Raw genomic sequence first — 72,089 nt, 5'->3', positions numbered from 1 at the left:
TAAATAAATTTTCTTTTTACAGCTACTCGCATACTAAGATTTACATTTATTAATATTTATATTTTAATACGGAGGTTTCTTCAAATATTTTGGGTTAGTAACACTGATTTGCTTTTTCAAACTCTGTGTATATTTGTTTGTTGTTAATCAAGTGGTAGAGAGGAGAAGTGCTGTTTTACCATTTTGTAAAATTGGAAAATGTTTCAAACAAGAACAATTATGACATTTTTATAAAATGTGATTGATATTGTATGCAAATGTCTCCTTCATATCTTTATCTAATCATTATTGGTTAACAGTACTCGGTCTGTCAAGGCATAAAGCATAGTCAGGGGGATCAACTCCTAATAATCTACTCACTAGGTGGCGTTAACACCATCTATTGCTTTCACTCTACCTACTCGATCAATATGGCATTATACCAACCTTGTGAAACCAAATTCTTATTCTATTTTGACATGTTGGTATAAATTCACCCGACAAATGTCCATAATCACATGCACATATGATGTCATATAAAATATGTATAGATAGGATATGTTGAAATAGTATAACACATAGAGCCTATTCCATAGAGATAAAATACTGAATTGACATGTCTGTCTATGCATTCATATGCATAAGCAATGTCAATAATATCATTTTATCGACAAGTGTTTTTTGTTTTTTTTTTTTTTTCCTTTTTTACAAGATTATATATCAAAACAACACAGGTTATACTAGGAGCACAAAATATCGTACGATATAACATGAAATCCAACTACTGTAAAATGAAAGAGAGAAATGAACACAGTATATGTATAAATTCTTTCAATATATATGATATGAACACTTTGAGGATTTTTTTTTTTTAAAAGGGAGGTATGAAAGAGATCATTTACACTTCACATTGCAATAAATATGATTTGCATAATTATATATAAAAATAACGTTGGATATAACTTTCAGATTTATAGTACATGAATTGGATTTTCCATTTTAAACCGTTAAAATGTTAATCAACTTTTGCATAAGCACATTTACATCACACGGCATTAAAAATGCCATAGCCACACTTAGAGATGTTCGTTAGACCATAAAAGATAATTGATTTTACTCTACTATAAAACATGAAATATTCTTGGGAACATTCTTTCGTGGGTTTAAGATTCCAAATCATTCCACGAGTAGAAATATCCCTGGTTCGCCGTGTTATAAAACATAACTCTGGGTCTTTTTGTAAAGTTGACAATTTATTCCTGGTTCATGATCGTATAGTGTTCATATTCTTTCTCTCAATGTCACTAGTATATCCAATCTCTCTTGCTATATTCGTTTCATTCTCCGGACTCTCCCTGATGTTCTCTCGGTCCTGTCTCTCTCTGGTCTCTGTCCGGACTCTCTCTCTCTCGGTCTCTCTCTCCTCTCTGTCCGGTCTCTCTCTCCTAACCCCCGCACCTCTATTTATCCCCAAACTTCCTACGATTCTGAGAAGACTCCAGAACCCTTTTACCTTATTTGGGCCCATGTCCAGTATAAACCGCTTGACCAGCGTTTTACCCTTAGGCTCTTTACGTAGGTAACGGTATCTAATTAACAATATATGTGTACTTTTAATTAGCTTCGGACATGTATTGAACCCTATTACTCATAATGACCTCTCGCTATGTGTACTACATCTGTAATGTCTACACCTCCCCTGATGATATATATACTAGTTATAACTTCCCTCTGTATAATTATCTATCAATATATGTTATTACATATTTAAGACCTTTTTGTAACACACCTCCCATACTTAAGGAATATTTGTAGTTATGTTAAATCGACAAATGTTCCCAGACAATTACTTACAAAAAGCTTAATTATTACTCCAATTACTAATATTCAATTAACACCCAGCTTTTTAGGTTCGTAAAACATAGAGTTCCGGAACAACACCCTCTCACCTCTCTTACCACTTCATTCAAATTATAAGCTAATCACTTAGAAATCAAATACGCATAACGCCTAGAATTATAATTAAGGCGCATAATGCTTATTAATTGCATTGGTTTGCACAGTTCATAACTTCCACGTCTATAAAATAAATATTTGGTTAGCACAGTTTATAACTTTCACGTCTATAAAATAAATATTTGGTTAGCACAATCCATAACTTCATAATCCCATGTCTTTAAGTAGTATAATCCACAGGCGGTAGTAATCCTCGTATGTTAATTAATTTATTTATAAGGTCCACGCATAGTATACACATAGTTCACATAGTTCACGTAATTAATAATACAGGATTCACAATGAAGCGGAACGACTTCTATTGTATGTAGTCAATAATCCACTGAAGAAATTCACACCATAGCGTCAATAATATAAGGTCCACACGTCCATAAATATAAGGATCACACGAAGACATTTTCATCAATATTGTCATAAAGTTATGTCAATAATAAATGTTAATCACTGCTTGAAGGTAGTGATCATTCTTGTATAATAATTGTTGCCACGCGAATCCGCACTGTATTGTACGTTATGGTTACAACGTAATATGTAAAGTTAAATACACAAATTGTCCACAATTACTAAGAACATCATTGTTTACATTGTGGATCGAGTTGGATCCGATATTGGGTTTAATAACCCGCTCATGGGGGATCCTGACACATTTTCTGCGGACGTAGCATTATCATTAATGCTAGCCCCACTATCTGTAGGGACCCGATTACTGGGCGTCCGTGTTGGTGCATTCAAACGTTGGAGCAATTCCAGGGATCGTTGGAATCGGACAGGTTGGAAGGTCGGAGGATCTCTGGTGGGTACTCTAAATCGTAACATGTCCAAATGTTGTTGAGGAGAAGTCGGCGGTGGTGCCGCAAAGCGTAGATGTGCTCTCCTGGCAGCGTCCCAAACTGGCGTGGTTGAAGGTCGTTGAGCAGGAGGTGAACTGTTAAGCATCGTCAATTCCCTCCGGAGAAGTGTAGGTGAAGGCGTAGTGGATGTGTATGTGGTGGACACTGGGACGGAAGTCAAGGGTCGGACAAGTGCAACTGGCCGAGATTTTGTACAATTTTGTAATTTTTTTTAAATTTTGCACGATAATACCATGCAATAGCCAAACATATAATTGAAATAAATGTTATTAATACCGAGCACAACTTTCCAAGTAGGCCAGCAATGTCCTAATTGTTGCTTCATCCTATGACTACCCCTTAATTGACTGATAGGTTGGTTCATTGGAATATGGTCTGTTTCCCGTTATCTTTTGGATACCCTAAATGGACTAAATTCGGATAGTTGCTTATGGAAAGGTTCCCTCAATTTCCCAGTAATGGTTTCATTAACCACCCTCAGAAACTTAATGACAGAGTATTACTACATTAACTCTCAATTTATCTAACACTCTTAACAGGCCTGCATTATATTCTTGTTTACTCTGGTATCTATTCTGTCGTTTTCTAACATCTCGTCGTTTTTTAGATTTTCTGTGTTTCATATTTACCAAGTCAATAGTCATTTGTTGATCACTACTTGTATAGCTTTTGTCTGTGTTATTGTCATTGTCACTGTCGGTAGCTACGTCTGCCTCAAATCCCTGATCCATCTCAACATCTATGTCATGTCCTATATCTTTTTCAGAGTCAGATTCTTCTGAATCTGAACTCCTCGTTACATTTTTTAATAATTTTTGATTGCGCTGTCGCTCTTTGAGTCGTTTGGCTAATTCCATTAAGGGAATATCATCTTCATAAGCAGATGTGGTACGTTCTTTACGAGTTCTATTATACAATCTACCTACTAATTGATCATTATCCTCACTATGTTCACTGTTACTACTATCAGATTCAGATGGATTTACTACATATCTCTGCGTCCTTAACGAACGAGCTCTAGTGTTGTTTTGGTTTTGACCTTGAGGTATGTCCCATTCATCTAATTTAGCTAGTCGTAGATGTTCTGCATGAGCTTTAGTTACTGCACCAGTAAGTTGGTTTCGAATTTTAAATGAAACAGGAGACGTTTGACCAATAATTCTAAAATAGGGTTTCCATTTACTTTCTAATTTATTTTTGCGGAGGTGATTTCGATAATAGACTGGATCTCCAACTTCAAATTCTACAGGCTTACTGCGTTTTTCTGCATATTTTTCCTGTTTCTTTTTAGCTTTTTTCATATTTTTATGAACCGTTAAAAAGGCTTTATGCTGTTCTTCCATAGCTATCTTATGAGTTTCTTCACCCATATATTTTCGACGTGGTTGCAATAGGTTATCAAGCGGTAACACTACATCACGGTTATACAATAAGAAGAATGGCGAAAATTTAGATGATTCACTAATATTACATCTAATAGCAGCTAATGTCTGATTTAAATAAACATCCCAGGCGGATGTGTCATTATTTATTTTCTTTGCCAATACATCATGCATAGTTCTATGAAATCTTTCAACCCTAGCATTACTTTGGGGGTGATAGAAAGAGGTTGTTATATGTTTAATATTTAAGTGTTCACAAGTTTCTCTTACCATTCGATTGACAAATTCTGTACCATTATCAGTTACAAATAGATGATGGAGTACCAAACCTTGGAATGATGTCATCTATTAACACATGTACTATATTTTGTGCACTTTTATCGGGTAATGGTATAGCCTCAGTCCAACTGCTGTACCAATCAACAATAGTGAGAAGATATTTATTTCCCGATAGAGATTTTGGATATGGGCCAGAAATATCCATACTTATTTTCTCAAACGCGTAATTTGGTATATCTGTTTCTTGAATAGGTGCTCTACGCTTTTGTAAACTCTGTTGTTGACATGTAACACAGGTTGAGACGTAATCATATAGTTCTTTATATAATTTTGGCCAAAAGTATTTCTGACGAATAGCTGCATAAGTTTTATCAATACCCATGTGCCCATTACCATCATGATATTGTTTTATAACCTCACTTCTTAGCTGTAACGGAACATACAGACGTGGCTTAACATCTTCGTCAGCATTTTGCAGATAATAAAGGACATCATCTATTAACATAAACCTAGTTTGATCCCTAGTACTGGCTTTATTGTTATTAATTTGGTCAATCATCTTGGAAAGTTCAACATCTAATGATTGTTCTACCTTCATATCCATATTAGGTAAGTTTGGTAATTCCTTTTCACTATGTTCCTGATCACTTTCACTATCCCTTCTTGGTTGTAAGTCAAATTTATTGGAATTGAAAACAGCAATTTCATAAGTTTTACCCGAAATATCTGGAAGGACATCTTCATCACCTGTTTGGTCTCCTGTATTAGGGTGAACTTTATCTGGTGTTCTTGACAATAAGTCTGCACAAGTATTTTCAGTTCCTGGTATATATTCAATTTTACAACGATAGCCTGAAATATTTAATGCCCATAATTGAATTTTACGATTTTGCATTGGAGCTTCTAGTAGATATTTTAAAGGTTTATGGTCGGTTTTGATTACAAAATCTGCCTGATGTAAGTAATGATCTAGTTTTTGTAATGCATAGTGAATTGCATACGCTTCTTTTTCAATAGTTGACCAGCGACATTGTGTTTCACTTAGTTTATGCGACAAAAAGTATATTGGACGCTCATTTTTAACATTTGGAATAGAATATTCCGTATTGTCCGATCTTTGTGTTAAACATGCTCCTATACACTTATCACTAGCGTCAGTATATAATACGTATGGTTTATTTACGTCTGGATACGCAAGTTGTGGTATGGCAGTTAAACTTTCTTTGAGATACTCAAATGCTTTTTGACATGACGGAGTCCATTTAAATTTTGCCCTTTTTCTTGTTAATGCTATGATAGGTTCAGCAATTTCTGAGAAATTTGGTACAAATCGTCTATAATAACTGACACAACCGATAAATCCTCTAACTTCTCTTACATTAGTGGGTTCACCCATGGATCTAATGGCCTTTACCTTGTCCATTTCTGGTTTAATTCCATTCTTATTAATTACAAAACCCAAATACTTTGTTTCCTCTTTAACAAAATTACATTTCTTCCTTTTTAATTTCAAATTATGTTGTCTCAATCTATCAAAAACTGTTTGAACATCTTTAATGTGGTCTTCAATGGTTTTTGAAAATATTAAAATATCATCTAAATAAGCTATAGCCATGTGATCTAACCCTTCTAGTACTATTGACATTAATTCACTAAAAACTGCTGGAGCTGAAGTTAACCCAAAAGGCATTACAAGAAATTCAAAGAGTCCTCTATGACAAACAAAGGCTGTTTTAGGTCTATCTTTTTCATCTACCAATACTTGCCAATACCCACTTTTAAGGTCTAAACACGTAAAATATTTTGCTTGGTCTAACCTGGCTAAAATATCATCAATTACAGGTAACGCAAATGAAAATGGTTTAGTGATTTTGTTTAATTGCCTGAAATCAACACAAAACCTTTTTGTTCCATCTTTCTTATCAACTATTACTACAGGAAAAGAAAATGGTGATTGTGATCTTTTGATGATCTTAGCATCCAACATTTCATCAATGGCCTTATCGACTATTTCACGTTTGTTTAACGGAGTTCTATACGGTTTCATTTTTATTGGCGGACTATTACCAATATCAATTCTCATTTTTACCGTGTCAGTATGGGTCAAATCTTTATCATGTTCTACAAACAAATCTTCATTTTTCTTTACAAGTTCCTGTATGATTTTATCATGCATTGACGGATTTTCAGTACTATTTTCATCTTTTGTCTCTACACTTTTATCTCCTAAGCGACATGATGTTTGATTTATTTCTTTTTCATTTACTGATTCAATTTTTGCGATAATACAACCCTTCTTAAGATGGTATGTTTTATTAGTACTGTTAACTAATAGTAACGGTAGATTACCATGTTTTGATATCTTTGCTATTGAGTGACTTACCATTAGGCCTGGTTCTGACCCTATAAAACCTGAAACCACAGGTTTGGTTTGAACTATCCCTACATTATTTCTCATATGGGACTTAACTTTAGTTACACATAAAACAGACGTTTGAGGCTTTACTTTTATACCTTGTTGTAAACGTAATAATGAACTAATATGTATATCCTCCTCTAATGGAACATAGGTACTCCCTATTCTCAATTTCTTGAGGTCAAAATAAAGTCTCACGCCGTGTTCTGTCAGAAAGTCACGACCTAAAAGCAAATTCCTATTCATTTCATTTACAATATGGAAGCATTGTTTCACAGTCACGTCACCTAGCTTAAATGTCAATATAGCACGACCTAATGTGTCCATAGTATTCCCATTTACTGCCTGTAACTTAATACTACTTTTTAAAAGTTTCATTTTTGGCTGCAATAAGTCAAATACTCGTTTATGCATAAGTGATACTTGAGCTCCTGAATCTACAAGTGATCTAAATTTCTGTTTACCAAAAGTTAACAATACTGAACTTGGTGAGCCTGCTAAGGGTATTTCATAAATCATTGTTTTATTGCCCTGCCTACCGGTTTCATTGTAAGGAGAGCGTCTTAGTTTAACCTTTTTCTAGGGTTCCTATTCCTTAATTTCGGGCACAGCCTCTGAGGGTGACCTGTTTGGTTGCACTCCCAGCATACCAATTCCCTATTTCGTATCCTATTCTGACCTATTTCCATAGGTTCAGGCCCATGCGTAGGGACTGGAGGACCAGAACGCTGCGGCATTCTTAGTGCGAATCTTTTCCGCAGATTTTGTTCTGTCATTGCGCAGGTTACTGCGCCCTGAAAGGTTTGTGGGTTGTCCCTCATGACCTTTAATCTTAATTGGTCATTTACTAACCCATCTGTAAAGAAACCTATCATCTGCCTTTCAATGGCAGGATTCCCTTGTTGCATCCCTACGTATGCATCTTCTGCCAGAGTAAGGAGTCTCTCAGCATACACTTGAACACTTTCATGTTCTTTTTGACGTGTTTTTCTTAACACGACAAAAGCATGCTGAGGGTCGCTTACATCTGAGAAACGTCCCCTTAATTCTTGTTTTAATTCCGCCCACGTACCACCGGGTGCTTCAGCTAAAAATCTTTTTATATACTCACTTACTGCCCCCCTGCTTGTTTGGTACGCAATTAATTTAGTCCTATCGGGCCCTATTTGTGTTAATGTGGCTACCTTATCTATAGCACTGAGCCATTCTCTACATTTTTTTGTATCCCCATCATAAGGAGGTATAGAACCAACAACCCCTTGGACATTGATTGCTGACGTTAACCCGGTAAGTTGTTGTCCTAAGTTGCCAAATAGAAGCCCTACATTTTCGGCCATGTTACATTCTTGTCACTCACCTTTTATGCCCATTTCTTGCGCTCCGTGTCCAAGTTCGTCATCCTGGTCACAGCACCAGAAAAGACCCCATGTTATAAAACATAACTCTGGGTCTTTTTGTAAAGTTGACAATTTATTCCTGGTTCATGATCGTATAGTGTTCATATTCTTTCTCTCTCTGTCACTAGTATATCCAATCTCTCTTGCTATATTCGTTTCATTCTCCGGACTCTCCCTGATGTTCTCTCGGTCCTGTCACTCTCTGGTCTCTGTCCGGTCTCTCTCTCCTCTCTGTCCGGTCTCTCTCTCGTCTCTGTCCAGTCTCTCTCTCCTAACCCCCGCACCTCTATTTATCCCCAAACTTCCTACGATTCTGAGAAGACTCCAGAACCCTTTTACCTTATTTGGGCCCATGTCCAGTATAAACCGCTTGACCAGCGTTTTACCCTTAGGCTCTTTACGTAGGTAACGGTATCTAATTAACAATATATGTGTACTTTTAATTAGCTTCGGACATGTATTGAACCCCATTACTCATAATGACCTCTCGCTATGTGTACTACATCTGTAATGTCTACACCTCCCCTGATGATATATATACTAGTTATAACTTCCCTCTGTATAATTATCTATCAATATATGTTATTACATATTTAAGACCTTTTTGTAACACTTTGTTACTAAGTTACCTTTGGTTGTGCTCTTGATGTGAAATCAAATTAATTATATTCAAATCTTAAATAATTTTGATTACTATAACTTGATGAAAAGATATGCGATAAGTAAAATGTGTGTGGCGGCCATATTGGAAAATGGCCGCTATGACGTCATAGGCTATTTTAGGAAATGAACCGAGTCCTAAAAAAAATCCTTTGGTTGTGTTCTTGATGTCAAATCAAATTAATTATTTTTCAATCTGAAATAAATTTTGATAACTATGACATGATGTTTTTAGAATATGATAAGTAAGGTAGCAGTGTACACTAGATTTGAAAAATTCAGCAAAATAATGTGCAGGTTTTAATCATGTACACACAGCTTTTTAACCTTAAATAACACCTATATAAAAGTATATATATTTTTAATCTGTAAAAACCATGGTAACCAAATTTTTTTCTTTGAAAAATTGCAAAAAATTGGCATTTTCAACCCAAAATTATAACCCCTCTACTAGAAATGTTTTTTCTTGAATACAGTTTAAAACCAAGCATCACTGTCGTGATAGCGGAACTGAGCCTATTTCGACATAGGTATATTATTAAACTTTTGAGCAATCTTACCTCGTACCGCGGCTATCAATTTCTGCTGCCACAGAATTGTGTGTTTCCGTCTTAGACGCACATTCGGATACCCCCTAAACCAACGATTAATCTCGAACCCATTTTCATGAATTTCTTTATGCAAATGTGAAGCCTGCATATAAGTCTCTAGATTGAATTCACCAATTTTAGCACATACATATTTTTTAATTTTTCATGCATATAATAAAACAGGGGCTATCTGCTTAATAAAAATCTCACCCATGGCCATTCGGTCTAACTGTACACTGCTACCTAATATGTGTGGCGGCCATATTGGAAAATGGCCGCCATGACGTCATAGGCTATTTTTGGAAATGGCCCGGGTTCTAAAACGTTTCCTTTGGTTGTGTTCTTGATATGTGCCAAGTTTCATGCTTTTATCAAAAAGTGCACAATTTGACCAAATTTCTGCACGAATCTGCTGGACTATTACAAAAGATCCATTCTGATCCATTTATTTTACCAAAAATGTGAAAAATGATAGAAATTAGCACACAAAACAAAAAGGGAAAAAACATGAAAAGGGAAAAAACATGCTCCTAATTTTATAATCCACCCCTTGTATCTTTTAATATGCTTGGAATTTACTTCAAATGCGAAAGCACATAATTATGTAACTGGATGCATTGTGATAGAAATAGAGGATGTTGTGTGCATGAGTACATGTTACTATGTGATATGAAATTTAACAAACGAGTGCAATAATTTGATATCAAATTATTTAACGAGATTGATAAATTTCATATCACTTAGTCACGAGTGTAAGATTCTATTTATCACATAACTTTTATTAATAGAAATATAAGCAAAATTTTTAATTTCGTCTCTATAGGGGCCTATAGAACAGTATAAATCCGGCTCGGATATGACATTTCCGTCTACTGAAACAATCATGGGACGTCACATATATTTTATGACGTCAAAACTGCATGTGACATCATAATAGTGTTATTACACATGGGATGATGATATAGTGGGTTCGATCCCCGGCACGGACGTGAAAAGATTAGGGGTCGACGGACACCTGCCCGATCATGTGGGTCTTCTTCGGGCACTCCGGTTTCCTCCCACACTAAGATCCCTCGCGCGCTTACATCCGGGCCATCGAGAGTGATTTGCATAAGTTGTATAACTTGTTTCGTAATCGATATAAAATAAATAAAGAGTCATATAATAACACATGTGTCTCACGATATTTATGACATCGCCGTATGATATGGCTGGACAGGCCAGTGATGTGATAAATGTTCTATCTCTTTGAATTTTCAGAGAGTTTATTTTAAGGTTATGCGCTAGTGTTTTGTTTGATTTTATTAATTAAATCCAATATTTTAATTAAAAAAAAGATATCAATAAAAATGATTCTATAATTCTACCACATTTCGCCGTTTTAATCCATCCTCAGGCCATTGACATTTGTATAAATATGCTTGGTATTGGATAAATATATTGATATTCCTCTAGGCCTAGTGGAATAACACCTTCCGGTCTTTTGATTAGTCGAGGTTTTAATATTTGACCCGAACTACTTTTTGTTCATTGTCAACAGAAACATATATACATAGGGATTGGCAACTCCTCCATTTTTACGATCGGCAGATGTACCTCTGTATGTCCTCAGGGTTTTTTAGATAAACTCTTAAATAGTTGAATATAAAATAATAACTTTGATATATTGTAAAAGTTCAGTAATTTGCAGATGGTTTCAGTACGATTTTGAATAGAAAAAATAATATTTTAACTTATTTATTAATAAAACAAAACGCACTTCCGGTTTTGAATGCCTGATTTCCGAAAAACAAAGTAAAATTGCTTATTTTCTTCCTTTCAAAAATCATATTAAATAACATTAATCGGGAACACTGATCACGTCAAACCATGATATAATGTTTAAACTTTTTGTTGATGCAAAAATATCATGTTTAAAAGAATACACTTAAAAATAGTTAGCCAAGGCAAAATGCCTATAAACCGGAGGTCCCTCTGCCTGTCAACAAAGACAAAGATGGAGTTTCCAATCTCTATGTATATTATGTTTCTGATTGTCACGTCACAGATTGTTGACGTCATCAATTAGCCTATCGAATGACGTCATGTTGATGTACTCTGATTGCTACTTGCAGAACAAACCGCTGTTGAAACCGAATGTGTTACGGCGTCGAGATTTTTCTTGTTTTCCCAAACCTTACATAAACTATCGACGCAAAATTCACAATTGCCCTTTGTTTAGTGGTGTATCTTGCCGTAGGAGGACTCTGTGGGTGATTTCGGTAAAGTCAAGGCAACTAGGCCGGACTTTAACTTCTAAAGTTATACTGCTTGATGATTATTTGGCGGGAAGTAGATATAACTTTACCGTTAACATGTCCAAATGTAATTCGACAATGATTATATGTTATTGTACAAGTACCTACATAATCTCGATTCAAAAAGACATTCGAGAAGTAGGAATGCATGGAATAGTTGTATAAAAATAGAATAATTTGTTATTAATGAGATTTTTTAATAGTGCCTATTTCCTTATGATGACATCACTATATTCCTTATTTACATATGTCGGCAAATAATGTTATCTTGTTTTGGCCTTCTTGTAGATGATTTAATTGTGGTAGAAACAGGTCACACCACTCGGGGTTATTGTATATGGAATTTATTACACACTCGTAAGTTATTTTTTATTGCCTTTATGTGGGGAACCGCGTTACAACCAAAATTAAATCTCTCAAAAATATCAAAGTCCCTGATTAAATTATTAAAAGTGTTTTAAAAAGTTCACCTTTTTAAACATATTTTTTAAACGTATTCTAATGAAAACTTATTATTCCATTTAGACTTTTATTAATTTTAAACTTATTGGAAACCACGTTCTGGTCATATCATACTAAGGGAGATTACTCGAAGAATCTTAGAACACAAATCTTGATTTACAAGTGTTTTGTATGCGAGGTAAACTAAGCAAGATTCTCGAAGAATGACGCAAAATGGCTCTTAGATTTCGAAAAATTTAAAAAGCACCTGCATTATTGACCAAAATATTTTGACGGCGCATTAAATTGTCGGTTTATGCTCGTGCATCATGTAAGTGAAACATAATTACTATAGATCACTAGGGATTTTCCCCGGTTAAGTATGCGACAGATTATTTTTCGTCATTCCACTTCGGTGATCAAATAGAATAACATATCTCAGATCGATTTTTTTGTCCATTTGCACGCTTAGACTGATACAATAACCAGTTTAGCGGTTTTGTTGAATGAAATCTCAAACGACTAGAAATTGACGATAGAAAGGGAAATTATTGGCTGAATAATTTCAACAATATTACGCGTGCGAAATACGGAAAATTGAATAGTCATGATTAAAATATGAATATATTTTCGTATGTGATAAAGTGTATAATGTTAACACTATCACACGGTAGTGCATCCAAAAATTGTATCATGAAATTGCAGACATAATTACCAGTCCCCTAACTCAAATATCTAAAATATCATTCAACAAACGTTATGTTTCAATAGCATAAAAAGAGGCAGACCATCGCAATACACAAAAAAGGATCAAAATAACGAACCAAAAATTATCGGCTAATAAATTTTCCATCAATCACATACGAAAATAAATGATAATAAAAAAAATAAAAAATAAAAAAAAAAAAAATAAAACCCAACTTAATAATGAAATATATGGATAAAGAATCAAACAAATTATAGAACATTTGTGTGACATAGATTTAGACAATAGAAACAAACTCCTGTATTGGCTGTATTTTACAAATAAATAAATTGGAAAAAAGTTATGTTAGTTTTAAAATGTCCTTGCTACTGTGATCTATACGGAATAAAACTTATCATAAGGAAAGGGCTACAAAAAAGGGGAAACGTTAGTTTAGATAATGTTTTATTCATCAGAGATATGAATTAGATATATATGGGAACTAAATAGTGGTTCTGGCTTTCCAACATTATAAAAATGACAAATTGAAAAAAAAAATATCTGGAAAAATTGTTAACAAATTCCGATAAATTAATGAAATATCACGAAAATATCAAAGCTCTTGCTGTACAGCGCATTTTTATGGTTGTTCTTTAATTCTTTTAAAAGTTATTAAAAGTGTGATTGTCGTTGAAAAACATTAAATGATATATTATACTGAATAAGTTTGGTTTCTTCATTTTTGTGATTACGCTAAATAGGGCTCTGTTTAATCAACCGTTAAAATTTCCTTTGATCTTGTTTCAACTGTTGACGACAAAGGTAAAATAATTTATACCGTTACTTCCCGTCACGCTTGCGCAGTAATTCACTTCCGCTCACCCGCTCGATATGAAAACATTGGTTCTGTCAGACGGATAGGCAGTTGCTTACAGAAAGGTAGGGATGACATTAGCGCACTTTGGTTGAATATTAACATAATAATGAATTCAGCCCATGCTGCTTTATTTAAAACAAGCAATTAACGGTACTCGTCTTAATTTACAGACATATGAAGCTGTTGAATTAGGTCAAACGCAGACGAAATGGCAACGGGGTTGAGCACCCCCTTTGCCTCTGCCTCACCAACTGTTGCTACGATAGGAGGGACATCTACGTCTGCTGTCCCAGTAAAAGGATTTTCCGGTAAAAAGTCATCAGCCTCGGAACTTCTTGACCAAATACGTCAATTGGAAATTGAAGGAAATAAACTAAGATCTTCAAATTTAGGTAAGGCCGTAACGAAGGGAGGTCGTGATTGGACATGCTCTATTGTCGGTGCGCCAAGTTTAAAACCCCGATTATTAGCCAGGTAAATCACGATGGTATTGTTCGTATGTGTTGTCCTATGACACTTGCTAATATCTTCGGAAGGCAATACGATCGCTTAAAGGGCTGTTGCGATTTGTGAAACGGATTTAACCTCGTACATATTTATCAAATATTGATATTTGCTTCCCTGTCTAAACTGAACTCAAGTGTGTGACCACATGAATGGGTCCATCCTTGTATTATTATTAAAGTTCTCTTTCCGATGACTGGATAAATACTTAACACGAAGATCTAATTGACTTTTATTTACAAGGCCACTGTTCAATTACTGCCCTTTGTCCAAAATGCTAATTGGTTTTAATTAAAATTCAAAGGGCTTGTTGAATAGAGACTATATAGCTAGGGCACTGACAGTACATGTACATACAATATCAATGGTACTTATAGAACATTACAAGGACCATGTAGTGATCAATAAAAATAATGGTCCTATATTTTATCAACAAAATTACATATACAATGACACGATATTCTATGTATTTCCATTATTATGTTAAGACATTTGTAAACAAATTAATAATTAACATGACTGTATGTCTCAGCCATAATGTTCTTGGGTGAATTTTTAATGGAACCTGAAGACATTTACTATAACATTTATATTCTTCACTTTTATCTTCACGATTTAATTAAAGCACTTTGACTTTTAAAAAACTTCACATGTTTATGGTAGAATTTTATGAGACCTTTTGAATAATTTATGAGTATGGGATCTTACATGAGTGTTCATATTATATGAGATTTTATGAAATGAGTCTAAGAAGTTTTTAATTTTGCGAGCCTTGGCGTGCAAAACTGAAAACTTCAAGATGAGATTCATTAAGTATCATTTGAAATGAAAAAAATTTAAGATACTTTTTATCACATAACTACAAAAACCTACATAACACAGAATTTTACATCAAAAGATGTTCCGAAAAGTCCAGCGGAGGCTGCCATTTTGTCCCGTCATCCTCATATTTCTGATGTCACATCATTTTTCCTGACATCATTTTATTGTTACTGAATGGCGTCACAATGCATATCCAGCCAATGAAAATTGCTCCATGTTATATTACACTAGTGACATTCGAAAATTAGTACATCATGTGACAGAATACTGGATGCTGGAAGGCTACACACATGGGTGTAATGTATATTCGCAATAAAGCCCAGGCAAGCAGGCACTATTGAAGTGGTGCGAAATTGACTGTGAATGTATTGTGACGTCACCATTACATGATGTCATTATAACGTTGCACTTCGACCAAGACGTCAAGATGGCATACAGGCTGTTGTGTGGGGGTGATGGAAGTTAATATTGCTTTTCTACAGAAGACAGTTGACGCATTTTCGATATTGAGCTACTTTTAATCTTCATGAAGCTTAATCCAGTTTTATAGACACAGAGATTTCTGCGATAATTCATATGTTGTACTTTTAATGTAACAATGTGGGGTAGAAACGAAGATAGCGTGTGAGGGTGATGTATGAAACCCATTATGGCCTGGTTGAGAGGGCACTTTTGCCTCATAGTATTGTCTTATGATGGGATAGTACCCTCGGATCGCCTTCGGCTTGGGCACTATTCCATCCCTCGGCAATACTATGAGGAAATAGTGCCTTCTCAACCAGGCCATTATAGTAGATAAATATTACACGACCAAAATAGTTGGATAGGCGGATTATGTGATAAATTAATTTATAGAAGACTAGTAATTTATAAGGACATTTATTTATTTCCCAAGTTGTTTAAGGAGATTGTGATAAATAGAAAAATATATACATGTATCATATTGTCATTATACAGGTCACTTGGAAAATTTTAACAAAGTTTGCACTTATTACGGAACTAATATGTATATATAAGTTCAATTAGTCCTGGACCAAAAAACTCTTGAAAGAAAGCTGTCAATACATTGCTGATGTTAGAAGCATCACACATTGTAAAATACCTTTAAATCATTGTGATGGGGGTGTTTACAACTTTAACTCCTCCAGAAGAGAGGGAGGGGGTGGGCACTATTTACAGGGAATACAGTATATTATTAGCTCACCTGGCCCGAAGGGCCGGTGAGCTTATGTCATGGCGCGGCGTCCGTCGTCCGTCCGTCCGTCTCCGTCCGTCTGTCCGTCAACATTTCCTTCAAATCGCTACTAGTCATAGAGTTCTGCATGGATTGTAACCAAATTTGGCCACAAGCATCCTTGGGGGAGGGGGAACAGAACTTGTATAAATTTTGGCTCTGACCCCCCGGGGGCAGGAGGGGCAGGGCCCAATAGGGGAAATAGAGGTAAATCCTTTAAAACACTACTAGTCCTAGAGTTCTGCATGAATTGTAACCAAAATTAGCCACAAACATCCTTGGGGGAGGGGGAACAGAACTTGTATAAATTTTGGCTCTGGTTCCCCGGGGGCAGGAGGGGCGGGGCCCAATAGGGGAAATAGAGGTAAATCCTTTAAATCGCTACTAGTCATAGATTGGTGAATTGTAACCAAATTTGGCCACAAACATCCTTGGGGGAAGGGGAACAGAACTTGTATAAATTTTGGCTCTTGTCCCCCGGGGGCAGGAGGGGCGGGGCCCAATAGGGGAAATAGAGGTAAATCCTTTAAATCGCTACTAGTCATAGAGTTCTGAATGGAATGTAACCAAATTTGGCCACAAACATCCTTGGGGGAAGGGGAACAGAACTTGTATAAATTTTGGCTCTGACCCCCCGGGGGCAGGGGGGGCGGGGCCCAATAGGGGAAATAGAGGTAAATCCTTTAAATCGCTACTAGTCATAGAGTTCTGAATGGAATGTAACCAAATTTGGCCACAAACATCCTTTGGGGAAGGGGAACAGAACTTGTATAAATTTTGGCTCTGACCCCCCGGGGGCAGGAGGGGTGGGCCCTATAGGGGAAATAGAGGTAAATCCTATAAATCGCTACTAGTCATAGAGTTCTACATGAATTGTAACCAAATTTGGCCACAAACATCCTTGGGGGAAGGGGAACAGAACTTGTATAAATTTTGGCTCTGGTCCCCCGGGGGCAGGAGGGGCGGGGCCCAATAGGGGAAATAGAGGTAAATCCTTTAAATCGCTACTAGTCATAGAGTTCTGCATGGAATGTAACCAAATTTGGCCACAAAAATCCTTTTTGGAAGGGGAACAGAACTTGTATAAATTTTGGCTCTTGCCCCCCTTGGGGCAGGACGGGTGGGGCCCAATAGGGGAAATAGAGGTAAATCCTATAAATCGCTACTTGTCCTAGAGTTTTGCTTGGATTGTGACCAAATTTAGCCATAAACATCCTTGGGGGAAGGGGAACAGAACTTGTATAAATTTTGGCTCTGACCCCCTTGGGGCAGGAGGGGTGGGGCCCAATAGGGGATTTAGAGGTTAATATTAAAATTCCTTCAGAAAAGAAACAATGAACCTGTATTCAGAACATTACTTGGCATTACAAACCAGGTGAGCGATACAGGCCCTCTGGGCCTCTTGTTTTCAAGTCCATTTTAATGACTATGGCACAATTACATGCATCCCACTTTTTTTCAATGATGGTCCTATACATTCCCATCCAATATATGCTTTATCAAATGATCAGTCACATTCAAATTTAAAAATATGATTGATTTGATTTTCTATCATATCTTATGTGTTAATTAAATAACTTTGGTACCAGGGAAACTGATGACATCAGGAATGCATGAACAAATCTTTTGTCTGGAATGGGAGACAGAGAGAGACAAGGTTGACGTTTAAAACAGGAATTCTTACTTAGTATAATCTGGTTTCAGAGCTAAAGGCCCACAAAACCTAATACATGCGTAGGCCTTGATCCATCTAATCATGAGCCACAAGTATGATGGATTTACTTACAATTTGATAAATTTGTGATTTTTATGAAATGATATTCAATGGATACATTCTATATATGTACCATGAATGAAAAGTAATGACTGAAATTGTTACATGGCTAGAAATTTGTTAACTTTCGATAGATGACAGATCAAAGCTTTATATATATAAGGTCACCTACTGGTAGCCATTCCTATACTAACTTAATCAATGTTTGTGATCAATATACATGAGCAGATCTGTGATATGGAAACCAAGGTTTAAATGTTAAGGTGAAAGAATTCTGTACAAGGTTGATGATATTATCAATAAGGTAGAGATAATGTTTACAGACATTAGTGACCCTGTCAAGTGTTATTTCAACAGGAACCAGTTAGGCTTGAACAAGGCACCATGCTTAGTACCCCGGATACACATAACCAAGTTTTTTTTTGTGTCAGAGGTTATCAGATTATCAAACAATATTTCCGCATTTCATAATGGGGTCACTGATTTTTCTACTTACAATTATACGAGTATCACAATATGGCTATAGCTACTTGAGATCTTGCTTTTGATTGTTTTGAATCTGGGGAAACCTTCAAATTCCATTACAATAAATAAAAAAGGTGCATGATTTCAGGGAGAAAGGTTTTGAGACTATCAATGAACTAAGATATAAGAAGATGTAGTTGATATAGTATATCTGAAATATTTTAAACCTGCGGTGCAGTGCATCCTATCAAAGCAAGGATCTATTCAAATTAATAAAAGTTTGTTCCAATTTATTTGTTTGACCTTTATATAGTTACAGTAAGTTTATTTTGTTGAAAAATAAGATTTGTTAAAACTTAATTTCTTAGAACAAAAATATCTACATATGATATAGCACTACAAAAAGGGCGACCTTTCCATTATACAAGAAGACACAACAAGAACATACCGCAGTCTCCAAAAACACGCACCTCACACTTCACACACGCTACACAATGCATACATGGGAGGCCGTCCTTACATGACCTTAGCTGTTAATAGGACGTTAATCAATCAAACAAACAAGCAAACTTAGACATATGTCCTGGAAGGGGAACAGCTATATACTGGTGGGCAATATTAATGCAAGCTGACACAAAATAAATCAAATGTGCTCTGTCAAAGAGTATACATTTAGATATAGTTAAAATTGCTGCTAAATTAAACTGTAGATTTCTGAATCTTTAAGAATCAAAGGGCAGGTATTATTGTGTTTGGTTGTTGTAAATTCAGAAACCAGCGTGTGTGAACAGTTTTGTGACCTGTGAAGGACATTGTGATGGTCTTTACAGTGTTGAATGATTAGCTGGTACTACCTACACTCTAATCTCTTGATCCCTTTTTTCAATAAACAAAGATTAGAGCAATATTATGCTATCTTTTTGTTACTGGTCTGAAGTGGACACTAGTTTAAATTACATCCACAAAGTTAAATGTCGGAATGGTCTTGGCTTTATGTTTAAAATTTGTAGGTTATATGGTACATTTCTAAGTATTTTGCATTGTACAATTGGACTTATACTGACCAATTCAAGTTTATTTATAGTGAAAAAGATTTTTACCATTACTATTGTTTACACTCATTTTAGTTGTTATACATGAGCTGTATATATATAGGCTATAGGTATCACAAATATATATATAGTCACTTCTGATGGTATATGATATTTGATTTCTGTAATTTTCTAGATCTTGTATCATCATATTTACCAGGTATATCTTTCAGTTTCTTTATTTGATGTGTTTGCCCAAGTGTTTCTGGCTTGAATTAATGTGTTTTGATATTGACACTAGATACATTACATATATAACATTCCTGTATATGGGGTAAATTGTCCTACAAGACAATACAATTGGACCACTTCAGTATTCACTAGATACTGCATGTTCATCTAGAGGGTTAAGCACACAAACCTAAACAAATAGTGACCAAGGTGTCACAAAGATCGCTGTTTCGGTATTGTCCATAAAAGCAAATGAATAGGATTAGACCAAATCCAAATGTCTTCTCAACCAGGCTGTATCGGGGTGCCGGGGAAAGTAGACAGATTTATTCATGTGGCACTCTGAAAACAAACGTTCTTTCTCTGTGACAACAGAGATCTGTCTTATCAATGTAACCAAATCTTAGATATTTAAACTACTCTCCTTCAAAGCTTCAGGTTTCTGGAAGGATCATTATTATAATTCTTCAGTGTTGATCCCTCTAACTCAAAGACAATGTTGGACCAAGGTTGTTCTGTACCTTTAATAGTGATTGTTATCTGTTTAACAAAAGGGGAAATTTTGTTTTTAGTCGTTTTCAAATACTTTTGTGCTCTAATTCGATGTATACTAGGTATTTACATTAACATCTAATCCAATGAATGCACAGAGTTTACTTTGATTGTTCAAAATACCTGACATGATATAATGCTAATTAATCTACTTATATTTATTAGATTAATTAAGCCTTAAATGATTCAAAGTTATAATTAGATTATATGAGAACGAAGGCCAACTAAAATTTCAGAAGAAAATCTTGTAATGAAATAATATATAGATATGCATATCTTATACTGATCATGATAGGTTTAATTGGGTGTACACTATTTACACTATATGTTGATTTCCCATTTCATTTTATGTGTATTGTTGTAATAAATGATAAACCAGGTACTGATGTTTTGTTTATGTTTTATCAAGAACGGTTAATGTTCAATTTGCTTTAAAAGAAAGAGAATTATATGCATTCAGAGTCTTGAGTACATGCATGTATATACCTGTAAGTGGGATTTTGCAGACTTTTATAAGAGGGCTTGCATTCTTGAGTGTAAAATGATTTGTTGTGCTGACTGCTAACATTTCAATTTGAGCTGTGGAATAAATTACTTCACCGTCGCTTAGTTAGAAAATATTTAAATAAAGACGATTGTTTAGATTGATTTACAAATGTGAAATTACCAAAGGGCCAAATTCAAAAACATTTTAAAACCTAGAAACCCCTAAGTTGCAGGATCGAGTCAGATTGAAATACTGCTATTAGTTTATTGGATAGTTTGATTTGGTCAAAGTTTTCAAATGATGTCTGTATAGATAAAATGTATACTGTTAACTGTACAAGTGTCATTCTTTGATCCTAGCTAGTGAATAATTGACCAATATTTAACTCTGAAATTACTTGTTTTAAAATAAAGACCCCAAATTAACTTCAGTGTCAATGGACATATCACACATTATATACAATGCACTAAAAGTCTATGTATAAAATGCATTCAATTGGCTTCCAATACATACAAAATAATGAAGTCACATTTTGTTACATGAGTCCTTATTATTTCAGATATCTTACTGTATTTGAAAATGTGTAGTTGGGGTATTTTGTGTCATTTATTTCTATATTTATCTAAACTCAAAGAATTTTGAAATTTTGATTTAGGCAAGTGTGACTCATATTCTTAACACCTCATGGTATCCAACCATTCCCACATTATAAAACTTTAAAGGGATGCAATGATGACATGTAAACAACTCGTTTCTGTCTTAACATGTTGGATCTGTTAGACAGTCAATAAGATTGCTTCTCATTAGAAATAAAGGCGTATGAATTATTGAGTGTGTTGATAAGATGGCGTAGCTGGTGAATGTTTTAAGTCATATTAGATTTCTATGTTGACACATGTCTACACATATTGGTCATGTACAGCTTTAGGGTGAATCCACCTGTTTTTTATGGTAAGTGAATATAGACTTGATAACTTCACAATCGTGTACAGGGATTTAGTGGATTACTTCAGACACACATATACATGATCTATTGTGACCGATAACCAAGATGACTACTTTTCAAAGCCATTATGTGTATGTAAGGCAATTCAAAGAGCAATATTCAATAATAATAATAATAATAATACTTTTTTCATACTTTTCAAAACTTCAAGTAATTTTGTACAATTTGTAATTGATTTGATGATAAAATTTGATCACATGTAATTTCATTATTCAGGATAAAAAAAGCTCTGAATGCCTAGATAACTGTGTTTTATATATATATATGTTAATTACATTAACTGGTAAGTTATTTGGTTTATATATGCATGTCATGATCAGCATATTGTGAATGCATAAAGTGTAGCGGAATTGGACTGGGTCGATCATCTGTGACCAGATGGCTCAGTCGGTAGAGCACTCGGCTAGTGTTCGGAGGGTCCCGGGTTCGAATCCTGGTCTGGCCACTGCATTTGCTCCTCTCCTGTTACAGAATTGGCGCCCAACTAAAAAACCCACATTGGTGGTATTTGGAAGGGTCTCGTATGTCTCCGAGGGCGAAGACTTCCAGAAAGGAGGGAGAAGTGTAGCGGGATTGGACTGGGTCGATCATCGGTGACCAGGTAGTTCAGTCTGTAGAGCACTCGGCTAGTGTTCGGAGGGTCCCGGGTTCGAATCCCGGTCTAGCCACTACATTTGCTCCTCTCCTGTTACACATGCAAGAACAAGGATATATCTTACTGACCATGCTGTCACCTTAAGCATAGGTTACCACAAAAAGCTGTTGCCTATTATATGATAATTTATATAATAATTAACACAATACCCATCTGTTATGATTGATTCAGCTGTCATTATTATATTTTGATGATGATGTTTTCTCGTTTCAGAAACAGGCTCTGTGACATCAGGAGGGACCGACTTTGGGAGTTTTACCTCTGAAGTAAGTGTAATAATTATATATAATGAGTGCTAAATTTAATGGATGGATACATTATACAGTTTAATTTCTCTGTTAAGATACAACTAATAAAATTTCTGAAATGTGGTAACAAACAGAAAAAAATTGTTGCATTCTAACAGTGGAGTAAAACTTGCTATAAAAAGACTGACTCAAGCTCTTCAACTTCATTAGGTGCTATTTACTTTATAATTAATCTCTGAGTAAAGGACACCTGTCTATAAAGGACACCTGTCTATACAGGACATTTCAGCTTTGTCCTTTTAGTGTCCTTTATAGACAGGTTTAAACTGCTATTTCATTTGTATTATCCTTTACTCGAAAAATGGATGGATTTTGAAAAACTTACATTCAGCACACCTATGTTTCTCGATATTTGAACTCCATTTATTTCCCTCCCCTAGTTTATACTAGAGTTGTGATTGTGGTCATCAAGTTTACCACTCACTGATTGCATCTCTGACAATCTTGCAACACATTATAGATTATATGTGCATGACCAGTGTTGTTGTGTTTCCATGAACACCAACTAGTTGTGATGATGTTACTGAGGTTATGGGCCTTGAAAGGCCGCAGCAAAATGAAAACCTCACGGCTTGATGATCTGCATAGCAGCAGTTAATAAGAAATTGCAAGGCCATAAAATAGATGACTGCAGAAGCATGATAGTTCCTAAGACGCTGTTATATCCACTATGTTTACATGTTGGTCGTATTCAACAAAACACATTATAGATGTAAATCAATACGGCGGATTAACCTGGATAGTGACTGTTACATGTACTTTTAGCTTTAGAGGTGGGCAGGCCCTGACCGGATCCATACCCACGCAGCTTTTATCATCTCCATAATACACATGTACTTTTCATTTTAAGCCAGTTAGCAAGCTCTGCAGTTCACTTGCCTTTTTGTAAAGTTCCACCTAAAACGGGTTATGGTTCATTTTGCATCCACCAAACAGTGTTATAATATCAATTTGCAAAGCAAATCATGTTCTTTAGGTGCCCGAAGCCTGTTTATAATGGCTACATTAACAATTTGCATAAAACGTAACACACACATTGAATTAAAGTTTAGTTCTCTATAGGTAGTGCTAACATATAGCACAATCTGGTAAACCAATATTATGATGCTTCTATGTAATTATTGATAGACCTGTAGACTTTTAATCTTCCTTGAGCACTAGCCCTTCGTTATATACATAAGGAAATATAATATCTGTACATCATAGGCTGTCTGTACATTAACATGTTCTTCTGATCAAAATTACCTACACATATTCATTACACTACAGGTATATATAACTTTTCTCTGGAGAATACTTTATTTTTACAGGTTTTAGTGGTCATCGCTTTTCACATTAGGTATTTACAATTGTAAGTTGCACTAAATATAATTGCAAAATTTTCATTTACTTCATGATAGTAATATAAAGGTATAACAACTACTTGAAATATGCGGATTCATCACATACATTCTGCAAATTAAGTGGCCCAAAACCAGTTCTACACTAAAATTACATTGTACCAAAAAATGTGTTTAAAGTAAACATATTCACTTATATACATGTATACGATTTATGGTGTAGCAATATGTCAGATGTTTAGAAAATATGTCTTTTAAATGATGTTTTTATTGTTAGCATAAAATATTCAGATGAAATTAATTCATCTGGTTCACAGTTATACAGTTTTGAATGAATGCGTCCTTAATGAAGCTCTGAGTGATTTAAGACCGTGTCACCAGATGAAGTTTAAAATACCAAGCGCATAGTTAAACTTTTATGAGTAGATAAGTGTTTATTAAATCCGAATAGGAAATTTGAACTTCAATGTAAATTAACACTTAATGACGTTGTTTAAAATACCACACAACAAAAGGCTGGTTCAAAGACACAGTGAGTTACTCCGATCGTGGTTGGCTCTAAGGTCAGGTGTGTCTGTCACACCTGTATCATTTACCTGTCCTTATTGATTGCTATAAGGTATTGATCAGCCCGTTCTTACAGAAATCACAGTAACAGTGCCCAAAACACAGAGTAACCTTTCAATGTAACTTCATGAATAATTCAAATATAATGTATAATATCCATTCTCACTTATTGGTGAAAATGTTGACAAATTATAGACACAAATAAAAAAACATTTTTTATCGCCTTATAACCTTCAGCAATTAATTCTACATTGCAGAGTAACTAGTAAAGGGTCATCCAATCAGATTTCTGTAACTAATGTTTCTATTAGCATATGCATGCAATTCTTGATTCTGATAAAGAAAGACTGTGCATTTTAATGTACGGAAAGTATGTGTCCGATTTATAGTAGTCTCTGAAATGGTGGTTTTGAAGACGCTGCAGGTTTAAACATGTAACGTAGACCACACTATTCTCATATTATAAGTGCACAATAAACTTACAAATCTATAATAATGTACTTTCTCTCAATAAATATTGATATAGATACTGATTTATCCTTTTGCATATATATACATGTTTGTTGTCTCATACATTCATTTGCAGCTTGCATTACTGCATCCATATAATTGTAAATTGTAATATGTTTTTTTGACATACAATTACGTATATACTACAAAATATTAAATGTTTAAGATCCTTCATCTGTATATATAGTTAGGATAAAGCCCACTACACACTTTCACTGGTACAACAGTTAGTGATACTTGCATCTTGTAAGTGGAAGCAAATCTTCCAACAATTGCACTGATATATGTCTATGCCATGCTCAAAAGTTATTTTTAAGTCAAAGTCAATATTGCATGTATTAATGATATAGAAATGATGTTACCCTCGAGACATATTTTTGTGTTGTGATGACCTTAAAGTAAACAGAAAGTGCACCAGCAGGTCTATCTACAAAATAAATGTTGAGAAGATAATTATTTATGGTCTACATGTATTTACAGACGCCTGCCTTTAGCCATGCTAAGCCTACCATTGTTCCTACCTCACCCGCAACACTCTCAGCTCTGGTGGATATCTCCGCAGAACAGAAAACTATCTCAGATCTCAGGTAAATTATATTCATACTCAGGTAAATAATATCAGATATCAGGTAAATAATCTTCATACTAAAGTAAATAATCTTCATACTCAGGTAAATAATCTTCATATTCAGGTAAATTATCTCAGGTAAGATCCCTATCCAGCATCAATCTGGTGATGTCACACATCATCTTCAGGTAAACTATCCAAGATCTTAGGTAAGATTGTTTACTGTCATGGTAAAGTCAAAATCCTTTTTAGGAAATTTGTCTTAAATCTCAGGTAGGATTTTTTCCCAGCCTTGATCATGATGTTGGACTCTGAATTTTCGTATTTTAATCTGAAGGCTTTGCAGATATTGTTATATTATTTCATATTCTATGTTATTTTGATATAATAATGATTAAAAATACTTTCACACTTTTGTTCACTATGAAGCCTCCCTTTCACTATTTACATCAATGAAAATATTGTAGTTGAAGCTCCTGATGATTAAGCACCTTTGATTCGTATAATAACTGACTGCTCTATCGTATTTCATTGTATTATTTGAGAAAAGATTGAAATGAAAATCTAGGATCAGTATGGATATAAACTTTAATATGTGCCTTAATGTCTGGTTTGTAAAATAAAAGATGAACACGAGAGGTATAAAATTGTTATTATCATTCAACAGCCTTGAAAAAATGTGAGTTACCAGCAGGTATATAAGTTAATTACAGATTGGGGAATGCCATATAATGCAGGGTATAATCATAGCCAATGCAAGCATTGTTATTTATTATGAAATTCAGGCTTGGTTGTAAATTATTTAATCTGGTGATGGCAGTGAAAGATTGACCTAAATCATACTCATTCATGTATACAGTTAATTTCCATATATCTGGACTAATGGTTAATATTTATTAGTGTGTACTGTATATTGTGATATGCCAGTTTAACAAGATCAAATCTGTAGATAAAATTTGTTTCGCTCTATCTAAGTGTACTTCTGGGTGGAATAAATCTATAATAAATAAATGATACTACATTTGTGTGGTATAAGGTATAAAAGATTTATTTGTTATCCTACAAAGAGTATGTCTTATGAAAAACTAGGAGTAATAAATCACTTTTTTTGTTCGCAAGAAATATTGGAACTCTTCATGATTTAAACATTGATTTCAATAAAGTGTAATTTATAGGTTGTCCTCACGAGGAAAAATCTTTCTTTTAAAATCAATTTGCCAAGGAGGATTGAATAATGAATCAATCAATATTCTGTGTAGTGAACAGTGATATCAATCTTTTATGTAGTGGCCCAGTGTTACGGGGTATTCAGGTTGTACTGGCTATGTTATAAGGGCTGGTCTATGTAATTACACCACTGTAGACATTATATTACAGATACTAAAGATACAAAACATATTATTTGGATATTTTTGTTCATGTTAGAAAAGTTAACATACACAACCAAAGCTTGTTAACTTAAAATCCAGATTCCAACAGAATGTGTACACTGACTGGAGTTGATGAGACTTAGTTATAACTCAGCAATACAGAGACATAGTTATAACTCAGCAATACAGAGACATAGTTATAACTCAGCAGTACAGAGACATAGTTATAACTCAGCAGTATAGTATAACTGATAGAGCATAGTTATAACTCAGCATACAGTACAAACAGAGACATAGTTATAATCAGCATACAGAGACATAGTTATAACTCAGAGAGACATAGTTATAACTCAGCAATACAGAGACATAGTTATAACTCAGCAATACAGAGACATAGTTATAACTCAGCAATACAGAGACATAGTTATAACTCAGCAATACAGAGACATAGTTATAACTCAGCAATACAGAGACATAGTTATAACTCAGCAATACAGAGACATAGTTATAACTCAGCAATACAGAGACATAGTTATAACTCAGCAATACAGAGACATAGTTATAACTCAGCAATACAGAGACATAGTTATAACTCAGCAATACAGAGACATAGTTATAACTCAGCAATACAGAGACATAGTTATAACTCAGCAATACAGAGACATAGTTATAACTCAGCAGTACAGAGACATAGTTATAACTCAGCAATACAGAGACATAGTTATAACTCAGCAGTACAGAGACATAGTTATAACTCAGCAATACAGAGACATAGTTATAACTCAGCAGTACAGAGACATAGTTATAACTCAGCAATACAGAGACATAGTTATAACTCAGCAATACAGAGACATAGTTATAACTCAGCAATACAGAGACATAGTTATAACTCAGCAATACAGAGACATAGTTATAACTCAGCAATACAGAGACATAGTTATAACTCAGCAATACAGAGACATAGTTATAACTCAGCAATACAGAGACATAGTTATAACTCAGCAATACAGAGACATAGTTATAACTCAGCAATACAGAGACATAGTTATAACTCAGCAATACAGAGACATAGTTATAACTCAGCAATACAGAGACATAGTTATAACTCAGCAATACAGAGACATAGTTATAACTCAGCAATACAGAGACATAGTTATAACTCAGCAATACAGAGACATAGTTATAACTCAGCAATACAGAGACATAGTTATAACTCAGCATACAGAGACAAGTTATAACTCAGCAATACAGAGACATAGTTATAACTCAGCAATACAGAGACATAGTTATAACTCAGCAATACAGAGACATAGTTATAACTCAGCAATACAGAGACATAGTTATAACTCAGCAATACAGAGACATAGTTATAACTCAGCAATACAGAGACATAGTTATAACTCAGCAATACAGAGACATAGTTATAACTCAGCATACAGAGACATAGTTATAACTCAGCAATACAGAGACATAGTTATAACTCAGCAATACAGAGACATAGTTATAACTCAGCAATACAGAGACATAGTTATAACTCAGCAATACAGAGACATAGTTATAACTCAGCAATACAGAGACATAGTTATAACTCAGCAATACAGAGACATAGTTATAACTCAGCAATACAGAGACATAGTTATAACTCAGCATACAGAGACATAGTTATAACTCAGCATACAGAGACATAGTTATAACTCAGCAATACAGAGACATAGTTATAACTCAGTAGCAGTACAGAGACATAGTTATAACTCAGCAATACAGAGACATAGTTATAACTCAGCAGTACAGAGACATAGTTATAACTCAGCAATACAGAGACATAGTTATAACTCAGCAATACAGAGACATAGTTATAACTCAGCAATACAGAGACATAGTTATAACTCAGCAATACAGAGACATAGTTATAACTCAGCAGTACAGAGACATAGTTATAACTCAGCAGTACAGAGACATAGTTATAACTCAGCAATACAGAGACATAGTTATAACTCAGCAATACAGAGACATAGTTATAACTCAGCAGTACAGAGACATAGTTATAACTCAGCAATACAGAGACATAGTTATAACTCAGCAATACAGAGACATAGTTATAACTCAGCAGTACAGAGACATAGTTATAACTCAGCAATACAGAGACATAGTTATAACTCAGCAATACAGAGACATAGTTATAACTCAGCAATACAGAGACATAGTTATAACTCAGATACAGAGACATAGTTATAACTCAGCAGTACAGAGACATAGTTATAACTCAGCATACAGAGACATAGTTATAACTCAGCAATACAGAGACATAGTTATAACTCAGCAATACAGAGACATAGTTATAACTCAGCAGCAGAGACATAGTTATAACCAGCATACAGAGACATAGTTATAACTCAGCATCATACAGAGAGACATAGTTATAACTCAGCAATACAGAGACATAGTTATAACTCAGCATACAGAGACATAGTTATAACTCAGCAATACAGAGACATAGTTATAACTCAGCATACAGAGACATAGTTATAACTCAGCATACAGAGACATAGTTATAACTCAGCAATACAGAGACATAGTTATAACTCAGCAATACAGAGACATAGTTATAACTCAGCAATACAGAGACATAGTTATAACTCAGCAATACAGAGACATAGTTATAAACTCAGCAATACAGAGACATAGTTATAACTCAGCATACAGAGACATAGTTATAACTCAGCATACAGAGACATAGTTATAACTCAGCATACAGAGACATAGTTATAACTCAGCATACAGAGACATAGTTATAACTCAGCATACAAACTAGTTAACAGATAGTTATAACTCAGCATACAGAGACATAGTTATAACTCAGCATACAGAGACAGTTATAACTCAGCAATACAGAGACATAGTTATAACTCAGCAATACAGAGACATAGTTATAACTCAGCATACAGAGACATAGTTATAACTCAGCAGACAGAGACATAGTTATAACTCAGCAATACAGAGACATAGTTATAACTCAGCAATACAGAGACATAGTTATAACTCAGCAGTACAGAGACATAGTTATAACTCAGCATACAGAGACATAGTTATAACTCAGCAATACAGAGACATAGTTATAACTCAGCAATACAGAGAATAGTTATAAACTCAGCAGTACAGAGACATAGTTATAACTCAGCATACAGAGACATAGTTATAACAGCAGTACAGAGACATAGTTATAACTCAGCATACAGAGACATAGTTATAACTCAGCAATACAGAGACATAGTTATAACTCAGCAGTACAGAGACATAGTTATAACTCAGCAATACAGAGACATAGTTATAACTCAGCATACAGAGACATAGTTATAACTCAGCATACAGAGACATAGTTATAACTCAGCAATACAGAGACATAGTTATAACTCAGCAATACAGAGACATAGTTATAACTCAGCAGTACAGAGACATAGTTATAACTCAGCATACAGAGACATAGTTATAACTCAGCAATACAGAGACATAGTTATAACTCAGCAGTACAGAGACATAGTTATAACTCAGCAATACAGAGACATAGTTATAACTCAGCAATACAGAGACATAGTTATAACTCAGCAATACAGAGACATAGTTATAACTCAGCAATACAGAGACATAGTTATAACTCAGCAATACAGAGACATAGTTATAACTCAGCAATACAGAGACATAGTTATAACTCAGCAATACAGAGACATAGTTATAACTCAGCAGTACAGAGACATAGTTATAACTCAGCAATACAGAGACATAGTTATAACTCAGCATACAGAGACATAGTATACTCAGCATCAGCATAGTACAGAGACATAGTTATAACTCAGCAATACAGAGACATAGTTATAACTCAGCAATACAGAGACATAGTTATATCAGCAGTACAGAGACATAGTTATGACTCAGCAATGCAGAGACATAGTTATAACTCAGCAGTACAGGGACATAGTTACAACTCAGCAATCGGAGACATAGTTATAACTCAGCAATATTAATACAGAGACATAGTTATAACTCAGCAATATTAATACAGAGACATAGTTATAACTCAGCAATACAGAGACATAGTTATAACTCAGCAATACAGAGACATAGTTACAACTCAGCAATCGGAGACATAGTTACAACTCAGCAATACAGAGACATAGTTATAACTCAGCAATACAGAGACATAGTTATAACTCAGCAATATTAATACAGAGACATAGTTACAACTCAGCAATCGGAGACATAGTTATAACTCAGCAATATTAATACAGAGACATAGTTATAACTCAGCAATATTAATACAGAGACATATTTATAACTCAGCAATACAGAGACATAGTTATAACTCAGCAATACAGAGACATAGTTATAACTCAGCAATACAGAGACATAGTTACAACTCAGCAATCAGAGACATAGTTACAACTCAGCAATACAGAGACATAGTTATAACTCAGCAATACAGAGACATAGTTATAACTCAGCAATACAGAGACATAGTTATAACTCAGCAATACAATAGCCAAATTAAATTTAAGTCATATAGGCAGCATAAAATTACTGTTGTGTAGAGAAATATGTACAGTAGTTGAATTGAAAAAAAGTATTTTGAATCAAATATGGAAAATCGTTAATGATATAAGTTATTATGTATGTTATAGAGACAATCATCAAAGAGGTATTTAGTGTCATGATTTGTACATCCAAATTACCCAAGCTTTCATTGGTGATTATCATGTAAGGATGCCCTGAAGATAAAGATGTTGATGAAACTGATTAAAAAGGGGCCTCAATTATAACGAATTATATTTGAACTTTCATTATATCTATTTCTAAGACCTTGATAAAATGGTCCAGACCTTGGCTATAAAATCAGATTTTGACCTTTAACCTGTCTATATATATATACGTGTCCAATAGATTAAGGCCTTGGTTATTTGAATCAATTGTTTGACCTCTATTGTGTTTATACTTGTCCAGGACCCAGTTGGATGCCCAGAGGAAGGAGACAGACAGATTACAGCATCACATGTTAAATGATTATCCCATGTCTAAACATGTTCCTGTCCAGTCCTCCATGATTCCCAGCAGTCCGTCTAAAACGGGATTCTCTACTCTCCCCTCAACCGAACTCTTCTCTGCGAGGAGGCCAGCATATGAATATGGACCACCGTATGTATTCTGTTCATATCATAATTGATAATTCATGTACATTTAAAATCTGCCATACAAAAATTTCATTTCTCTTGAAGGTCAAAAACATGTTGAAGGAAAATTAAGTAGTTAATATCTTGTTGTACTGTCAAAGAAAACAAATATTCTCCGTCAGTACTCTTAAAGATATAAAATGAAAATTTGAGCTCAGGACTGATTACAGTTTTAACCTTCTCCACAGATCCCACTTGGAGAAGGCCTTGAAGGACTCACAGGAGCAGGTTACCGACCTGCGACGGAGGCTACAGGAGGTGGGTATACTGCGATATATAGTGACACAAGGTTTGTGTCGCATTGTGTTTAATTGAGTTATACGGCACATCTTTTGATCATGTTGGAAAAAATATCAATTTGAGTGATATACATTGTAGAAGAGTTTCAGTTTTACACCTTTTCTTTCTTGAAAGTGTTGATTTAACATTTTCTGGGTGTGGGGCTACAGAGGTAAATTAACTTCATTGCTAATTGCCATCTCTTTTATGCTGACTTGTGATTTATATTAATCTATCTATCTTGGAAAAGTTACTACCATTATTTGTTTATTTTTTCCTTTTTATTTATTTTTGTTATCACATGGGTTATTAAAAGACAATTTTGTGGTAATATCAGTTGTTTTAAGAAGATGAAATAAATATTTATAATTCTAAATGAAATTGTGTTGCTTTAGGTTAACAAAAGCAGATAATTTCCCATATAAACTAACTCTATAAGGCTATGTTGAGACGTAGGATGTACATGGTTAAGTAGTATAGCATACTATGTTTATTTTTAGTTTACACCTTCAGAGGAATTTGTACAAATCCAATATCCACGACTAGCTCGACTCCAACAAACTATGCAGCAATATTATCAAGAGGTCTGAAGATCCGAACATAAAATAAAATAACAGTGCTATAACTCAATGTTAGTTTTAACATGATGTAGAGCTGTTTGTTATGTTTTTAATTTGATTATATTGTGAATGTTTGCTTAATTCTTAAATGTAACTGTTTGGTATAACTTGATTTTCATTCATTGTTTGGCTTCTTGACTCACAGTAGTATGTGGTTAAATAGGTTGATCAGCGTTCCATCTGAGTCTTTTAATTAGTCTGAAAAATTGAATGTTTCTAAAACTTTCAGGTGTGCATATAAATACATGTCAGAAATGATGTTCTAGTGATAGGCTGTGTGTTTAACATGCTAATGAGAGGATCATGACATTTGTACCTAATCCTTGTAACAGCATGTGATGTAGTTATAGTCTTAAAAGTTTATAAAAGTGTGTCGGAATTTGATCGACAGAAATAAAAATATTGTTTATTTAGAAAGGTTTTGATTTGTTATTAATGTCAATTAACTGTTTTTAAGATATTGCAACAATGTATATATATATGTATGTAACAATTTTTTTTATTTGAAATTTTTAGGTACATGATTAAATGTAAAAAAAGACAAGTCATTTCCATATAATTTCACATAAAAAACCCAGTCATTTCCATACAATTATATTATATTTTCTATTAACATTGAAGATTGGTTTTAGTGTGAACTTATCACTTCTATTCTGTTATGATTGTTTTTAATTATTTCTCTGTACATGTTGATAATGTTTGATGTTTTATTCAATTTCAGGCCAATGAACAATCAGAATTACAAAAAAGACAATTCCGTAGTAATATAGAGGAGTTAAAGGGGAAATTACATGAAACAGTGAGCAACAGAGAGGCTGTCCTTGATCTGAGGTAGGTAGTAATAAATGAAGATAATAAAGACCATCTGCTTAACAACACCACTTTCTCCGAGTCCCAAAAAGTCAATTTCCATTACAACTTGCCCTGTGTATAAAGACCACTTTATTATAAAGAATATTTTGTCTTGGTCCTTGGCTTGGCGGCCTTATAGACAGATTTGACTGTATATTGTTTTATCATGTAATAAAACGTTACTCACATGTATCAAAGGTAAGATTTTCTATGCTTTAGTTCCATGATAATGCTTTTTATATATGTTTAACGCTTAAAAAAAGTCTTAGAAAGTTTTATTCTCCACAGTTTGAGATGAAAATTATATGTGATAGGGGAGGTAACCCAATGTGTAGATCTAAAAAAAATTGTAACTTGACAAGACTAATACATTATATATATTGAAGAAATGAATTTAATAACATTTTATGTGAGTAAATCATTATCTTTGTCCTAACTACCAGACTAAAGGAATCAGCCAATCAGGAGGCTATGTTGGCTAAGATGCAGAGTCAGGTACAGCAGTTGACAGAGAAATGTAGGGCCCAGGAGGAGGTGAGTATCTATACCTTTGTGTCACTGTGATGTAGAATACTGCTCATTCTCTCTTCTGGTAGAACATGTCTTGTTCTAGATCACTATATACATGCACATAACATTAATCAAACATTTGAGATAACTTTCGCAGGGATCACTTTTGTTTCTCAAAATGCCATTTAAATTCTTAAAAAAAATACTTAACTTATTTTACTCAGACCTTTCTTTAAAAGTTTTATCACAGCCCTCCTTCAAATAACTTCAATACTGAAAAAATTTCAAAACTCTGAAATAAGGTTGAAATAATGTCGGTAGAATTAAACTTGTAAAGGCTACCAACATTTTTAGCTTAATTTCTACTTTTGGATAGATAAAATAGTACATATAATGTGATCCATGGGATAAAATTGTGCTACTTAATATGTATATGTTTGACAGGCTCTAAGTAATGCTGGTAGACAGATGGACGATAACACCAGAGACAAATATTTGTTAGACACCTCTGTCAACCAGATCAGACAGATCCTCGTGGATGCGGAGAGGAAGCGTGGCCGTCCATTCTTTGATGCTGACCCCGTCACCAAACAGGCCCCGGGCATGCTTGTTCATACTCTGGAGAGGTGTCTACAGGAGATGAGTGCCGATATCACACAGAAATCACAGAAAATACACGAGGTATACCAATTAAATTAATGTTATAAGGTTCTCAACAGCTGTTGGTTCTGGTATTGGAATTTTAATATTGTTTTGTGCTTCAAAGATTTTTGATTTTTTTTTTAATTTCATTAACATCAACTTACTGAAATGAAATAAATGTCAATCAGTATTACAATTAAAATAAATATCAGATGTTTACTCATGTTATAGAGAACATGAAGTCTAGAGATTTATTTTTTTCTGGGTTTTATCACTGATAATATTTCATTGAACACTTAGAAACATTATGTTGCTGTTGGAAAATTTTAACATCTGTATTATGAATCTTTTATCTGTGAATCTTCACATATTTATGAATGGCCAGCTGTCAAACATCAGGGAACTATATTTGTATTGTGGTTATGATGATATTTGTTACAACATTGAATAAGTACACGTGTGTTTGTGAGCATTAGGAGTGGCTTCATACTGCCTGGCGATCAGTTAACTCTATACCAACAAACAGTGACAGGAATTCAAGTGTCTGTAATACGAAAATTTTGCAAGTCTGCGGATAAAAATTGATGTCAGCTGTCCACATTGAAGAGTTGTCTTACAAATGTCCTATATACAATAAAATGATTACTACTTTTGTTTTGTTTAACAGCTGGAGAAGGAAATTCTGTCCCTGAAACATAACATAAGCCATGACAAGGATACCCTACTCCGTGAACAGCAAGACAAGTAGGTCGTCTTTGTAGAGTTATCCCCCTTTATATAGTATGGTGTGCCTAGAACAATATTCGGTTTGCAGAGCAATTATTTTATTTAGTTTGAACATTTCTTATGCAACTGTTATATGTATGACTTTATTTTGGTTATATGATATGTTTTTTTAAAAAGTATAGATATTATATACAGTGTGTCATGAATATATATATATTCAATATAAAAATATTTAAAATTTGAATTAATATCTTATAAAAAGCATGGACAACACTTCTGAAGTAAAATTCAATCTTTATGAAATAAGTTGCTTTTAGACCAAGCTAAATATTAGATGATTAGGTAGGTCCTATCATTACTCTCCTTTACATTATTCTGTCTTTGCATATTAGAGATACCTGTCCTTGCGGGTAGATGTTTATTGTATTTTAAGTAAAATCATGTCATTTTTTCCTCATACCTACCCACAAGGGCAGATAACTCCGTGATATTCAAAAGCAGAATATTATCGATATTAAAGTCAATTGAAGAACTTTCCATGCATGTCCCTTCCATAACGGATCATGGCATTGTCACCTACCGTATTTGACCCAATAAGTGCCCAGGGTGTCAAAAAATAAAAAAAAATTATAAGATGCTTAATAAGGCGAAATGAATGCAAACCTATACAGTTTTGTGTAGTTTTGGTCTTTATTCATGCCCAGACAACTGAATTTGTTGTCTCAAAAAAGGAGGAGGGGCGCTTATAGGGACATAGGCGCTTATTGGGTTGAATAAGGTATATGACTGTCATTGATTTCCACATGCTAGTGAATAGATCCCCACCTAATACAGATATACGTACAAATAAAAATCATGGTGCTTCTTAGGTGAATTGTCATGACCAAGTTAAAAATATAATCTTGATATATTTCATCCAAATGGTATCATGTGATGTGTGTAGTCATAAGGAACGACATCACATTGCAGCTATATACTGTGAGTGTGATTTTTGATCACATTTCTTGATTCCTTTCACAATGCAGAGGTGTCTATCCTAAGGAGTAGGTATTAAGTTTGCCATTATGTCGTATAAGAAAAGTACAGATAGATTGATTATGTAAGTCTCACAAAAAAGACATAACCATCAAAAGTTACTCACAAAATATGATTAGGATAAAGGCATGAAGTCGCTACTGTAAATGAATGTCACCACCATATCTACACTACTGTATGTATATTGCCACTGTGTGCCTTCCTGTAGTCTATCACATACATGTTATCCCCTGTGTTTTCCCTCATTGTTTACAATACATTGTACCCTCACAGAGAACAAGAAGAACTAGCCATTTACAGGAAGTAAGTCTCTTGTGGGCTTTACTAATTGTGATAGGGATGAGCAGGGTATTGTTTTACAACTGTGTGGGTCATTATTGACACTGCTGGTCCGTAGCAAAAGTTTGTATCTGCCTTGGGTTTAATTAAGCCACATTATCTTGAGTAATAAATACATTAGTTTATAGTTAAATCACATAGTTAAGGCATTGTATTTACATGTTTAAAAGTAAGTGATATCTCTTTTTATGCAATCTTTTTCATGAAGGAGAAAGTCTCCTAAATACTATCGGCCTAGGCGTTTCTTTTGTTTCTTAACATCAAGCCTTATCAGAATTAAACAAGTGTTTTGGTGTCTCTTGACTCTGGCATAACTTGTGATCTCCTCACAAACCTGTGTTCTGAAGTCTTTTGATTTTAGTGATGTGGCTGATCTTATTCTTAAATACTGCCCACACTAACCCGTCCTCATCCACGGCCACATCGCTGACGTTATCCTTGTCAGTGTGGAGGACCCGGAGGTATTTGCCGCTAGCACTTAATAGGTAAAGGCTAAGGTTGTCTGCGACGACCAGGTGTCCAAGGCAACTGTATGCTAGGTCGACAGGGTCAAAGGGTAGAGGGTCACTTATATGTTCAGGGCGTCCATATGTATGTAGTTTCACAAGGTTTCTGTCAAAGAGGATAACGAACGGCTCGTCTTCCCCATTTTTGTTTGGCCAGCCCTTGTCAGCTACAGCAATATTCTCTGTGACTGGGCATTGGGATATCCTGTGTGGTGAACACACATAGGATCGCCTTATTATAGTGTCTGCGATAGCGGTGGTGACCTTTCCCATTGTAGTGTATTTAGTGACTTTTTGTTTAGTTCCAATCAGGATGCTGTCATCCCTTGTAACACAAATGGAGAAGATTTCATCACCGACTGTGAATCTTTGTGTGAGGGTGTTGGCTGTTAACTCCATTACATTGTCGTCTGTACAGACCCACAGGTTGTGTGTTGTTGGTGCTACACACATATCCCTGATGTCTGACACACTCTGTACCTCCTGTTGTACCACTCCCTGGTTTGTCAGATAGGTTAATGTGCTGCTCTTGTCCTGACATACCCACACCCCACCATCAATGAATGGACAAATACAGTTAACATCACAGGGGGTTTGCCATTCAGACAAAACCTTCAGCTTTGTATTAGTCTTAGATACTCGCAGGAGATCCTCTAGTGGTCCAGTATTGGTTTGTGCCTTGTCTGGTGATCCGGGATTGGTTTGTGTCTCTGGTTGTGATGAGGAATTTGAAGGTGTCACTTTTGCTAATGCCTGATCCAGTACTCTATCAATGATTATGTTAGAGCTGAAGTTGGTCGGCTTAAGAACAGGTTTCTCTGGTACAGTTTTCCTCGGAATGTAAAGTTCTATAACAGTGTTATACACCTGTAAATCTGTACCAGCTTGGACTGATTCTTTACACAGTGTAACTTTTTCTTTGAACTGGTCTCGCTTCTTCTCCAACTCTGTTCTGTAGTTCTTCAGAAGTGTTGCATTTTCATCTTCAACTTGTTTCAGTTTGGATGCAAGAGTTTGAGAGATAAAGATATCAACATTTTCTTTCAGTTTCTCTTTCTGATTCTCAACATCAGTTTTAACATCCCTAAAATGTTGGATTAGGTGGTCTAGCTCAGCCTGAGTATCTATGATTTCGCTTTCAATGCTGACAATAAAGTTCTGCTCAGTATCGTTGATATAGCTTAGTATCTTCTCCTTGTTTCGAGGTGTTACATCACTGAGCTGGACGATGGAATGTGACTTGTGTACGTCTCCAATACACCTGGCACATATTGGTTCACTGCAGGATTCACATAACCATTTTAGTTTGATACCTTTGTGGATTGGACAGGTAGTCTGATCGGGGGCCAGTACAGCGACTTGTCCTTCTAACGAGTTGGTCTCTAACGAGTTATAACTTTCCATCGTTGTTAGGATTTATTTAGTGATTGTTGTAAAGCCACTTTCAGAGAACACAGTGACTCGAACTTCCAACCTGTTGTCGTATAAACAAAACTGATCATTATTCCAGGGCCAAGTTTCAACAACATTCCTCAATTTTTAAGGAATTCCATAGGTTATATTTTCCTTAGAAAATAATAGTAAGGAAAGTGAAGTTAAATAACATTTGATCCTTACTAGTCTGTAACGCTGTCCTATCGTAATGAAAATTTGAAGTTAGAAATTTGTTTAAGTCAAAGGAAAACTTTGAAGAGATCATTGTTGGTTACTCAACTTTAATGCTTTTGATATACAAAACTGTATTTAATGTAAATTATTCCTTACCTTGTTACAATTTTCAGATACTTTTCTAATGTTCGTCTTCCAACATTAGGTCTGAATAACTATTCACTGCATCTGGTGCACAATTTGCACATAGATTATGATTATCTAGCTGGATTATTTATCTGTGTAAGGTGTTGTATAAAGGTAGTCTATGCTTAGATAAGTTATGTTTTATCTAAAGATGATCACACGTACATCCCATACCTAATATCTCGTATAAACTGTACGTGAGCATATCTGTAAGTGTGATAGTCATGTGTTTGTCAATGTTTATTTAAAAAAAAAGCTAGCTCTGTGTATAAGTAAAATGATATGCTGGTACTCCTCAATGATGTATGTACCTACTATATACAGCTTATGATTATGGAGGTATCCAGTACCATGATGCAGATGGAAACTCTCAAAATATATGAACTAATATAAAATTAAAATAAAATGACAAATTTTGTATCTGCATGCAGGCAAAATATGAGAAGATATGAAAGATAGTATTTGACATTAGTTTCGTTCTGGAAGATTTTAACATTTTATGGAATGCGATACAGTCAGATATTCATTTCTGTTTGAAAACCAGATTACGTAGACTAGGGTCTTACCAGGGTGTGATATTTACCATGGGACTGGACGGTCAAGAAATGACCACAAGGTGAAGGTTTGGTAGTGGGTAACACATGCCTAACAGCTAAAACCTTAACTCAAGGACAATAACTCTTGTTATTAAATTGTTGCTGTTTGAGGAGTATCATATGAATGTGTGATATGTATAGTTTTGACTTTAATTTGATGTAATTCTTGAGATTTAAACATGCATGCACTAATGTAAATAATATTGGTGTGATCTTCACTAAAATCTTGTTCCAACAACAACTGATGTGGCGTGTCTGATGGGGCTTGTCTGATGGAAACATGATTGGTATCATTGCAGGAATAGCTTAGGATAATCTTTGAAAAAGTCATTTCAACATTTAGTGGTATAAATGTAATTATAAGAAACCATTGGAAAAAAATGTTTTGCTTCAGAATCCTCTGTTTTGTCTTTCATTTATCATTCAAAACTTACATGCATTGACAAATATATCTATTACTCTGGAATACAGAAGTATAAGTACATATACTGTATAAGAATCCATGTTCTCAGGTAAAAGCGTGTCAGACATGCCCTTGTATATTATTCAACCTCATTCACCTAGTGTTTTGAGTTAATGCTGACACATTAAATAATGCATGTGCTTGCTTCATCTGTTTTATTCCAGAATATCAGCAATGACCTCTGAACATGAAAAGCAGATGCAGGCGGCATCAGAGCGCGCGAATAACGCCAGGAAACAGACTGTGACACTGCAGTCTCAGCTAGCCATGATGGAGTATGACCTTTACCCTGTCTGTAGGGCGGGGCTTATACCCTCACATAACAGCACTTCTGCACCTGCCAATTAGTCCTCATATATTGTACATCACCTTATCACCGAGCACTCGTTTTCTGTTTTATGATTTCATTTTTTATATCACTTCCAGACTTTTTTTAGTACATCGGATCATGGTGTTGCATTTCTGAGATAATTTACTTTCATGACATTACCAATTAATTAATTGTCAAATTCAGTTGCCTGCCCTTTATTTCTTAATTCAGATTTTATCCAGCTCTATATCAACCTTTTATAGAGCAAGGTCATGCACATTACTTGTTTACTTTATATATACTTATATATGAGTGTAGTTAGATGTCAATTACTCCTTTACCCAAAATATATTAACAACATACTTGCAGCTCTTATTTGTACTCCATTTGTTACAATATTTTCATTGCAACATTTATTTGAAAAATTTTATAGTTGGAATTAACTGAGGTCACACCATTATACGAGTAAGAACTGTATAGATCTAGTCTAAGAGTAAATACATTAGAGAGGTCATTAGTCTCCATTTTACTGTCGACTATCAACATATCTCAGCTTTTGTAAATATCTACTGATTTGCTTGATTTAGCCATCTAGTTTTTTAATGTTAAATTTTAGAAGGGGATGGAATTACAAATTATAAAGCTTATATGCATATACAGCATACTATATGCTTGTCATCTTCTATTCTGTTTTCTTTATACCTCTACCTTTTCTCTTGGCATCTGTTCTTATACATAGCATACTTAATAATCTAAGAAATTACTTACTACTTATGAAAAATATTACAGAAAGAAATTAGGCCTTTTAAATGACTGTGTTACCTTGAAATAAAAATGTGATTATTTGAACCTTCTGATATATAGAATAGTTATCAATGAGTTAGATAATTTCAGATGTTTATTGCACAAAATGTGGTCAGGATTAACTAAAAGGATGTATGTGGCTTTACCAGTGCGAGTTCAGCTGACATATATAGTATAATCTTGTGTAAAACTTCATGTATTATCAATCGTTATTCTTGTATTTGAAGGTATAACTTTGTTAGAGACTGGTAGGATTTTCTCTGATAGAAATGACAACATATATAAACATTACTGTGTGTTTGATTTTAAATGTTTGAATCTCTGCCACCAGGGGTCAGTTTGAGCAGCAGATGAAGATGAAAGATGTGATGATACTCGACCTAGAACAGAAAATCCGACATCTGAAGGAAGAATTCGCCGAGGATAGGAACAAATGGCAGCAGAAAGTAAGTCGGGAGTGGCCGCATTTACAGTCGGTGTGATATCTACTTAAAAAGTTCTATACGGAACAGTACTGTCTTTGTGGTAGAAGTATCATAAGTAATATTATCAGGATTGTATCAACTAAGAAATACTGAAACATGAGTTTTGAATTATAATTGTAACAGTTATAGTCTCATCATGGCAATCCATGAAAGATACTAGCTGTCAATATAATTCATTTTGTAATTTCTTAGTGAAAATGTGTTTTAGTAACGCATTTTAGCATTCTTCACTTCTCTGACCATTTTGTCATGGTTTATTGTCCTATTATAGAAAGAATCATTGGACGAATCTCTGGAGAAGACTCATAAGGATGTCAGTGCTATGAGGAAGGAAAGAGATGATGCCATTCGTAACATGTCATCTCTGGAGGGCAAGATTGAGGAACACCAGGTATGGATGCTGTTGTGATTAGGCAGGACAGAGGAAGATCAGCTTCATTTATAAATAATTGTTTACTGTAAAGAATGATGTATATTATATTGATATTTAAAAACACATCAGAAATATAAAATGATTCACACATACTATAACTACATCTGTAGCCTTCTTCAAGTGAATACCAAAAATTGGAGTCTAATCCTCACATTCTCTTAAGTCCCCACCTGTCCTGACTTTATAAAATCCTTGGAATGATTTTAAGTAATTAGTATGACATTAACTTATGTGTTGTAGAACACAGCAGCCCGCCTACAGGCCGAGGTACACCTGGAGAAACAGCGCTGTAGTCAGATGTCAGACAAGGAGACGATGATGAGGACACGACAGACCGAGCTGGAGACCAAACTGGAGGAGAAACAGAGAGATGTCGAACGACTAGAGAAAATGTTAGAGCTCATCAGACACGAGTGTAATGCTCAGGTCAATGAAAAGGTCAATAATCATGTGATTTTAAAAACCAGACTTGAAGATTGTGAAACAGTCTGAAGTCTATACCTAGCCTTTTCTTCACATTTTATGTTACAAAAAAACATCACTTTTGATTAGCTAAACATACACTTAAGATTGTTGATGATCGAGGGGCTCATAATAGGACTATTCTTATTTTCGGGAATTCATTTCAGGAATTACAACATTTTCAGTAATGTGTCAGTACTCACTTTCAGACTGTTTATTAACAGTTGTAATTGTGATCCTTTTGTTCCTTAAAAAGTTGTTGTCAAGTTAAATTGTAAAAAATAAATACTTATAGTGTTTTAAATGTACATGCTATTAAAATGTAAGTTGTTTGGTGCTACAGATATCCTATGCGGAGCGACAGGAGAGAGAACGTCATTTGGACCAGATCAGCAGTCTCACGTCACAGCTGAGTAGTATGACAGAGAAGTGCAATAGAAATACATTAGATCTGGAAATGACCAGGTCCGAGTGTGCTAACCTCAAAAAACAATTACGGGAAACCTCTGAAAAGTTCGAGTCCACGAAAATCCAGCAAGAATCTTTATCAGTGGAGAAAAATCATGTATCAAACATGCTTAGTGATAAAAGGTCTGAGATGGAGCGTGTGTCACAAGAGAAAGACTATTATTCTAATCTCCTAGAGCAGAAAACGGAGGAATTAACACAGGTTAGGACTCAAAAAGACAGGTTAGCCATTCAGTTAGAGGAGAAAGAGAAAAATCTGTTAATGTTACAACAACAATCCACAAACTTTACTCAATTCATGGAGACTAATTCTCTAGCTCATGACAATCTCAGGGAAGAAAAGGACAATCTAATGAAAATTATCTCAGACCAAAAGGCTACACTGGAAGAAATTAGAAATTCACGTGAAAATATGTCAAAGAAAATGAAAATACGAGAAAAGCGAATCAAAGAACTAGAGGAAGGGAAGAAGAAGTCAATAGACGAGGTGCAGCTACGTATAGAGGAGTTAGGTATCCTACAGCAGGAGAAGGACACACTGTATAAGGAACTGAAGGAGAGTCGATACGAGGTGGCTAATCTCACAGAGGAAAAGGATTCCGTCAAACACAACCTAGAGTTACAGAAGTCTGACCTAGAGAAGGCTTTGGCTAGGGCACAATCAAAATGTAAAGGTAGGTGTGAAGGTGATTGGACACAGAATCAGTATAGGAATACAACAACTATTTATTCTGTATATTGTTTTCATCTTTGACTTAGTAATGAATCAAAATACATGTATTGTATTCTTTTTCATCCCTGGTGCAGGATTTAATGTTTAGACTTGAAACAATTTCATTTTCTATGATTTTAAATTATTTTACCATAGACACAATTAACTTAATAGCTTGGCTAAATAAGTTGTTAACCTAATTTGAGAACAATATTATTTGTCCTTTTAACTACAGACTTACATTTATAGTATCAGGTGAAGTGTGTTACATTGTATTTATGTGTATGACCTCCTCTGTTGCAGCGATGGAACAAGAATTCCGACTGGCACATAGAACTCTCAAGTCACGTGAGTCAGCTGATCACCAAGGTAACCATCTCAATAATAAAACAACTTCTTAACAGTATTGATTGCTTTAGATTGATAAAATTTAACCTTATACCAGTAATTTGGTCTTTGTGTTTTGAGTATTTAAAACTAAGGGGAAATAATCTTGTAAAATGTCAACTGATGATCCAAAGAGGAGCTAAGGAAATAATGGCCAGTATATTATGAATTTAAAGGATATATTGTACCCTATTATAGTGATAATTCAGCATAGTAATATCAAAAAGCAAATTTCATATGTTTGTACTGAAATATGTTTGCATTAGTCCTAAGGCTTATGCCCTATGTATCCTTTACTTAGAATTATTTACTATTTTCGCAGCTGTGAAGGTAGCAGATAAGATGCAGAAGGAGGTGACGCTGAAAAGGAGCGAGATTGACTCACTAAAGACCAAGGTCCGATGGCTGGAGGACAAACTGGACTCTCTCTCACGGGTCAGTTACAGATTGGGTTCATGTTAGCACTTCACCATCTCTCCTAAGTGTACATATGATATTCCATTGTCTTGTGGATTTGATTTTGCCGAATATCAATAGAATATATATAGGATCTTAAATGAGAGGGCTTGCAAAAACAAAATTTTCTTAGATTTTTTTTCATAAAATCTCATATGAAATAAATACAAATTTGAGATACTTTTTATCACATAAATTAAAAAACCTGCATTTTGAAGAATTCTACGTCAAAATTTATTCCAAAATCCAGTGTTGGCTGCTATGTGGTCCCGCCATCCTCGAAATCCTGATGTTTTGTTTCTGTTTTGTTATCACAATAAATTTCCAGCCAATGAAAATCGCTGCAGACCATATTACACTAGTGACAATATAACACAGGCAAAATCAATGGAAATCAGGAGTATGTGATAAATAAAAATTGAAAATATGTTGCTAGAAAGATATGAAGAAAAAAAACCCAGGTTTTGTTGTTTAATTTATTCCTGCAATATTCTGTTTTAGTTAACTAAAAAATTGTTACAAAAGTCAATTAGTGAAGTAATATATTAAGTTAGATTTCAAGTCTGGATAAGTAATAAACAAATTTTTGTGGTTGATATGAAATAATTCTTTGGTACGAAGATAATTTCATATGATATATTTTGATTATAATTGAATATTTGACTAAAAGTGATGTCATTATTTTGTGGTTACAGGAGCGTAACAGTTTGGAAGGTGACAAGGACAGACTGAAAATTTCCCTTAACAAATCCCTGACTCACAACCAGCAGGTCACGGCAGAGCTAGAAGTGTCGCAGGGTCAGGTCATGGAACTGCGGACACAGGTCAACCGACTCGAGGTCTCACTTGAAAAGGTCAGTGTATCACAGAATTGAAGTGGTGTTGAATCCAAGGTCAATGGATTTCTGTACAGATAATGGTTTATCAAAATATTAAAGATAAAGGTTTCCATAATAATAAGATTTGGCTGAAGAGTTTAAAAAATGTGGCCTTAGGGTTTAAATAATAGTGGATTTTGGCAGAAAACTTTTAAAACAGATTTAAGGAACAGCTAATTTTAAAATAGGTTACTGATCTACACGTTTAATATATCAAATAAGTCATTATAACCTTGTAGGAAATTATAACAGATTTGTCAGGCTAGATAGTAGTTATAAATATATAATCTATGAAATATTAATGTAAGTGGTCTACCAGAAACAAGTGTGAGATAGAGTGAGTGATAATAGACAGCAAAGGACACAAAAGTCAGTACATTATGGAGAGGATATCACATTAAATATTATTTATAAAATTCTTAATCATATTAGATCCTTATAACTATTAGAGTAGATATACTCGCTGGAAAGACCTTCACCTTGAAGCTGGTTATAAAAAGGGGCACCCTTACTTAGAGACTGGTTAGGGTAATTTTCACCTTGGGAGTACTTACCTAGTTGATCCTCATATAGGGACTGGTCAGTGATTGGACAGGTAGCTTGTGAGGGACATTTTCATCTTGGGACTGAATTTGTGTTATAGAGAGGCATTCATCTTGGAACAGATCATTATCATGGAAGCCTTTAATATAGAACTTACTGGTGGCTTCAATAACATATTCACTTTAGGAAAGGTGGAGAGACATTTCAGCAGTGGAAATCTGAATTGTCAGTGATGTGTTGCAATACATACAAATACAATGTACAAAACTGTACATGGTTTCGCAGATCAAAAGTGAAGCTGATTCATTGATTCATTCAGTTAGATAAATAATTGGTGGCTGGGGATTAATTGTCATTGAGGTAAAACACATGTAATTAAATTCCCATTTATAAGATGAGAGGAAATCACAATGTTAGTGAGTTACCTGTACACGGATACATCCCTAAGGAACATGCACACTAGATAAATCTTTATTACTGTAAGGCTGACTAGCTTTACATACAACATCAAACAGTAGCCTCCCCTTATGTCAGTCAGTGGTGATTGGAGGCATTCAGTGAGGTTTATTAATTATAATGTTAAGGTCTAGGCAGTGAGGCACTGCTATGTCTATATCATAAAATATCTCTCAATAACAATTAATCTCACTTCAATACAAAACCTTGTATGGGATTGTTTGTGATGATCACAGGTTTTTATCACGTGTATAGAGTTATTCTGTATTTGCATATTACAGAGTTATCTCCCCTTGCGGGCAGGTATTGATTGTGACATCATGTGTTTGCGAGCGTAACATCATACTTTTCGGAGAAAACGATGTGAATTGCGCTCACTAGATAATGACGTAACAATCGATACTTACCCGCAAGGGAGATAACTCTGTTATATGCAAAGACGGAATAGTTCAGACCTTTACCAGACTACATTCTATCCTCTATTTCTATTTCTCACCTTTCTGATGGTAGTCAATTCATTCATGACATATTTCTTTCATAATAATTACATACACCCATCCTAGAAATCTATAATAAAGTTATATGTAAATATCTGATTACTTCTATCTCCTTTCAAACCAGTTAAATGCTTTACTCTTTACTATATTAGTGAACCGTTAATAATTATACTTACACATTTATAGAATGATTAACAGTCAATATAGATCTGACCAAACCAAATATTGTTAACCAACATTCTTTCATGGCTTCTAAATTTTGTGATTATATGTTAAAACAAGTTCATAAAGATTAATATTTGCGGATTTAAAATTTGAATGGAATTCTATTTCACTATAAGTCAGGAGGAGATGAACTTTTGCAAGTTGACTTTTAAATCAATTTTGTTAATTGTGAAAATTGTGAGTTAGTTGTAGTATTTATTTCTTTTGATCAAATTTGGAATCAATTTGGATTGGGAGCAAGTCACTGAAATTACGTTCTGTATTTGAATCTAATACGGGTATCTTCCCATGCAGATAAGTTTTGATTATTTTGCCATTTGTTTTCTTTGGAAACAATCTAATTTTTCGCCTACAGACTATTGATTTCACAACCACAATGGTAGACAACTTTGTAAGACATAAGGCTATTTTCTTTATTCCTTATCTGATAGATATTACCTGTATACATAAGAATGTTCTATAAATATTTTGACATTAAAATATTATCACATGTTATAACATGAGATTATATGGTAAATTTCGGATGGTGTTACGGGTTCTTATTTAGTATCTAATTAAGGTAGTGTCCTTTCTCTTGTCTGCCTCTTATATTCACTTTTAGCATTGTTATATCATTAAGCCAAAGTACTAAATGAAACCCTACCTAATGTTTTGAACAATTTTGATAATTAAAAAAAATAGAATAATAAATGTAGCTAAAGATAAAATGTATTGCTATCGGAACAGTTGAAACGCTCCACCATTCCGGACAGGAAGAGTGTTCAGGTTATGGTGACAGAAAACCCATTGACTAAAAAGGTTTGTGACTAGTGAACATTAGGCACCTATATCTGCACTCTGGTCACTGGGTTATCTCCCTTTGTCACTTTTCCTAATCGCTCAATATTGACATTAATTGTCAATATTCTTTCAGCCAATATTAATCTCTTATCCTATTAAAACATGTTGTCTTGTGTTTTTAAACCAATCATAATCATTTGTCTTATAGAATTCATGTTTTTGTGTGTTACTAGTCTGTTTTTGAGTAATTAATTTGGTAAATAAAAAGTTCAAATGCAAGAAATACTAGAAGGTGTTTACATTTTGTTTTTACAGACTTTGAAAGTAATATACAATTTTATTCTTTAGCATGCATTGATCTTTCTAAATATTTAACCTATTTTATACTCAGGTGTTGGTATTTATAGCCATTTTTGATTTAAATTTGATTATGGAATAAAAAAGGATAAAGCACCTATTTATATCATATCAGCGCTCATATATATTTACTGGTTGGTTTTTACTTAAAGCTCCAGGTTTCTGGTGTTTTCTTTTTATACATTGTCTGTACAGGATTCTATATGATTTTTAGGTCACCTGAGACGAAGTCTCAAGTGACCTATTCTAATCGCCTTTTGTCCGTCGTCGTCCGTCGTCCGTCGTGCGTCGTCGTCGTCCGTCGTCCGTCGTCCGTCGTCCGTCGTATGTCCGTAAACAATTTACATTTTCGACTTCTTCTCCAAAACTGCTGAAGCAATTTCAATGAAATTTTGCACAAACCTTCTAAGGCATAAGGCCAATCAAAATTGTGAATTATATGGTCCCCACCCCCCAGGGGGCTATGGGAGGTGCCAAAAGGGGTAAAATTGAGTAAAATTTCAAAAATCTTCTTCTCTACTCACAGATGTGGTAGAATCAAATACTCTTCATAGATAGAAAGGTCTTAAGGTCCTTTACAAAAATTGTGAATTATATGACCCTGGGGTCTTTAGTTTCCCCCTGGGGAGGGGGTTAAGTTTACTATAGTTTATATTGGGAAAACACATTTTTGTGCATTATTTGGTCATTTGTAATAGGAAATGAGTCAAATGTTGTCAGAATTATCAGTATGAGAAGGCCATTTAATCCTATTAACAAATTTTCTATGACTGACCCCCAGGGGTCTTAGGGGCGGGGTCAAAAGGGGTCAAATAGGCTAAAACTTCAAAAATCTTCTTCTGAAATTCTGGAAATGGTAGAATCAAATACTTTTCATAAATAGAAAGGTCTTAAGGTCCTTTACAAAAATTGTGAATCATATGACCCTGGGGTCTCACGTTTCCCCCCTGGGGAGGGGGTCAAGTTTACTATAGTTTATATAGGGAAAACACATTTATGAGCATGTATTGCTCAATTTTCATTGGAAACAAGTCAAACTTGGTTAGAATTATTAGTCTGAGATAGCATTTTAATATCATATACACATTGGTCCTGGCCGAACCCCCTGGGGGCAGAGGGGTGGGGCTAAAAAAGGGTCAAATAGGCTAAAACTTCAAAAATCTTCTTCTGAAATTCTGGAAATGGTAGAATCAAATACTTTTCATAAATAGAAAGGTCTTAAGGTCCTTTACAAAAATTGTGAAATATATGACCCTGGGGTCTCACGTTTCCCCCTGGGGAGGGGGTCAAGTTTACTATAGTTTATATAGGGAAAACACATTTATGGGCATGTTTCGCTCAATTTTCATTGGAAACGAGTCAAACTTGGTTAGAATTATTAGCCTAAGATAGCATTTTGATATCATATCCACATTGGTCCTGGCCGACCCCCTGGGGGCAGAGGGGCGGGGCTAAAAAAGGGTCAAATAGGCTAAAACTTCACAAATCTTCTTCTGAAATTCTGGAAATGGTAGAATCAAATACTTTTCATAAATAGAAAGGTCTTAAGGTCCTTTACAAAAATTGTGAATTATATGACCCTGGGGTCTCGCGTTTCCCCCTGGGGAGGGGGTCAAGTTTACTATAGTTTATATAGGGAAAACACATTTAACATATTTGTGAACATTATTTGCCCAATTTTCGTAGGAAAATAGTCAAATTTGATTAGAATTATTAGCCTAAGATATAGCATTTTAACATCCATATCCGTCCTCAATGACGCCTTGGGGGACCAGAGGGGCAGGACCAAACAGGGTCAAAATGATTAAAATTTCAAAAAATACCTCTAAGTTCACAGCTTGATGGAAGCAAATACTCTTCATAGTCTAACAAGTCAAATTTATAAATCACTGACCAACTTCAAGGCCCAGTATATAGTGTTTGTATGTCTTTAATTTATTTCATTATTTGTTTCATTATATATTCTAACTCAGGTGACCGTTAAGGCCCATGGGCCTCTTGTATCATTTTATTTGTATTTGTTTAAATATTAGTTTTTTTGTTTGTTTGTGTTTTTTTTTTTTTTTTAACAAATTTTAACGTTAGTAATTTCATGTACATTGTTTTTTTTTTTTTTTTTTTTTTACAAATGTTAACGTTAGTATTCTATGTAAAGAATGGATATTTAAAATCTATGGAGGAATAAAGCAGTTTGACATTTTGGATCAAACCCTAGTTAAGCAAAGGTGTTAATTGATGTTTGTATGTTATGCAGTTGAGTTCAATTAATCCTATTGTGCTATTTAATGATTATAATAACTGCTGATTGCTGTGAGAATAACAACATAACATTATATAATTTTCGGTGACTTGAATACTGTATGTGATGACCTGCTGCACTAACTCCCGTGCCTTGAATGTGTGCTAATTACATCACAAGCAGGCTATGATGGCATTTCTCACCTTGGCTATACATATTTAGTTATGTCATTATAAAAATCAATACGTCAGGTACTTAAATATCTTGGGAGCTAGTTCTCTGTGGGTTATTTATTTTACCTATAAATGTGTGTACATGTATACCCTATTATGTAGAAATGAAAATAAAATTGGCAATTTAGAAGTGTCATTTCCTTATTATTTCTTATTTCTTACTATTAAGGCTTTGTATTATTGTTATGGAAATATAAAATATCTGACGCAAGATGAGCAACCATCACAACTATAAACATCTTGGTAACATAAAAGCTATCGTAACATCAATGCTATTTTATTAATATATGATTTTGGGCGTTCTTATTAAGAATTAGGAATCAGCTGGAATGAAAGTTGTCAGATTTATGTACCATTACAATCTGAACACATGAATAACTGTTGATATGCAGGATTACAGACGGTTGTGAAATTCAAAATTACCTGTCAGCTGTATTCTAATCAAGTACCTGCTATAACCATGATTATAATCAAATTTCATTCTTTTGTCTTCAAGTTGATCAAATAGCTATTTCTGTAGGTGGAACACCCGATGACAAATAAAAATGAAGAAAATCCACTGTGACTTTCAGCTATAAAGTCATTTAGTTTACACATCTAACCTATAAAATTTGATCTTTCTACTATCATGCTGGAAAAAAGATTGATACGTAGTTATAGAATGTTCTGTGTTATTTAGATGTAAAATGATAGGTAGTTATAGAATGTTCTGTGTTATTTAGATGTAAAATGATAGGTGGTTATAGAATGTTCTGTGTTATTTAGATGTAAAAGATTTGTTCTACACGTTCTTTGTTAAATATTGCCATCCTACTTCAGGGTAGGTATATATACAAAAGGTGTAGGAAACATGTAGGGTGGGTTTACAATGTAATAAAGTTTGTAAAACTTATTAACCATCTCTGCATAACGACCACCTGCCTAATTAGTAAGAAGACCACATTTTCTTCAAGGCTGCAAATGGCCAATTTTAACAATATGACTTTTGGGCTGGTGTATATTTTTAAGTAGGAGGTGCTATATTAATCCTTGTTATTATGTTGAAATGCATGTGCATGCTTGTACATTGTACAAAGGTAGCTTAAGATTTTTATTTCAATATATCATGACCACTTAATTTGGTAACCCTTGATGTATGGATGGTACCGTTGTAAATCAAATAGTGCCATGATGATGGAGAAAGACACCTGGTACTTAAACACAAACATATATAGCTAAAGTCATATCCTACATTATCCACAAAAAGTTCCCTAAACATTATAGTGTAATATCAAAAAGCAAATGTATATTTTGGTTTATGTACATTGTAGTTTAAAGATAATGAATTATATTATGAATGAACAATTATAACTGTTCTGTAATACATATATAAAATTGACGTGGGTTTTGTTTTAGGCTAACACCAAGACTGCCACTACTCAAGCACAACTAGAACAGTTTGAACAGGAACTCACTTGTCTCAAGCTTAAACACCAACTGGATATGCAGGTAAGGTCCCTACAAGAGCACATTTTCTATTTTGGTTTACACAGACATGAATGACAATGTTCTCATGTTAAATTGTCATTAAATGTTTGGTGTATAAGAGGGTTAGACCAAGAGTTCTGGGAGAGCAAGCACCGTCTGTTTAATCAACAGATCTCAGGGCTGCAGAGGAACAGAGAAAATACACATTTCTGCTCATTACTCTGAGCAGGAATCAAATCTATGTCTCTGATATGGTAAACCAACAACTCTACTGACTGAGCCTAAGAAGTTTGCTCCGTCAGCTGAGTTATAGAGATTAACACTATGTTCACAGCGACACAATCTCTTTACAAGACAATGTTACCAAATGTTATGGTGATACATGGCCTCCTTGTCCTGCACTAAAAATAATTGCTGGTAATTATTGGCTTTTGCAGGAAGCTATCCAAAAGACAACTCAGAGAAAAGGACAAAGTCAGAAGGAGTTACCTTCTACCTACCCTATACCTGTGTATTACCCGCAAGACGATGTCAACTTTGACAAGGGAGGGAAGGCTAATCAATTCACAGACAGACAAATACCTACTAGGGTAAGTATCCTAAATACCAATCTGTAACCATGGTAACTTTAAAACAGGAGGAAAGATGGTCATGCATAATGAAACTGTCTTAAGTCAAAAACCTCTTATTTTTTGAATAAGTATATAACAGACGATGTTATCAAAATTATGTAATTTTTAGGTGGGTGAGTATTATTAATAAGTTTATGGAATTACTACATTATCCTGGAGCAAAGTGAATGAATGATAAATCTTTTTAAGGCTAAGCATAAGTATCTTATAGACATGATGAGTTGCTTATATTCTTAGTGGATTTTAAGATGTAATGTAAGTAAAAGTATGGTTGATTTCAATTTTAACAAACCGTTTATTGTATTACCTCTAAAGAGCAGTTGGTGGTTTTCAATATTTTTAGCATTTGTTTTAGCAATGAGTTTCATTCCATAACTCATTTAAGTTCCATGTAGCCAATCAAATTCAAACTTCAGCATTTATTATAACTGAATTCCTTTACAAGTCTGAAGATTAAGACATTTGTAAATGACAATTTTACAGGATACAGATGACTATAGAGGTGAACTAAAGACGCTCCTCCATGAGATGAGGACGCTGATATCAGAGAAAAAAGATAGGAATAACCATGCCCGTCCGGCTGTACATCGTCGTTATAACTCTACCCAGCTACCTGTTCAGACTAACCTACCTAAGGGTCATTACAGGTGAGTCATCAATAACTTTATAGAAACAAATTATGAGCATGATTTTATAAGACTGCAAAGTTTTTATCTTAAACTTAGCAGCTAGCGTACATAAGAAAAAGAGATAATTGAAATTGATGGTTTTCATCAGGATCTTTTAAGAAGTCATTTTTTTCTTGCTTTTGAAAACCAAAGTCAGATCATTAGATTCCATGGTATAAAAGAAATCATTTGTGTGACTAACTGTCTGTTGTCATTGTCCACAGGTTGTATTCCTCCTCAGAGACAGAGGAGTACCATTCTGATAATGAATTAGAAAGGACCCTCAACAGGTCAAGGTCACGGTCAAAATTTGATTACTCAGGAATGTCCTCAATGAAAGGTAATAATTAATGAATAATAAAATAAAATTCAATCTGCATTGAATAGTCATATTTTGCGCCTTTTACTTTCATATCATCATTTGGCCAGTATCAGATGTGACTTTTAATTGTTGAATGTTTGATACCTATAATGGTATATTTCCTAACTTTCCACTGAAGCTGGAAGATTAATATTGATTCAGCCATGCTTCAAATTTACAATTTGATACTTGCTTTACAATTTAAACTTAATTGGCCATGATATGCTCAGTCATTTATGTTCATATTAGAATCTGAGAATAATTAGTAGTTGTTTAATTGTATTTATTGTGCGAGTTAATCTCCTTACTCTATACTGAGAAAAGAATGTTTTATACTGGTTTCTCTGTTGTTTCAGGATCAAGGTCAAGGTCACTGTCACCTGTCCATCAGTATCAGAGACGACATAGCCTCGACACTACTGCAGTCACAAGATCACCCCAAAGTTATATCTCAAGGTCACCAGAGTTGATGAGGAAGTCGGGATCGTCACGACCCTACAGTAATGGTGAGTATATCTGTGTGTAAAGTAAATTAGATGTGTGCCAATACAGAATCAGGAATATCTATAAACAGAAATCTCCAATCGCTCTACTTTTCTATGGTTTGTTTTGAAAGGAGAAACCTGATTTGTGCATGTTTAAAGATGTCTACAGTCTTTAGAAAATCAGTGTCATAGAAATTTTATACGTTTCAGAATTAGATAAAAAATTTGCCAGAAAGGTTGTCTATAATTTTTAATTGAAGAATAGAGGACCAGTCCAGTATCATTTTTCAAAAGTATTAAATAACAAAGAAAACTTTAATCAGAAATGTTAATCATGATATATATACATCCCTTGCACTGCATGGAAATGTGTGGTGTGATGTGTTATCATGACATTGCATGTATTGAGCATGCTATTTGATTGGCTATTTTCACAAAATTAATCAGTTTGGATATTAAAGTTGTATGTTGGTGTCAAATCACATATGAGAGTGATATTTAAATTTTATAGCACATGACATTGTATATTAGAAGAACAAGTTTTCCGACTGATTTGTTTTCTGTAGATCTGACAGATAAAAAAGCATATTTTTGATGAAGTGTTTTGTCTTCTCATTAAGATGTTTAGCTGCATCAAAGTACAGTTGTAAAAATGAAATGCAGATGAAAATGTGTTTCATGTAGTGTATTGTATTTCCTAGGTATATTAAACAGCACTGACAAAATGACTTTGAAAAAAATAACATTTAGTATTTAATAAGTTTTCATCTTTGAAAAAAAAAATATATTGTAACATTTGATTTTCTAACATGTATTAGTATAGACATGTCATGAATTCCATGAATAGCAACAACACAATGATTTTGAAAAAATATGAAATATTTAGCATTCAATCTCTTTTCATCTTTGTAAAAAATATATTGTAACATTTGATTTACATTCATATGTAGACATGTCATGAATTCCATGAATAGCAACAACACAATGATTTTGAAAAAATATGAAATATTTAGTATTCAATCTCTTTTCATCTTTGTAAAAAATATATTGTAACATTTGATTTACGTACATATGTACAATACAATGACTTTCAAAAATATTTAATATCAATTATTATAAGTATTTAATTACTTTTCTTCTTTGAACAAGATTACAGGGTATATTGCTTATTGATTCTGGTATTAAACAAGGTCATGAATTGATATAATTTATGTAGGAAATTTCAGTACACTGTCAATTTACTATGACTGTACTGTGTTGATGCAGCTTTACTTGTGTGTTTGCTGAGCTTGATACATTTGAGTGTGTTTTATCTCAGACCTTGACCAGGATAATGAGTCTTTGGCTCACCATGACGCCGAGATTAAACCAGGTACGACCTTTCACGCTGTGTCTAGATCGCTTGGTGTGGGATTGTAGTGGTGTGATTTGCATGTCACAATGATCTCTTCTTTTTACTCCAGTTCTCTTTTCTTCTCGTGTGGTGATGATTTTATTCTCTTTACACAATGATATATGATGTGTTTACATTAACAATAATCTTACACGGGTTGAAAATCATTTCAAAGACATTGCTCATGTCTGTAACATTATTAGGTTTAATATAAGACAATATAAGGAAGTTTCCACAAAGGACTCCAAATAACATGTCCTGTAAATGATGATAGACCCTTAATGTCACTTTATATAATAACATTCTAATCAATCACACTTGGAAAGGAAATTAAATATAGCTTGAAAAATATGGTAAAACTAATCTGATGTAGAAATTAAACAATTGTTGAGAGTAGATATTTACCAATTAATATGAATAACTTTCTAATAAATGGAATTTGTATGTGTAAAGGACCAAAACTCGTTAATCATTATAACACAAAGGTCCCTACATATAATTGTTGTTAATGAGTGTTTTGTCAGAATCAGTTGATTGCAATTTCAGTTTCAGCCCATAAGTAATTTCTTTACAAAGTCAAATTTCTTTTATTAATTCAGTCAATTCAAAAGACTTCTCAAATTGCAAGATTAAAAAGTCTAAATTATGTAAAGCAAACATTTTTGTAATGCTAGGTTTACACTATGTTCCCGGCGACCACGGTAGCCCCGTTTGACCGAAATGTGGTGTGCCGTGGAATTTTGGCTATTTTTGTTCCTGTATTCAAGTTGAGCTAGGTCTTGTGAAGTTTTGCCATGGTCTTTAACGGATTACATGGTGGACCGTGGATACAGAGGAAAGTGCTGTTCCCGGAGGTTAAAGGTACACTACGGCTTTAGCACGGTCTATCAAGGATACTACTACGTTCTCTCTAGTCCTGTTAAGATCTGATGAGGTCTGCTACGTTTTGATCGAGCTCCGATACGTTTTTCACGGTCCATCAAGGCTTTCTTAGGATGAAAGTCTGATTCCGGGCTTTTTTGGAGCAAATGAAACAATATTTATTGCCGAAAATGTCATTTCAAACACGTTTTAATTACAAAATGTGTTAAAAGAAAAGAAAATCTTAACCATATTTGGTATAAATATCTAATTATTATAGCCAAGTGTTTCTACGCAATTTTTTTTTCTGTAATGGTTCTCACTTAATCTGCCTTTTACAATGATAGGTTTCGTATAATTTGATGGTTAAAATGTGTTTGATAACGACTATTTCTATCTATTAAAATGAATAATTCCAAAAAGTAGCAAAATGCACCAGGCAAGGCAATGATAATCTATCATATATTGCTTGCAACGTTAGACCGTAATAGGACGTAACACGCCGTATTACGTCGGTCTTTGAACCGCTACCAGCTGTGATGTGCCTTGACAAAACGCATCAAAACGGCTATCACCCACCTTGGCTTGCCGTCTAAACCTTGACAAACCTGGACAAACCGGCACAAAACGTGCAGTAAATCTCCATCAACCTTGGCAAAACGTAGAAAACATCACAAAACTTGAAATCACCGTGAGATTCCCGGGAACGTGCTTGCTGCCCGTTCCACCAAGGACCGTCTGGAAGTTTTGTTAGGCCTCGTACGCGCTGTTACGTTTTGTTGCGTCAATGCCGTTTTATTACGTCCTGTGGTATTTACCATATGTACCGTGACTGCCGTGGCAAATTTTTTGACAGTTTAAAAATCTGGCACGGCATCCACGGTAATCATGACAGCTCACGTTTGTCTATCACGTCCTTCTGCGTTGTCTCACGTTGTCTCGAGGTCACCACGTTTTGTCCACGGTGGCCTGAAACGGGGCTGCCGTGGCCGCCGGGAACATAGTGTAAACCTAGCATAATTGTCAAAGCCAAATCATTACGTTGGAAAATGCTTGAAAATAATGAAGTAATGTAAAAAGTGCATTTTAGGATGCATTCACCACATTCTTGATGAGAAAATTTAATTTGATTAGCACATTCTTCAGGAACAAGTTCTAAATTGAAGTAGGATTTGTATAATATGTGAGGATTGAACAGGGAACATAGTTTAGCTTCATCACATTCCCGGTACAGGTGTCCTAATCCTATTTAACCAAAAAAGGATACAAATAGCATAAACACTGAATTCAACCAGATCAGACTGTAACACAATTATAATTGTGTGAATAAGAATTTTCATTATAATAAATTTGATAAATATAAAAAAATCAAGAAGTAGTGTTATATTCTAGTCTTTGTTGTTTCTGATGTTGAATTTGAATCCACTGTTACATGTAGTAATACATTGGTCAGTACATTTGTACTTAGGTTTTATTATTTGAATTATATTTTATTATTTGACCTATATTTCTTTGCTAGATGTGATGTAACTTACTGAAGCATGTTGTAACAAGTATTTAAGCAAGCATGCTGAATTACAATGTATATTGATTATTATGTATCACAATTGATTATTTTCCTATTAAATTGTTTTCTTTTCTTAATTTTCAGAAAGTATTAAAAACGAAAAGAAAAATTGTTTTTAGATAGACTTTGTTATCGATATTTAGCATTTCCATTTTTCAAAGTATAGCAAGTTAAATTCAGGTAAAGAGTAGTGAAAGACTAACTAAACATGAAAATTAAACTCTATAAATTAAGATATCTTAATTTGGCAAGATGAGTATGGTTTACCTATTGAATATACTTCTTATTTTGCTGAATAAATCTTTGCAATAGAAACAATGTCCTGCAAAAGTTAATAGACATGTGCAGTATTCTACAATTTTACTGATGATCTGTAGACATATCTTGCAAGTTATTGATCAGTGTAGCTGTTTGAGTCTTTTATCTACATGTACCTCAAATATTCAAATATGTTTGCATTGTCATGCCTTGTGATTGTTGTCAGATTCCAATTTACGTGATAATGAGGTTACTTTTTGTGTAACCATCCTGGATTCATTTTCCATGTTAGTTCATTTACAGACATAATTCAATTTAATTCTTATCTTCAATTCTGTCATCATTATCTAAAAGCTGTCAGTTTACATCTTATTAGAAGTATTTTGTTGGTCTTGGCCAATCTTCATTTAATATCTTGATGCGAAGAATAATTGGAAAATTGGAATCTCAAACTTTTAAGTAACAATGATAATGGCGATGGAGGAAAATTTGATCAAAGAAACTGTTGAATTGTTCACTTGTTAAAATAAATAAACTCAAATGATCAAATGAAATTATTACAATTACATTGTTCCCTATTTCTGAGAGGAAACAGCTGATAATCATAATCAGTATCAAAGCAACGGAGGCATAGATCAGCTAGAGGGACAAGTGATCTACTGACCAATGTCATTACCATAAGACAGCTAGAGTAGTCAGTGATTGGGCTGTAGAAATGTTACAAGATCACTAAAGCTTATGATTATATGAGTAAGTCGGATGGCGACAAGAGTTACTGAGTTTGATTATTTATATGTTATTGTTGAGATTGGTATTGTAAGGTATGTAGTCATTAGCTGTGATATTTCTTGTTTAACATTATGTTATTGTTGAGGTATTGTAAGTTATGTAGTCATTAGCTGTGATATTTCTTGTTTAACATTATGTTATTGTTGAGGTATTGTAAGGTATGTAGTCATTAGCTGTGATATTTCTTGTTTAACATTATGTTATTGTTGAGGTATTGTAAGGTATGTAGTCATTAGCTGTGATATTTCTTGTATAACATTGTGTTATTGTTGAGGTATTGTAAGGTATGTAGTCATTAGCTGTGGTATTTCTTGTTTAACATTATGTTATTGTTGAGATTGGTATTGTAAGGTATGTAGTCACCAGCTGTGATATTTCTTGTATAACATTATGTTATTGTTGAGGTATTGTAAGGTATGTAGTCACCAGCTGTGATATTTCTTGTTTAACATTATGTTATTGTTGAGGTATTGTAAGGTATGTAGTCATTAGCTGTGATATTTCTTGTTTATCATTATGTTATTGTTGAAGTATTGTAAGGTATGTAGTCATCAGCTGTGATATTTCTTGTTTAACATTATGTTATTGTTGAGGTATTGTAAGGTATGTAGTCATTAGCTGTGATATTTCTTGTTTAACATTATGTTATTGTTGAGGTATTGTAAGGTATGTAGTCATTAGCTGTGATATTTCTTGTTTAACATTATGTTATTGTTGAGATTGGTATTGTAAGGTATGTAGTCATAGCTGTGATATTTCTTGTTTAACATTATGTTATTGTTGAGGTATTGTAAGGTATGTAGTCATTAGCTGTGATATTTCTTGTTTAACATTATGTTATTGTTGAGGTATTGTAAGGTATGTAGTCATTAGCTGTGATATTTCTTGTTTAACATTATGTTATTGTTGAGGTATTGTAAGGTATTGTAGTCATCAGCTGTGATATGTCTTGTTTAACACTATGTTATTGTTGAAGTATTGTAAGGTATGTAGTCATTAGCTGTGATTTTCTTGTTTAACATTATGTTATTGTTGAGGTATTGTAAGGTATGTAGTCATCAGCTGTGATATTTCTTGTTTAACATTATGTTATTGTTGAGGTATTGTAAGGTATGTAGTCATCAGCTGTGATATTTCTTGTTTAACATTATGTTATTGTTGAGGTATTGTAAGGTATGTAGTCATCAGCTGTGATATTTCTTGTTTAACATTATGTTATTGTTGAGGTATTGTAAGGTATGTAGTCATTAGCTGTGATATTTCTTGTTTAACATTATGTTATTGTTAGATTGGTATTGTAAGGTATGTAGTCATTAGCTGTGATATTTCTTGTTTAACATTATGTTATTGTTGAGGTATTGTAAGGTATGTAGTCATTAGCTGTGATATTTCTTGTTTAACATTATGTTATTGTTAGGTGGTATTGTAAGGTATGTAGTCATTAGCTGTGATATTTCTTGTTTAACATTATGTTATTGTTGAGGTATTGTAAGGTATGTAGTCATTAGCTGTGATATTTCTTGTTTAACATTATGTTATTGTTGAGGTATTGTAAGGTATGTAGTCATTAGCTGTGATATTTCTTGTTTAACATTATGTTATTGTTGAGTTATTGTAAGGTATGTAGTCATTAGCTGTGATATTTCTTGTTTAACATTATGTTATTGTTGAGGTATTGTAGTATGAGTCATTGGTAGGTATGTAGTCATCAGCTGTGATATTTCTTGTTTAACATTATGTTATTGTTGAGGTATTGTAAGGTATGTAGTCATCAGCTGTGATATTTCTTGTTTAACATTATGTTATTGTTGAGGTATTGTAAGGTATGTAGTCATCAGCTGTGATATTTCTTGTTTAACATTATGTTATTGTTGAGGTATTGTAAGGTATGTAGTCATCAGCTGTGATATTTCTTGTTTAACATTATGTTATTGTTGAGGTATTGTAAGGTATGTAGTCATAGCTGTGATATTTCTTGTTTAACATTATGTTATTGTTGAGGTATTGTAAGGTATGTAGTCATAGCTGTGATATTTCTTGTTTAACATTATGTTATTGTTGAGGTATTGTAAGGTATGTAGTCATTAGCTGTGATATTTCTTGTTTAACATTATGTTATTGTTGAGGTATTGTAAGGTATGTAGTCATCAGCTGTGATATTTCTTGTTTAACATTATGTTATTGTTGAGGTATTGTAAGGTATGTAGTCATCAGCTGTGATATTTCTTGTTTAACATTATGTTATTGTTGAGGTATTGTAAGGTATGTAGTCATCAGCTGTGATATTTCTTGTTTAACATTATGTTATTGTTGAGGTATTGTAAGGTATGTAGTCATCAGCTGTGATATTTCTTGTTTAACATTATGTTATTGTTGAGGTATTGTAAGGTATGTAGTCATCAGCTGTGATATTTCTTGTTTAACATTATGTTATTGTTGAGGTATTGTAAGGTATGTAGTCATCAGCTGTGATATTTCTTGTTTAACATTATGTTATTGTTGAGGTATTGTAAGGTATGTAGTCATCAGCTGTGATATTTCTTGTTTAACATTATGTTATTGTTGAGGTATTGTAAGGTATGTAGTCATCAGCTGTGATATTTCTTGTTTAACATTATGTTATTGTTGAGGTATTGTAAGGTATGTAGTCATAGCTGTGATATTTCTTGTTTTAACATTATGTTATTGTTGAGGTATTGTAAGGTATGTAGTCATTAGCTGTGATATTTCTTGTTTAACATTATGTTATTGTTGAGGTATTGTAAGGTATGTAGTCATTAGCTGTGATATTTCTTGTTTAACATTATGTTATTGTTGAGGTATTGTAAGGTATGTAGTCATCAGCTGTGATATTTCTTGTTTAACATTATGTTATTGTTGAGGTATTGTAAGGTATGTAGTCATCAGCTGTGATATTTCTTGTTTAACATTATGTTATTGTTGTTGAGGTATTGTAAGGTATGTAGTCATTAGCTGTGATATTTCTTGTTTAACATTATGTTATTGTTGAGGTATTGTAAGGTATGTAGTCATCAGCTGTGATATTTCTTGTTTAACATTATGTTATTGTTGAGGTATTGTAAGGTATGTAGTCATTAGCTGTGATATTTCTTGTTTAACATTATGTTATTGTTGAGGTATTGTAAGGTATGTAGTCATCAGCTGTGATATGTCTTGTTTAACATTATGTTATTGTTGAGGTATTGTAAGGTATGTAGTCATTAGCTGTGATATTTCTTGTTTAACATTATGTTATTGTTGAGGTATTGTAAGGTATGTAGTCATCAGCTGTGATATTTCTTGTTTAACATTATGTTATTGTTGAGGTATTGTAAGGTATGTAGTCATTAGCTGTGATATTTCTTGTTTAACATTATGTTATTGTTGAGGTATTGTAAGGTATGTAGTCATCAGCTGTGATATTTCTTGTTTAACATTATGTTATTGTTGAGGTATTGTAAGGTATGTAGTCATTAGCTGTGATATTTCTTGTTTAACATTATGTTATTGTTGAGGTATTGTAAGGTATGTAGTCATTAGCTGTGATATTTCTTGTTTTAACATTATGTTATTGTTGAGGTATTGTAAGGTATGTAGTCATTAGCTGTGATATTTCTTGTTTAACATTATGTTATTGTTGAGGTATTGTAAGGTATGTAGTCATTAGCTGTGATATTTCTTGTTTAACATTATGTTATTGTTGAGGTATTGTAAGGTATGTAGTCACCAGCTGTGATATTTCTTGTTTAACATTATGTTATTGTTGAGGTATTGTAAGGTATGTAGTCATTAGCTGTGATATTTCTTGTTTAACATTATGTTATTGTTGAGGTATTGTAAGGTATGTAGTCATTAGCTGTGATATTTCTTGTTTAACATTATGTTATTGTTGAGGTATTGTAAGGTATGTAGTCATTAGCTGTGATATTTCTTGTTTAACATTATGTTATTGTTGAGGTATTGTAAGGTATGTAGTCATTAGCTGTGATATTTCTTGTTTAACATTATGTTATTGTTGAGGTATTGTAAGGTATGTAGTCATTAGCTGTGATATTTCTTGTTTAACATTATGTTATTGTTGAGATTGGTATTGTAAGGTATGTAGTCATTAGCTGTGATATTTCTTGTTTAACATTATGTTATTGTTGAGGTATTGTAAGGTATGTAGTCATCAGCTGTGATATTTCTTGTTTAACATTATGTTATTGTTGAGGTATTGTAAGGTATGTAGTCATTAGCTGTGATATTTCTTGTTTAACATTATGTTATTGTTGAGGTATTGTAAGGTATGTAGTCATCAGCTGTGATATTTCTTGTTTAACATTATGTTATTGTTGAGGTATTGTAAGGTATGTAGTCATCAGCTGTGATATTTCTTGTTTAACATTATGTTATTGTTGAGGTATTGTAAGGTATGTAGTCATCAGCTGTGATATTTCTTGTTTAACATTATGTTATTGTTGAGGTATTGTAAGGTATGTAGTCATTAGCTGTGATATTTCTTGTTTAACATTATGTTATTGTTGAGGTATTGTAAGGTATGTAGTCATTAGCTGTGATATTTCTTGTTTAACATTATGTATTGTTGAGGTATGTAAGGTTGTAGTCATTAGCTGTGATATTTCTTGTTTAACATTATGTTATTGTTGAGGTATTGTAAGGTATGTAGTCATTAGCTGTGATATTTCTTGTTTAACATTATGTTATTGTTGAGGTATTGTAAGGTATGTAGTCATTAGCTGTGATATTTCTTGTTTAACATTATGTTATTGTTGAGGTATTGTAAGGTATGTAGTCATCAGCTGTGATATTTCTTGTTTAACATTATGTTATTGTTGAGGTATTGTAAGGTATGTAGTCATTAGCTGTGATATTTCTTGTTTAACATTATGTTATTGTTGAGGTATTGTAAGGTATGTAGTCATCAGCTGTGATATTTCTTGTTTAACATTATGTTATTGTTGAGGTATTGTAAGGTATGTAGTCATTAGCTGTGATATTTCTTGTTTAACATTATGTTATTGTTGAGGTATTGTAAGGTTAGTATGTAGTCATTAGCTGTGATATTTCTTGTTTAACATTATGTTATTGTTGAGGTATTGTAAGGTATGTAGTCATTAGCTGTGATATTTCTTGTTTAACATTATGTTATTGTTGAGGTATTGTAAGGTATGTAGTCATTAGCTGTGATATTTCTTGTTTAACATTATGTTATTGTTGAGGTATTGTAAGGTATGTAGTCATTAGCTGTGATATTTCTTGTTTAACATTGTGTTAATTGACAAATTGTTTTTCCAAAATTGGAATTATTAACCGAACTTGTAAGTTAAACGCATATTATTGGTCATTATTTCTTTCTCAGCATTAAGATATTTATTTAAATCTCAGTGATTGTGTCTCCTGTTGTTTTGTAGCAAAGTACTGTTACGTTGTGTTTGGATATTTCGGATGGGAATGTGAATAACATATCTACCTTTTACGATGGTACAATGGACATTTGTACCATGCTGTTAATTCTTGTCTTCCTCCCTAGACTCGCACGCTGAGAGAGAACAGCTTCGTCTTTGACCCTTCCTGTACAACTACAATTACTGAAATGATTGAACATCAATATAACGATAATGGGATGCCAAACATTATAATATACAAAGCTGTTATATTAACAACAGACCTAATGGAACAGATAAAACTGTTTATTTGGATAGAAAACATACCTAATCATTTACGAAACAATAGCGAGACATTGCAATAAACGTTTTCCTTGACACCATCTCGGTCTCTTCCCGTCTTCAGTAAAGTGTGATGTAATATTCTCTGTCTGATGTTAACGTTTTTTTTATTAAATAACTAATCCATAATATGGCTCCCATGTCAGTCTGCAATAGAATAATAATGATAGCAGTATTAGTGAATTTATATCGGTATTGAAAGCAGAATACAGTGGAATTTATTTCGGTATGGAAAGCAGTATACAGTAGTGATCATATACGACAGAGTAATAATGCCTATACCTTGATATTTCTCAGTATATTCCCCCCTATATGTATGTATATTGCTGTGAAATTATATTCCATGTTAAAGTGACATGTTTCTTACATTGACATGAAAAATATCTGTTTAGTTACTGGTTTATAGTTTTCTTCTATCACTCTGTAGCCAATGCAATTAGGTTTTCTTTTCAGGGCATTATGTAAATTGCTGCTATGATTTTACCTAAATCAAGTTATATTTTGTCGATACTAAACAATGTTTGCATTAATGTTGGTAATAAACTCTAATTAAACAGAAAATTCAAATATTAACGTGAATTTGGAGTTATTTACCACTGATATTGACTCATTTCAAATTTGCCCACACAGGCTCCACTCGACTGGTATCTAATACCCAAGACCTTTGTAAGAGACTAGAGGAGAGAATAGAATCACTGTCCAAGATGGGAGGATCACTGCAGAAAGAAAATAAAGGTATGCACTTATCCACTGGAACAGATATGTAAGCAAGATGTCCTTGACTGTATTTTCTGAAGATAGGTACATAGATGATATTTCCTCTTCATTCTGAACAAATTTGCTGACCTAATGCTCATCTGCTTTCTACACGTTAAGACATACGTTACTTATTTTACATTCAAGGTTCTAATTTAGAAACTGTTTAAAATAGACAAGATTATTAGAATTACTATTTATCATGAATGATGAAGGCAATAAACACTTAATATCGCAGACAATAACAAACAACAAAAATAAATACATGTGATTAAATGAATAAATAAATAAATAATTATGAGATAAAAAGACAAACCAAAGCAAAAAAGAAATAATAGTAAATAAAATGACACTCACTTAAAGGCATAAACATTATACTATATGTGAGATAGGATCGATAAATACCTCAGTATATCTGAAAATAAAATAGATTGGAAGGAAAAACGGAATATTTATACCTTTGAAAACGATGAATTGCTAGAATACACGAAACTATCCCACACAATGTTGTTTTATTGATAGATCGGGGTTGGGTTTACTCGGTTTTATTGTTCTACTATAAACAAAAGTACCGACATTTAGCCATTTTGCAGTAATTGCCAACACTGTGACATTTGGCGTCTTTTTTATGTTACACATTGCGTGGGTTAAAACCAAAACAGGTCCATGCTAAATTGTTCGCCAGAAAGGTTGGTCTAAGTCGGGGGAGTCATAGGCACTAATTGGTTTCAAGTCTGTCCAATCTTATTGTTGAATGCGGGGTAATTTATAGTCCTCTGTCAAAAAGGTACGAATACTTTAATTGTCGTGAGACTTAAACAAACAGCTTTATAGGATCAACATGGGAAGACATAGACAGCTATTTAGATAATAACAATTAGTAAACAAAAAGCCAAAACATTGAAGTTGTCTTTCTACCAAAGAATGAAGAAAATGTTCAGGACATTTAATAAGCGTCTTGACATAAGCAGCTGGATGCTACTGATTAAAACCCACATATTGGAGACTTTTACAGAGCTGTCTACAATGATATATTATGTACTGTTGTATAGTCGAAAGTAAATTCATTTCTATAGATATATCTGAAGTCGTCAAAATGTCGGGAAAACAATATCACATTTGTACAGAAAAGCAAACACGAAATGAAAAAGTCTCTCTAGAATCTCTATAGAATATATCAAAGAAGTATTGGAGAAACCAGGACCTTTGAGTGATAGTTGAAACAGAACAATATGTTTTCTTTTTTTCTTGTATTTTTTTTCTAAATAGAGTCGATAAAAATAATCTTCATAGTGGTGTTAAAATTGCATGAAAGTAATGAAACAATATACGGGAAACTTTATTAGACGGAGAAATCAATTACATTTACACTGTCTACAAGTAACAAATATTTGATTTGATAAAAATGTATGATACGTGAGTTATAACAAAAGTAAGAAATCTGAGCTTGAACACCAATATTAAACTGATGCTTTTACAGAGATGGCAGACCTGATGAAACAACAGGGTAAGAAGATCCGCAAGGCGAAAGATACCTCCAAGAAGATCAGGAAGGCCGTCCGGTGACACGCGACCGCCATGTTATTGATGTGAATGCCGCTTGATAATCGTTTATAGATACTGATTCGTTATGGACAGATGGGAACATCCGGTCAACAGGCCTAATTGTTAACAATGTGAACGTAATATATTTCAGATGATGAGTGTTGATTAGATCAACTAGCTGTGTATAAGTCGTAATTAAGGACACAATTCTTCTGGCTGCTATAGAACATAGACATTGATGCGCAGCGAATTTTTGATAAGATCAAAGAGATTTTCATGTGATCATGTGTGTTCGCACATTTCCTCATTGTACTTATACATATCCATTGGAAATGTATGTTTTCCGTCCACTCTGTGCTATTAACACATGCCAAACTTTTATACTACATTTCGCGGGTGTAAAATTTCGTAAATTATCTTTGTAGCCTTTTTAAAGTCCCATTCCTATGACAGGCAGTAATATTTTGAATAGACCCGCGAATATTAGCAATTATACAGTATGTACTTTTAAGAAACAAATGTACATTTAGATATGATTACTTTAATATATTTGTTTGTCAGTTCGTATCTGTTTTAGGTCCCATTTGGTGTCAATCTTAATCTTTCAATATTTATTATTTGAAACAAATGAAAACATTACTGTGAATGGTATATCCTGGTTCGATAATCCATGTATCCGAAACTTAGAAATACATGTATAGCTGATTTTTTATAAAAATAGAATTCATATGCATTACATCATTATTTGTTGTACTAATTTGCATTTATTAGTCACCTGTTTACAATAGCGTGTATCATAGAATCTGATCACTGATTTGACCGTCGACAAACTGTCGACTGTAAACTATGATACTCATTAGGGGAGGGAAGCTTTTAAGTTGCTGCAAGCTTTTCCAGTTACAATATTATTGATTGTGTGTTAAGTGTAGTATTATTAGGATAAGATCTCGCGTTTTATTGTGATTAAAACTGAGAGCTGACTTGACCACACTGTGATCAATGTTTTCACTACCCTGTAAAGTCGTCCGGCCCTCTGGTTGACATACTTGCGGTATTAATGACATATCCCACTGCATGTATCCCTGATTTATTTCACTGTTCAAGTGGTGTATCGGAATAAATTGTAAATTATGTATTCTATTATGGTCATCCAGCTTATATTGTTGTGTGAATAAAACAGGATATGAGCAAATTTGCAAATATCAAACATGTTGAAATGCTGTTAAGATAGGGCCATTGATTGACTTTTGTTTCAATAGAGATAAAGGATGTATTGGTTTTAGCATAATCTGTTAGAAAACATCACCATATTGTCTGTCCCAGTAATTGGAGTATATTGTTAAGTGCTGGGAAATATCTGTTTGTATAACATTTGAAATAACAATAAAACTTCGCTGATAAGGTAACAATGAATGCGATTTAATCATTTTAGCATGGAAATCACAAAATGATTGCATTGTAATCAATGTACTCTTCTATCTCTCTGATAACAAATTAAACATTTGTATTTTTTCCATTACACTGTATTTTTGTAGTGTGGCAATCAGCCTACCGAACTTTATATATGGTCAAGTTATGCCAACAGTTTGTCTGCTTCATTGGAAGTTTACATACTACCGAATTGGTCTGATTCTTAACACCTCAGACGCATAATCCATGTATACAACTAACAACAAGTATATCGTCCTATAGCCGACCAATTCCTGACTATCAAGTATTTACACAAGATTAAAGTTATATTTATTTATACTTATTTGATATATTTATGTTATTCGACAGGTATTATATTGATATTGGAATTTTAAGGAAAAAACGCAAATGGTGTATTCTGTAGTTTCAAATGTGTCTCAAATAAGCATGGTCTTCTTTCAACATAAAAAATATCATTTCTACGTGTAAAATACCAAGTGATGTCATATAAAATTATATTTGTCTATTATAGTTTTGACATTTTTGCTTTCCTACTACTTGCATATTTCACTCATTTCATAATCAGACCATATCAGAAGCATTCTCAGAAAGAGCTTCATGTACAAATGTTACTGCTGCAGCAATATCTGGACCTTTGTCACAAAAACTAAATTACCAAATGCGTTTTAAAAGGTTGATGCAGAGTGTCCGGTTCCTTTAAATCATTTTTGTTTTACCTTTGTTCAACATTTTTTCATCTCAGCGAATCATGTGTATTTGTTAATGAATATCACTGAAAGGTGTAAACGTTTTGTGAATGCACGTTGCCAACTTAACAAGTCACTAGGTCTCGCAGTAAGGTCGTTTAACTTGCCTAGGATTGAAGCTATAATTTGCTGGTGATAAATGTACATTTGCATTACTTCTGAAAATGACACGAAATGGAAATACGATTTGGAAATCTAAATATATATCGTAAATTACGTATTTTAGAACATCGGAATTGCTTAGAAACTTTGAGCCGACCGACATAACACTGATGCTATTTTATGACATTATAACGAAACTCTATTTCTGGTATCTCGCTGGTGGAATAATACCTGATGATATAAATGTGCACTACTACACATGTATAACGATAGAGATTGCTATGTATTCCTAGATTGTAGCTTCATCACTGCTGCGCTGACATAATGACGAGGCCAGTATTACAAAGCTCCCTTAATGTTACCCAAATAGAGAACTGTTCTAGTGTAATCGGACGGTATCACAGTGATAACTCACTCGGTACAATTATAGAAGCTTTTTAAGCTCGCGCTTATTGCCGTTAATGAAGCTCACTGAAGCGTGTTGTGGAGTTTCATATTAGAGATACAGTGATGGTATAGAGCAGCCTTACAGGCTGAAGATATTCCATATCAAGTCAAACGTCTTTTTTCCTGGCTAATATACCTTTCGCCAATTAATATTTATTAGAACAAACTGATGGATGTTTTAAGTAATTGTTTATTATTTCCTGTTAAAGCTGTTGTTCAGTGTTAGAGAAATGTCATCACACAAACTCAATGTTTCGGGACGTGCTCCATGTTGTGTCATGGGGATTATCCTGAAATTATGCCATCAAACTGTCTTTAAAAGCATTCCTATGTATTGCTCTTCTAATAATGTTACAAAGGTAATGGCCAATATTTCATTTAATGACACTACTCACAGCGACAAACCCCGTGTAACAGTGGTCCGTTAATCCCTCAGTCCGTCCTGGTTTAGTTAGAGAAAACAATATCTTCTCAATTTGATATTAGATGCTTTGATTTAGATGGGAGATGGACGACATTGTTTTGATATGAAAATAGACAATATGGTAGCTTTTAAAAGATTATGTAATACATGTATTGTTATTAATGATAATGACATAATGCCTGTATAGGAATGCTGCTAAGACATTTATGATTTATCGTCGCATTTCATACAAGAGACTTATGTTTTATAGAAATAATCGACTTGATTACGTAGATAATCTAATAAGAGTTTGTCTTTAAATTTTTGTTCTGTTAATTGGATCGTGTGTATTTTTCTGTTCTTTGATCTCTACCCGGAGTCTGTGTATTGTTTCCCCACACTTTCACCTTATTGGACTTTGCATTTATATCATTTCTCTTTTCATTAATCAAGTTTAGTTTTCCTCGATCTGTGATATGTATATATATATTGGAATTGACTTAAATTTCCCGTACCATCGTTTATATTTTATATGATTTGACTTGTGTCTAGTGTATATCAATGTACATGTACTTAACGTTTTATTTATTTATGTATTGTATACGAAGTATAAATTATATTTCTAAGTAAAAGTGTAACATATTGACTTGTTTGTGTGTGTTTTGTTTTCGTTCTTATCGATTAGTAATTGCGAAATTATATCAACAAAATTTACGTATATGTCTTGATATCGAAAATGACTCTACAGCTTTGGAAATGAATGATCGATATACTTGGTATGAAATCTCTGGGTATCTCCATAAATAACTGACCAAGGTCATCCAAGGACACGTAAATACATTATAACGA

At 33.8% G+C, this 72,089-nt stretch overlaps 2 protein-coding genes across 11 annotated transcripts; one reads left to right on the top strand and one right to left on the bottom strand.

The window, feature by feature from the left end:
* The first annotated feature begins 13,858 nt into the window (after positions 1-13,858).
* On the top strand, positions 13,859-71,886 carry LOC138327023 (coiled-coil domain-containing protein 158-like). 10 transcript variants are annotated; one of them, XM_069272997.1, is made up of 29 exons: positions 13,859-13,932; positions 14,041-14,262; positions 19,897-19,920; positions 22,845-22,897; positions 25,837-25,943; positions 32,287-32,478; positions 32,702-32,771; positions 33,293-33,376; positions 34,134-34,243; positions 34,708-34,798; positions 35,219-35,455; positions 36,084-36,160; positions 41,040-41,150; positions 42,321-42,435; positions 42,746-42,865; positions 43,148-43,345; positions 43,713-44,511; positions 44,853-44,918; positions 45,259-45,371; positions 46,088-46,246; positions 48,718-48,789; positions 52,996-53,088; positions 53,505-53,657; positions 54,183-54,346; positions 54,592-54,707; positions 55,085-55,234; positions 56,532-56,585; positions 66,441-66,545; positions 68,047-71,886. In XM_069272997.1, exons 2-29 carry the CDS (start codon positions 14,079-14,081, stop codon positions 68,130-68,132), a joined length of 3,903 nt encoding a protein of 1,300 aa, XP_069129098.1. In that variant the 5' UTR covers positions 13,859-13,932; positions 14,041-14,078; the 3' UTR covers positions 68,133-71,886. The 10 variants fall into 10 exon arrangements, with proteins under 10 accessions (XP_069129098.1, XP_069129100.1, XP_069129104.1 ...); XM_069272999.1 differs by lacking the exon at positions 41,040-41,150 and adding an exon at positions 40,361-40,432; XM_069273003.1 differs by lacking the exon at positions 41,040-41,150 and adding an exon at positions 37,451-37,480.
* Positions 37,843-39,906, bottom strand: LOC138326725 (uncharacterized). Its single transcript, XM_069272742.1, has 2 exons — positions 39,787-39,906; positions 37,843-39,496 (listed from the first exon to the last, which is right to left on the bottom strand). Exon 2 carries the CDS (start codon positions 39,424-39,426, stop codon positions 37,843-37,845), a length of 1,584 nt encoding a protein of 527 aa, XP_069128843.1. The 5' UTR covers positions 39,427-39,496; positions 39,787-39,906.
* Positions 71,887-72,089: the final 203 nt, after the last annotated feature.

Source organism: Argopecten irradians, chromosome 7 (assembly GCF_041381155.1).
Source record: "Argopecten irradians isolate NY chromosome 7, Ai_NY, whole genome shotgun sequence".
NCBI classification, from domain to species: Eukaryota; Metazoa; Mollusca; class Bivalvia; order Pectinida; family Pectinidae; genus Argopecten; species Argopecten irradians.
The sequence above is the reverse complement of the archived record's forward strand: the minus strand, read 5'-3'. Positions and strand labels throughout refer to the sequence as shown.

Coding starts and splice junctions, on each gene's coding strand:
- LOC138327023 (XM_069272997.1), top strand. CDS start 14,079: ATGGCAACGGGGTTGAGCACCCCCTTTGCCTCTGCCTCACCAACTGTT. Junction 22,898..25,836: donor TTGGGAGTTTTACCTCTGAA/GTAAGTGTAATA, acceptor ATGTATTTACAG/ACGCCTGCCTTTAGCCATGC. Junction 41,151..42,320: donor TCTCAGCTAGCCATGATGGA/GTATGACCTTTA, acceptor CTCTGCCACCAG/GGGTCAGTTTGAGCAGCAGA.
- LOC138326725 (XM_069272742.1), bottom strand. CDS start 39,426: ATGGAAAGTTATAACTCGTTAGAGACCAACTCGTTAGAAGGACAAGTC.